Source organism: Canis lupus, chromosome X, assembly GCF_048164855.1.
Source record: "Canis lupus baileyi chromosome X, mCanLup2.hap1, whole genome shotgun sequence".
Classification (NCBI taxonomy): domain Eukaryota; kingdom Metazoa; phylum Chordata; class Mammalia; order Carnivora; family Canidae; genus Canis; species Canis lupus.
The window spans coordinates 47,005,860-47,077,948 of NC_132876.1; the positions used below are offsets into that span (position 1 = coordinate 47,005,860).

Genomic DNA, 72,089 nt, shown 5'->3' on the forward strand with positions numbered 1-72,089 from the left:
GGTGGTTTTGATGTTATTGGAACTTGAAAAACCTTACATAATATAGCATGGGGAAGATGGCTTGGTGGCCAAATACAAGCTATTAAATTATTGTCCATATTATGAGCCTAAGTTAAATAGTGACTTTCTCTCAGGAGCCTTCTGTGGTCCCTGCATGTGATTGTTTAATGTCAGGCTCTGAAAAATGTGGGTTCTCTTCATCTTGGACTTTCTGAATGGGTCTTTTCTTATGGTTACCAACTGTCCCTGTTTGTCTGAGGTTCTCCTCATTGTATAAATGATAATTCCATTCCCAGGAAACCCCTCAATGTTAGTAAAGCAGGATGACTGGTCACTTTAGTTTCTTAGAGAAATGTCCACCTAGATTACCTTGTAAAAGGAGGAATCACTACAAGTGCTCCCTACCTGCTAAACTCGCCTTCTCATCTATTTGGAAAAAGCTGCACAAAGTGCTTCTCCTCATAGCTTGCCAGTATGTGCCCTCTCCCCCTCCCCTTTTTTTCTGGACAGGTATCATATCAAGAAGAAACCATGACAACAAGCCAGCAGGTCCCACAGTCTGAGCAAGGTTCTAGAAATGGAAACACAAAGGCTTCACTGAGGACTAAGCCCTGGACTTAGAAAGCAGAGCCAAAAGGAAGTATCAGCTGCCAGATTCACAGGGTAATAGAAAAGAAGACATATAGCATCACCATGACAACCAGCCTCCAAAGGCCCTCAGCACCTGCTTCTTTCTACACAAGATTTCCCCAAACAGGGACATTTCTTACTTCCTTGTTTTCTTTTCAATAAAGATGTTAATTTTATTTCCCATTTGTGCTTAATGTTCCAGAGGCAATTTAGCCTCTCCTTACTCTCCATCCCTTGCCCATCTCTCCCAAACCTTTTCCCCCCTGTCTCCCCATCCCTCCTTCCCTCTCTTTTGTTGATTCTGCCTGTCCCCACAACTTCCTGTCCCCCTCCTCTTGAGCAATTTTTCTAAGCATCATCTCTCCCGAAGCTAAGCCCTCCCCCAGGATGTTTTATTGGTTGCAGTTCTAACAACCTAGTAAGCTTTGATCTTTGCTCTCTGGATGAGCATTATATGATACTCCCTCCAAAGTCCACATTTTCTGTTCTGCTATCCCCAAGCTGGGGTGGGGGGGGACACAAAGCAGTAAAACCACTTCAGTCCAAAGAGCAGATGAAAGGAAAAAAGGGCTCCAGAGTCAAGAATACTCAAGAATATCAAATGTGATAAACAGTCAGCATGTTTATCACATGCTGACTGTGCCAGGTTCTATTACCACATTTAATCTTCATGACAACCCTGATGGCACAAGTCTTATCTATTATCTCACTTAACAGACGGAGAAACTGAGGCTTAGACTGGTTAAGTGTCTTGTAAGAGGTTACACAACTAGTGAATGATAGAGCAAGGATTTAAACCCAGATAGTCTAGCACTGAAGCCTATTCCTTTTATGACTACTTTCAGAAGAGGTTTAGGGAGGAATTTCCTATCCTGACTCATTGAATGGGAATAGGGTCCAGGAAAACCCTATAATCAGAATTTTTAGAAGGTGTCTGGTAAAAAAAAAAAAAAAGAAAGAAAGAAAGAAAGAAGGTCCTAGACAACAAACACATGCCTTTCTGCTTAGGGGCATGGGAACAGTGGAGGAGAAAAAGGAGCAAGGGAATTGAGGACCCCTCATCGTGAACCTCTTTTCTCTTCAGACACTCAGCTCATGCATTTACTTTCCTTTCTTCATCCAACACACATTCAGCAAGTATGTCTGCTCCTCCTAGCCATGGACACCTTGTTGTAGAAAGACTAGCTCTCCACTTGCCATATCTGAGCTTGTTTCTAAGGATAAAAATACTTGAGAGCTGATTAAAATCATGGTTATAGAAGTACCTGACATGGTGCCTGACACAAGAAGGGCCAACTTTGTAGAGGCCAAATCGCTGCTACACGGGAAAGTTCCACCTGAAACAACAGGGCGGGCATGGAATTCTAGAGATGGAAGGGGTCTGGGACTTCTGAGCCCCGTACCAACTCTCGTAGGAGTGTTCTTTCTCAAAACAAGAGAGACAGTGGGCTTTCATGACCTGTATTACTTGCCTTTTGTAGGATGCAGCTTCCTCTTTCCAAATTGCTTACTTCTTGTGGTTGAAGAAGAGACCCAGCCATCTGTAGAACACAGCATTTGGTTCTGACACCAATCTTCTATGCTGATGAAGTCTCTGGATAAATAAAGACACTGCTGAGGCAACATCATTTTTTGTCATTATCATTATTATAAGGGGACAACATGTGCCCAAAGGAAGTTGGCCTCACATAACAAGGATTAAAGAAATTGAGTAAAGAGGGGTGGGTAGCAAGATATTCTAAGGAAGTGCATTCATTTCTATTTCTCTTTCTTGCTCTCTCCTCTCTTCTTCTCTCATTTCTCTCCTTGGCTCTTTTTTGGAGGATGGTGGAGGAGAATGAGTTACTGAGTAAACAGTGGAGGAAGCAGTTTGTATGTGCATAACTTAACTGACTTGTGGGTTAATATAAAGGGACTCCCTTGGCCCAACTGCTGAACCCTTACTGCAAAGTAGCAACTCAGGAAGGCCAGATCACTCAGGCCTGTGCTTTGCTGAGAATTCATGGCTACCAGGTGCAGTGCATAATGTAGGTGTGCACATACTTGCCTTGTGGAGAGAGACATAGGGGAAATGTCACACAGCACAACACAAAGGACTGGTTTGAGCTTATGGTAGAAGGCAGTGATGTTATGGGGAACAGCGGCCTTGAGAGCCAAAGTTTCTGAGATCTACTCTCAGCTCTGCACCAAATAGCTAGATTATTTAAGCCTATTGTTTCATTCTTTTTGTCCTTTCTTTGGCTTTCAAAAAGAGGGTATTGGATTTTATCTCTAGTATACTAGCCATTTCTTTTTCTCTTCTTTTCTTTTCTTTCTTTGTCTCTTCTTTTTAGAGAAAGAGAGCATGTGAGTGGGGGTGCAGTGGGAGGCAAAGGGAGAGGGACAGAGAATCCCAAGCAGTCCCCACACCCAGTGCTGAGCCCTATGTGGGACTTGATCTCATGACCCCGAGATCATGACCTAAGCCAAAATCAAGAGCATCTGCTCAACTGACTGAGCTCCTCAGGCACCTCTATCCTAGCTACTTCTAATATTCAATGACTTGGTGGTTGTGCATGAGATTTTGAGGAGAATTCCAGCTTTTCTTCTTCATTTGCCGCATGCAAATCTCTCTTGTTGGATTTTAGCCACCCTTCCCCATTCTTCACCACACTAATACATTTCAAGCACCAAATGGAAGCCACAAGCACTTCAAACCACCTGAGAAGGTGGTCAAGGCTCCTACCATCTCTACTCATGGCAGGCTGGGCCAAGCTTCTGCATGAAAACATTAGAAGGAACTTGGGTATCAACTACATTTTCCTTCTACTCAATTCAGGCACAGAGCACGGTTAAAGAAGATAGGTGGCAGGAGGCAGTGGAGCATAGCAGAATCAAGCCCTTTGAGAAAAAAAATAACTGCTGTATTAATTTCATCCATGATTCTTCTGGTAGCTGAAAAGATCCCTTTACCACTTGGAGACTACTTCATCACTAACCACAGCAAAGTTTGATTTGGAAGGAAGTACACTGATTGTGGATTGATTATCCACTGTCCATTAATGTTTTAAGGATCCAGTTTGTTCTCACTTAACTAGAGCAACCACTCGAGGGATAGGCCTGCTAGGCTTTATCTCCTGGCTTTGTGGCAAATTTGTTTGGCCTTTGGGAAAAAGAGCCTATCCCATGGCCAAGCTCTGTGAAAGGCAAGCTGGAAAAAGTGCAGATTTTTTTCCTACAAAGGCATCCAGAGTGTCCTTTGATTCCTGGGAAACCGAGATGCTTGTCCTTCTCTACTCATCTCTAGAGACCAGGGGGTACTGCATGGCAAAATCAAGTCCCATGATGAATTAATCACTGTACTTCCTATTTCCTCCTTTCCCAAATGAAGAGAACTACCTTGATCTTCAGTGAGTATCAGTAAACTTCAGTTCATTTCTGGAAGATAACACTCTGAACGTGCAGGTGGGTAGACGTTTGAATAGATGCAGAGCATTAGAGAGGCCAGAGACTAAATATAGGATTAGATGTAAGATAGGCATCTAAACATTTCCTGGCTACTAACTGCAAAAACAATCCCAGTGTTATCTCTGCTTCAGGCTGTCTTATTGGTTGGCTTGATTTTCACCAACTTGTAAACATAATATAGTTATGTTGGGAAAGTAGAGGCAGAATGAGAGTATGGGTGCAGGATGTCAGGCAGAGAAGACAGAAATGAACAGTATTGTGGGTCTTCATTTTCCAGTCTGTAAAATGGATCTAGGAAAGATCAATAATAGATTAGATTGAAACTAACAGTTAAAGAAACTGCAATGTGCCTAATTATAGTTATGAATCCCATCAACTTGGAACAAAGAATCTTCTCTACCTCTGACAAGTTGAAAGCACTTGAATGCCAGAAACTTTTCTCCCATAGTAATGAGAACTTTTTTTCCAGTCTCCATGGGGACAAAAAAAACTCTCTCATAGTAAGGAGATGAGGAGGGTCCTTTGTGTCATTAGAGTTTATGATAGATTCAGTTCTATCCTAGGATTCAGTTGATGCAATTAACTTGAGCTAAGATTCCCCAAGCACTGGCTTTTTTTTCTGCACTGATTAACAGTACCTTCTCCAAGGTATAGTTTCTGGTCTGAGGTATATCTCTTTAGTTCAGCTTTCTCTAAGAATCTTCTGACTGCTGCTAGTTACTATCTGATCTTGAATAGAATCTCAGCAAACTTTTTTTGCAGGATCTGAGCCACCAAAAAAGAACCACTTCAAATTCTCTCCCTCTAGTAGCTCAGATAAGCTGAGTTCCCCTGTCCATGCTTCCAGTTTCCTCCTGGATGCTTCTCTAAGGCACAAAAATGTTCATCCTTATTCAGTGAACCTTCTAAATGGTTCTCTTCTACTCCATTTTACCATTTCATAGACCTGGTTCTGAACACGGAAAGTAATTCGGTCTCTCAAGTGCCTTTGCTTACAGTGATGCAACAGAGTTGACTTCCCTGGCGCTGTGCCACTGTTTGCCTGAAAATGTCAAGACCTCAGCATCCTATTGGTCTCTCCTGAAACTGGGCCATAATTGATGCTGGTTGAACTGGGTTTGCAGCTGTGAAACAGCACCTGCCTTTGACTCAGCAGTGGGCATACTGCTGTGGAAAGTGAGGGGATTATAGAACACATGGGATAAAGGCAATGTGAAGGTTACAGAAAGAAACTGACAATGGGCAGGAAAGTGAAGTCAGAGTTCTCAAAGCACTGCTCTCTCAGAGTTGGACGATGATGTTGCTGACAGTGCAGGAGTGGGTGTCAGCAAAAGCTGGTGTATGTGACCTGCTGAGGCTTAGAGTAGACTTTTGTCTGATTAGCATCTCTGGTGACTCTTTGGGAGTGACTGCCATTGATTAGAATCTGTTGTTTTGGGCCATATGCAGCATAAATATTGCAAAATTAATTAACTCACTCTGTACAAAGACACGTAGTTCAATTTGGCACCTTACCTAGGGATTCCAATTATTCTGCAAAAATGATTGTGTCTAAACAGGCTTCATTAGTACAGTACACATAGAAGCCATGGCCACAAAGCAATGGACAAGATTCATCTGCACTCAGGATGAAAAGGACTACTTATCACATCCCAATTTCATCATACCCCACAGTCACACTTTTGGATAATAACTGCTGGTTGCAAGGGCATCATCTTCAGATTTTCAAGAAGAGCTCTGTATGTATGTGTGTTCATCTGCATGCACACATGTGTACATATTCAGATAGGAGTGCAAGATTAAGCTAGTGCATTTTTCTTTTTTTTAAGATTTTATTCATTTATTCATGAGAGACACAGAGAGAGAAAGGCAGAGACACAAACCAAGGAGAAGCAGGCTCCATTCAGGAAGCCTGATGTGGGACTCAATCCTGGGACTCTAGGATCACACCCTGGGCCGAAGGCAGGTGCCAAATCACTGAACCACCCAGGGATCCCCAAGCTAGTGCATTTTTCTAATGTTAAATTTCGAAGTCTTGCCATATAAAATTTTCTAGTTTAACTATAACTATATAATTGGTATCATTAATGCAAATTAAGCTTTTTGCCTAATTCTATGTAGTCACCAACTAAACTTTTCCTTACTTCAGTATCCAGGGTCCTATTGCAGCAGACATTGAATTTATTCATGGTAAAACCAAAAAAAGGAAAGACAAAAAAAAAAAAGACAGGAAGGTGGACACAATAACAGGCTAAGGGAAAGAAAGGAAAGACAAAGGCAAAAGAGAGGCAGGGAAGAAAGAGAGAATCCTAAATAACTGGAGGCTACTTGGAGAAGCACCACAACAAGAGTCCTAAATGTGCTGTTAATTCCCCTATCTCTCCTAGCAAGGAGTACACTTATTAGCTAGCAGTCACGAACAAATATGTATGCACCATCAAAGATACTCATGGGGCTTGGACATGTGTATTCTGTTTAGGGTTGGATTATGGGAGGATAAGCTTCTTGGTGGTGGTGGGGGTGTCAAGCAGGTGATGACCTATGTGATGTTACTAGAAGACTGATTCTAGGATGGATGGAAATGAAATTCATTCCTGTCTGCTGAAAAGTAGTCTCTCTTTTTCCCAGGACATGGAATAAATGCCGAACTCAAATGCTATGAGAGGTACTCAGGCCCTGAGGCACTGCTGATGACCCATGCAGAACCATCTTTGGGAAGTAATTATATTACTACCCCATTAGGATGGAATCTACATAAGGGCATAGACTTCATCTGCTTTGTTCACTGCCGTATGTCCAGTACCTAGGACATCTGGTGTATGATTTGCACTCAATAAATATTTGTTGAGCACATGTATGAATTGGTGGGAATGTAATCTATCCCAAACAGTAAATATTTATTCATCTTTCCAAGTTCTGTTGCTTTTATGTTATGTAAAGGCTTTACAGCTTAAATGGCATGGGTGGTCACAATTTCCGAATATGTGAAGTAAAATATTCATGAACTTGATCACAAGCAAAAACCAATTTACTCTTGAGGAGAGGCATGACATGGTCCTGTTGTCCCTAAAAAAGAATGTTTCAGAGTTATGAGAGCCAAGAGACAAGGAGAGTCAATGCAAACTCTATGGAAACTTTAATGAAAATCTCCTGTATGCCTAGTGAATTGCTCTCAAGTGGCTGGTTGGGTGAGAAATGATTCTGAGGGTCCAGCAGGGGATAAATGGTGCCTACTTGGGTACCAGTCAATATACCTTCCCTGGCTGGAGCCCCACATCTCTGTTATCCCCTGGACACTAAACAGAAAGCCTAGCACAGAGGTGGTACCATTGCTCACTGGTGCTATCTTGGTGTTGATACCTGGTTTGTCTTTGAGAACTAGGAGGAGCTCAGTAAACCTCTCTACAGGCTCCCTCCAAGGTCAGATACCTCAGGCTTTGTCTGTAAAACTCATGTCTAAAATATTCCATAAAAAGAAGAAAGGCTAATCTTTGAAACATCAGACTTACACCCTCCAAAAGCCTTAAGAGAGCACACAACATGTCTAACACATCTGTATTTTGTTCTTCCTTCCTCCAGCTGAGTCAAGGACTGTGAAACTCCCAGGGCTACTACTACCCACATACACTATGCAAGTCTCCTTGAGTCTGAGGGTGAAAGGGCTTCCAACCTCGCCGACAGCGCTCCCTTAGCACCAGAAGGTGAGCCTCCACTTTTGAGTAAGCTGTCACATACTTGGAGGTTGAAAATGACCCTGAAAAGAAAAACTCACACACAGCAAAAAGATGCAGGCTTGCTCCTTGGAGATCCAACTGAAACACCCTGGTCCTTGTCAGCAGATTTTTAAAAAGGCATGTTTACCTTTTATTTCACACACACACACACACACACACACACACACACACACACACAGAGCACTACCACCACCACCAAAAAAACTTCTTCCTTCAATGCTTCTGAGAAGTACCTAATGCTCTCTGTGAGTTTCACCAGACTGGAGACAGATCTTGCCTTTTGAGGTACCCTTCAAACCAGTTTCTACTTCAGTAAGTAGGACAGGCATTGTGAGGGAGTTGGGTCCAGAAAGGTATGACAAATGACTCTCCAACTTTGTGTCCAAAAGTAAGCCCTAGAAATCACTGAATTAACCAAATAATACACATCCCAACAGATATGCTGCCACTCAGACTGAGGTTTCAGGAAGCCTGCTTGTCAGGAAGGCACAATTGCAATTTTCCTTGCATAGGGCTGAAATGTGACAGACCTTCCCTGGAATGAAACATTTATGAAAATGTGCTTAATCTGTTTTTAGGAGCTCAGTAGTTTTTTCATGATGAAATAATATTTTTCATCCTGAGAAGCATTTTGCCTATTGTAGCTTCTACACAACCTCAACATGACAGTACAGCCAGTTCTCTGGGCCAATGTGGCTGTCAGTTGCAAAACAGAAAAAGGATGTAATACAGTTTGGAATGTGGAGAATCATATCCATCATAGTTTGATGATGAGAAGAGAAAAGGATTATGGAGTAAGGCTGAACACAACTTTGTACCCTTCCAAGGCCAGGAAATGCTGAGGTCATCTTCAGAGAGCATGGCTTCCTGTTAGTGCAAGAACTCTTAAGTGGGCATCTCCCCTGCCTCTTATCAATTCCTAGGAGAAATTACCCAATTCTTTGCCACCTCTTCCTCTCTTCTTCTCCCAAAAAGTTTGTTTCCAGAATCCTAGGAAAGCTGTGCCCCTTCATCATGCCAGTCAGACATTTGATCATCACTGCAGCCTCTCTTAAGAAAGGATCTTTCCTCCCAGCAAGCTGATCCTGCTATGCTCTCACCATTCAGGGATCCCATGGGGCACACAAGAGGTGAGACTGAGACAATGCACCAGTCCCAAGGGGCCTATGACTTCCATTAGCCAAGAATTTCAGACTGAAATTCAGACTGAGTATGAGGCCACAGGCTAAGGGGCAAGGGAATAAAAACTGCTTCCTTATTTCTCATTATTACCATTATCTCATGCTGGCCCTCTCTCAGAGTGTCAAACTTATCATTCTAGTTTGACAAAGATGCAGAGGCACTGGCTCAAGGAAGCATCTCTGAGTGCCCAGGATGCATCTTGTAAGAAACATACACTAATTGCCTATAATGTGCCATGGTATGGGGTGAGCCCCAGGGAGTTGGTGGATAATATGCCTCTGCCCTCAGGGAGCTCATGGTACAACAGGGGAGGGAGGTAAGTAAGCAGGCAACTGTAACTAAGTGTGCCGGGTGCTGTGAAGGGGGAAGGCCAAGGTCCTGTGGGAACACACTGGAAGGTCTCCTAACCCAGACTTGGGGGAGGGTGGGGCACTTCAAGAAGTCTTTCTTGAGAAAATAACAATAAAGCTTAGTTTACAGGAATTGGTAGGAGCAGCAGAAAAGTGCTTTGGTAGAGGGAACATGTGAAACTACCTGGAAGCTGGAGAAACAGGTGACTCTAGACACATTAGGACAAGCAGAGTCACCAGATCATGCAGCACCTTGAACTTCAGCCTGAGAGCAGTAGGAAACAGGTGAGGCAGGGGAAATGACATGACTAGGTTTAGCACAAAGAATGAATTACACAGAGGAGACAAGTGCCTCCCCACACCCCACCTGCCCTTAGCTGCCTAATCAGGAGCTCTGCCAGGATAGGTTCCATAAGGCTTGCTTCTGGCCTGCAGCCCTCCATTGGGCATTGTGATGCTTATTAGAAACAAGGAGGGGGATCCCTGGGTGGCGCAGTGGTTTGGCGCCTGCCTTTGGCCCAGGGCGCGATCCTGGAGACCCGGGATCGAATACCACGTTGGGCTCCCGGTGCATGGAGCCTGCTTCTCCCTCTGCCTGTGTCTCTGCCTCCCTCTCTCTCTCTCTCTCTCTGTGACTATCATAAAAAAAAAGAAACAAGGAGGGAGGATGAACAGGTGAAAGGGCTGCTAAAAATGTTTTTAGGAAAATTAGTATTTTGGTTTTTGCACTCACTGTTCATATAAACATAAGTTGAGGTTTATAATATCCCTAGTCCCAATTCCAAAAGCCCAGCATCCCTGTCAACATTTCAGTGTGTATTGTTTAAAATAATCTTTCCCTGTCATTTGTAATTTCAAAATTCCTCCTCTTGAAAATAATAAACGCAGCCAAAAGGAGATGCAGTGCAAGTTCTGCCCATTGCTACCATGTCATCATTACTCCCTCAAGCAACACAACAGGCCTCTAGAAGAGCTTGTGACCCCCACAAAACCCTATCTGGTGATGCTGGGGGGGATCATTGCAGTCAGCTCTGGAACTGATCCCTGTAAAGTGTCACCAACTCTTCCCCTGTACACACTCAGAACTCAGCAGAGCTGGTGTGAGAGCTTCTGTTGAATTAAAAAATGAAACCCCTTAGCTTCTCACTGTTGTGATTTAGAAGAGAGTTAGAGAATGGAGCTAACAGGGAGGTTGAGAGATAAACTGGGAATGGAGAGAAAGTGAGGGCCAAAGAAGAGGAGGAAACAGACTCAGAAGGTGAGACACAGGGAAGAAACAAGGAGGGAGGTAGAGATGGAGAAAGGCTAGATGGAGGAAAGTAACAGGGAGAGTGAGGAATAGAGTGGAGAAAAAGTGAGAGAGAGAGAGAGAGAGAGATTAGGGGAGGTCCCAGAGCAGTTGATCTGCTGCCTGGGCAAGTTTGGGGAAGGGTCTAGCAAGAGACCTGTTGCTGCTAAAGCATCTAGATGCTATAAGAAAATGAGCAGAGGCCAGGGAGGAGATATACTTACCATCCTGGGCTCTTTCCTCCATCCAGGGCTTGGTCACCAGGTCATTGCTCTTGGACCCCTTGACTCCTCTGAAGCTTGCAAAGCTTGTTGTGTGCCAGTCCTGCTCTGGCCCTGCCAGGGACACCTATCCCTTCCCACAGCCAAGCTGGGCTGGGGAAAGGGTATCAGGGAAAGGAAGTTTCCAAGAGCTACAGAGGGCTGGCCAAGCTCACCAGAGACAACCTGAGAGAGGAAAGCAGGCAGGGAAAAGGATGTGCAACTACAAGGATGAAGGAGATGGGGCAGGCAGACAGATGGACAGACAGACTGACAGGCCGGCAGACCGCATATGAGGAAGATTCTGGAGTTCCTCTGTTTCATCCATGTCCTGCGCCTCCATCCAGAGGGTTGAGGAAAAGCTGCCCCAGCTCTTGGCCTCCCTCTTGCCTCCTCTCAAACCTGAAGCTGTGGGCTTGAGAAAACCCAGTGGCTCTGCCTAAATCCTCTCAGGTCTTTTTCTCCCTCACAAAAATTATTAGGACATTATAGCTCTGGCCCCAGCTTAGCTCCAGGCTAAAAGAGATGCTGCTGGGGAGCTGAGAACAGCGCAGCCTGCATGCACTCCTCCAACTGGAGAGTTAGAAGCTGGACAGAACACCTCCAGCCTGCTCCAAGTGGCAGCCCAAGCTCCTCCACAGCACACACAGATCCCAACACGCTCTGAACCCCACTCCAGCTGTCTGCGACTGTGCCTTTAAATTGCTGCTTTCCAAGGGTGCATCTGGGGGGGAGGTGGGAGGGAGGGAAACTTCTTCCTACAAGTCTCCCTCCTCCCCTCCAAGACTCTCCAGGGTTTGGAGAGTGCTGCCCAAAGAGAATCTCCTTCAGCTCCCTAGGAGGCAGGCTGAGGCCCTCCAGAACCCCAGGCGAGCTAGAGCAAGAGCCGGTAGGGTAGGGTTATCTGTGTCAGGATCATTTCCAGGGGAATAGTTCTGGCCCCTGACTGGTGAAAAGAGCAGAAGAGGAGAGAGAGCGCACAACTCTTAGCCCAGCCCCACGGGCTCCTTGTGAGCAGACCAAGTTGGAGGAAGGCTCTGTATTTTCTGCAGCGTTCCCCTTTGCTGAGATATCCCTCTCACCTTGGCAGCCAGGCTAAGAAACTGCTCCAGAGTCCCTGCGGAATGACAACTCTCGTTCCTGTAACCCTCTCCTTCCTTCTCCTCTGGACCCTGCCAGGGCAGGTCCTCTTCAGGTGAGCTGAGTTGGGGTGAGAAGGAGTGCATGCAAACACTGGCTGGGGGCAGCAGGGGCTTCTGGTACAGTTTCCTCTAAGTTTACAAAAAGCCCACAATCTGGAGGGCTCCAGGTCAGGCACACCCTCCCCCAGTCAGGACCCAGGGAGCCTTTCATGAGGAATGCCAAAGCCCCAGAGCTGGTGGGAAGCCTTCTGCATGGGTGAGAGCTTCCTGGGCCTGGGTAGGGGCTAGGTAGCTGAGCCCCAGAACGGACGCCATCTGTCTTGCCATCCTTTCCTGTCTTCCCACCAGCATGGCCACACACTGCTCAGATTCCTAAAAATGACACCAACATCTGTCAGCTGCCCACCAAAGAGGCTTCGGGTAGCAGGGGTTTGCCCTAAACTGTATCAGAATGAACCTGGGCTGAGGAAACCTTGTCTCCTGTGCAGTCACCCTGCCTGTGCACGCCTGGCTGCTTTCTGTCCTCAAAGGGGCACTGAGTAGAAGTCATATTCTGGGTTTTTGAGGGCAAGATATGCTTTGGGCTCCCTGTAAATGTCCCCCTACCCATTCCCACTTTCTCATGAGACCAGGAGCCAGTCTGGGTGGATGGGGTGAGTTGAAGAGGAAAGGTGACTGTGGTTTGGGCTGAACTGGTCTTAAGAAGAGTGCTTCCCAAGGTTGGGCTAGGTGCCACTGCAATATCCTCTTCCTCCTCTTAATTCAAAAAAGCACACCAGGACTACTTGTCTCCAAGGCACCTCCTGCCTCACAGCTTGCGAACACATTGGCTGGCAATATGTGTGGGGCAGCGAACTTCCTAAGAGTGAAAAGTAGCCCAAAGTAGAATGGCAGCTCAGCTGGAGTCAATAGGAGGATGCAGGCAGAGGGGGGAATGCAGCTGGGGCTCATTGGCCCTCCTGGAGGAGAGACTACCTCAAGGCCCTAGCTTTGGTGGTAGAATTCCCACCTGAGCAATTAGAGCAAAACAGGACTTTAGAAAGTCTGGAGTCAAGGTCCATCATTGTAAATATGGAAACTGAGTCCTAGAGATGGGTAGTGACCTGTCCAAGGTCTGCACCCACTAGCAGAATCAGAATTCTCCCCTACCTCACCCCAGGGCCTTGCATGAGCAAGATTTTCAGCTCCAGAACCTCCTGGGTCCTGCCAGTATTTGGGACTTTCCAGGAATGAAAGGGAGGAAAAAGGGGCTGCATCCAGTGACTCTCTTCTCAGGTCCACAGACAAGGTAGCCCCAGAAAAGCTCTGTGACAGGAATTGGGGCCCAAGACAGCTAAGCCCACAGCCTGTTACAGGGTCCTGGGGCTGGGACTACTGGGACAGGTGACCTGAGAATGGGGCTGAAGATGGTGGCAAGAAGAGTCTGGCTGCCCCATGTACAGCGCCATGTGGTCTCCCAGCAGGCAGGTGGCAGGCAGCCAGGAGAAGCACCTGGCCAGCAAGGACACCCTGTGGTGAAGTCACAGACTTCTGCTTGCTCTAGCACCACTGCCAGCCTCCTCGGATTTTCAGAGCCTGCTTAAGCCACCTGCTCTGGCAGCCCCTGCTTGGGGCCACAGTGGCCTTTGTTCCCAGGGTAAGGGCTTCTTCCTGTTCAGAGGATTCAAGGAGGCAGGATACTAGGAGGTCAGAATGTGGTTTCCACTAACCTTCCAGACTCTGGTTCCCTGGCAGCCCATGCTGGGCTGCTTGCATCATAGCATTGTGATAGATGGACTTAGTATTGAAGTTAATAGCTCTGGGTTAGAATCTTGGCTTTACCATTTACTAGCTATGTGATCACAAATGTCACTTTACTTGCTGACCCTCATCTATATAAGAGGGATCATAATAAGCCTTATCTGAGAGGACCAACATGAGGACTAAACTAGATAAGGTAAATAAAGTGTATAGCATGGTGCCTTAGCTATTTTTATTATTTTATTGCTCCTAGTGCATATGATCTATATGGCATGGTATATAGATGCATTGTTAATCAGGGGCCCATTGGCTCAAAGAGCGCTAGACCCAGAAGGACAGCATTAACCCTGCCTCCCAGCCCCAGAGTGTGGCAACAGTAGTGGCAGTGGGGGAGCTAGCTCTAGTGACTAGCATAAAGATGATGGCAGGATGGAGCAGGAGGAGTGGACCCAGCCAGGAGTCTAGCCTGAGCTTAGCCCTGAGCCCTATCCCACCATTCAAGGCTGAGCTCCTGATGCCTAATCTGGCTATTGGCTGGTAAGCAGATAAGCATGTGGAAGGGACTTTGCTGCTCTTAGAAGGAAAATTGTCAGGGAAAAAGGGCCAGCCTCTAGGTTAGGCCAAAGCACACTGGCCTCTTCCTCAAAATCAAGCTGTTGGGGGGAAAAGATGGAATTTGACCTTCTCAGCATAACCATCCTATTGGAGTCTTTCTCATACTCCTAGAGCCCTGCTTCCTCATCTATTTTGTTGCCAAAGTGAGTTTACAAGCCTGCTGCTGCCCCAACCATGAACTAAGGTCTAGGCCAAAACATAGCTTCCTGCTAGAGCAAACACCAGAAGCCAAGCTTCCCTCTCTAGAAGCTGGATCCCTATTTGCTAGCAGTTCAGTATGAAGGCCAAGCAACTGAAACCAACTCTCAGAGATGCAAATTGTCCTTGAGTCCTTCCCATCTTTGGTTAAGCCAAAATATTACAGCAGCCACATGGAACCCAGAGTCCCATTTTCTCCTATCTTCCTGCCTGATGGGGAGACCAGCCAGAGGTGTGTGGGGACAGGAAATGAGAGGGTCTGTGATAAATGTAGAATACAATTGTCCTCAGACTTCCTTATCTCTCCTGTCTAGGGTGGCCTTGGCAAAAGAGGAAATGAAATCTGGGACCAAGGGACCCCAGCCCATGTCCCCCTCTGATTTCCTGGACAAGCTTATGGGGCGAACATCTGGATATGATGCTAGGATTCGACCCAATTTTAAAGGTAAGAAGCAGTCCTCCTACAAAAACGCTTTCTTCTCCACTTCTTTTGGGAACACACTGCCATGCCAGGCCCTATTGGCTACCCCAAGGACAGGAGGCTGGACATACAGGGATAACGCTAACAGTTCAGGAGCTTCCCTTCCCTATTGCTTATGGGCCTATATAGCTGGCACTGTCTTCTAGCAGTGCCCTGGCCTCAAGCTCAGGGAGGGAGTCCTGGAAACTGCTTGCGGCCTTTTGGAGTGCCCTGCTGATATGGCTGTGTTCTGCGACCCTTAGGCCCACCTGTGAATGTGACTTGCAACATCTTCATCAACAGTTTTGGCTCTGTCACCGAGACTACTATGGTAAGAAGTCTCCCTATTCCCTGTTTCCATTCTTGTGTGAATGGAAGAAACCCACCAGATATCAAGACTTTCCTCCCTCTACTGTCCTCTCCCTGCTTTGTGGTCATGAGATGTCTGAAGTTGGTCACTGGGAGATATCTTTCCCCAGCCTGGGGTTTCAGTGGCTAAAGGCAGACTAGCCTAATGAACAGATGGTCAAGCATAGGAAGTGGCTTGGTACAGAACACAGACTTCAGAATCAGACAACCCTGTGTTCAAATTCTGACAACCATCTAATAGTTGTGTAACAGGTTGTTTAAATCTCCCCTTGTTTCAGTTTCCTCATCTGTAAAATAGGGACCATAACAGTACCCTCCTCACAGTGTTGGTGTAATATTTAAATGAAATGATGCCTATAAAGAAAGCCTTAGCAAAGAACCCAGCTCATAGTAAGTGGTTAATAAATGCTTTCCCCCTTCCCATCTTTGCCATATCAGCACAAAAGCAGGCTCCTTCTCCAGTGAAAAATGCCTACTGCCTCTGAGATGCACTCCCAGCATTTCTTCCTCATGGTCCTCCTTCCCATGTAGGCTTGCTGGGCTCCTGGAATAGTATTGCCTTTGATGGGCCCATCTGTACACCCTCCCAGGACTATCGGGTGAATGTCTTCTTGCGGCAACAGTGGAATGATCCGCGCCTAGCCTACCAAGAATATCCTGATGACTCTTTGGACCTCGATCCCTCTATGCTGGATTCTATCTGGAAGCCAGACCTGTTCTTTGCCAATGAGAAAGGGGCCAACTTCCATGAGGTGACCACAGACAACAAGTTACTGCGCATCTTCAAGAATGGGAATGTGCTCTACAGCATCAGGTGCACCTGATGAGGAGAGTTTGGGTCAAGGGGAAGCAGCCAGATAGAGGCTGAGGGGTGGGAAAAGGATCCCCTGTACCATACCAGGTCCCAGTAAGTTGATGTCATTTCTTTTTTGCTGTCCTTGCCAGGCTGACCCTCATTTTATCCTGCCCAATGGACCTCAAGAACTTCCCCATGGACATCCAGACATGCACCATGCAGCTGGAGAGCTGTAAGTGTCTCTAGAGAGTCACAGAGCAAGGTCTGGAATATCAGGTAGTTAACCCCATCCCATGATGTTCCAAATGAGAAAAGGGCAACCCAGAATCAGGACTTATCCAAGCACACACAGTCAACTGTTGGCATAGATGAGACTAGGAGCCAGGACTCACTAACACCCAACCCAATATGTTTTTCCATCCTCACACTATTTACTGGTTTGGCTATTCTGCGGGCCTGGGGAATGGGACAGCACCAGCTTTACATACAAATGTGCTTGTGCTGGTTGTTAGGGGAGGGGCATTTGAAGGACACCTCCTCTGCCTAAAGATATCCCCTCTCACAGTGCCTGAGATAATTCTACCTTTACTCTCTGTGAGTTAAGACATTCAAAACTACCTATAAAAATGCCAGAGTTGGCAGAGGGGGTACTCTTGAACTCTGGTTCCACATGAACACAGATAACTTTTGTAGAGAAGTGGGAGAAGACAGTTCTACGTATACAACAGTGCCCAGGGTAGCAAAGTCAGCAAAGGGCTACTCTGTGGCAGGGCTGCCAGCTTATGGGGGCTGCCCCAATTGCAGAGAAGTCAAAGGACAACAAGGCTGGACCATCACCTATGTGTACTCTTACCCCATCTCCTGAGTAAGGTGAGACTGTGAAATCAATACACATCCACTTAATCCTCAGAGATTTGTCAGGCTGTTTCCAACATATAATAATAGTGATGGGTAGAATGTGTCCCATGTTGTCAGCTCTTTCGAGTGCATAAGCCACTTTCACATTCAGGTTCTTTTTTTTTTTAATTTATTTTTTATTGGTGTTCAATTTACTAACATACAGAATAACCCCCAGTGCCCGTCACCCATTCACTCCCACCCCCCGCCCTCCTCCCCTTCCACCACCCCTAGTTCGTTTCCCAGAGTTAGCAGTCTTTACGTTCTGTCTCCCTTTCTGATATTTCCCACACATTTCTTCCCCCTTCCCTTATATTCCCTTTCACTATTATTTATATTCCCCAAATGAATGAGAACATATAATGTTTGTCCTTCTCCGACTGGCTTACTTCACTCAGCATAATACCCTCCAGTTCCATCCACGTTGAAGCAAATGGTGGGTATTTGTCATTTCTAATAGCTGAGTAATATTCCATTGTATACATAAACCACATCTTCTTTATCCATTCATCTTCTTTATCCACCGAGGCTCCTTCCACAGTTTGGCTATCGTGGCCATTGCTGCTATAAACATCGGGGTGCAGGTGTCCCGGCGTTTCATTGCATTTGTATCTTTGGGGTAAATCCCCAACAGTGCAATTGTTGGGTCGTAGGGCAAGTATATTTTTAACTGATTGAGGAACCTCCACACAGTTTTCCAGAGTGGCTGCACCAGTTCACATTCCCACCAACAGTGTATGAGGGTTCCCTTTTCTCCGCATCCTCTCCAACATTTGTTGTTTCCTGCCTTGTTAATTTTCCCCATTCTCACTGGTGTGAGGTGGTATCTCATTGTGGTTTTGATTTGTATTTCCCTGATGGCAAGTGATGCAGAGCATTTTCTCATGTGCATGTTGGCCATGTCTATGTCTTCCTCTGTGAGATGTCTGTTCATGTCTTTTGCCCATTTCATGATTGGACTGTTTGTTTCTTTGGTGTTGAGTTTAAGAAGTTCTTTATAGATCTTGGAAACTAGCCCTTTATCTGATATGTCATTTGCAAATATCTTCTCCCATTCTGTAGGTTGTCTTTGAGTTTTGTTGACTGTATCCTTTGCTGTGCAAAAGCTTCTTATCTTGATGAAGTCCCAATAGTTCATTTTTGCTTTTGTTTCTTTTGCCTTCGTGGATGTATCTTGCAAGAAGTTACTATGGCCGAGTTCAAAAAGGGTGTTGCCTGTGTTCTTCTCTAGGATTTTGATGGAATCTTGTCTCACATTTAGATCTTTCATCCATTTTGAGTTTATCTTTGTGTATGGTGAAAGAGAGTGGTCTAGTTTCATTCTTCTGCATGTGGATGTCCAATTTTCCCAGCACCATTTATTGAAGAGACTGTCTTTCTTCCAATGGATATTCTTTCCTCCTTTATCGAATATTAGTTGCCAATAGGATCCAACAGTACATTAAAAAAATTATTCACCATGACCAAGTAGGATTTATCCCTGGGACACAAGGCTGGTTCAACACCCGTAAAACAATCAATGTGATTCATCATATCAGCAAGAGAAAAACCAAGAACCATATGATCCTCTCATTGGATGCAGAGAAAGCATTTGACAAAATACAGCATCCATTCCTGATCAAAACTCTTCAGAGTGTAGGGATAGAGGGAACATTCCTCGACATCTTAAAAGCCATCTATGAAAAGCCCACAGCAAATATCATTCTCAATGGGGAAGCACTGGGAGCCTTTCCCCTAAGATCAGGAACAAGACAGGGATGTCCACTCTCACCACTGCTGTTCAACATAGTACTGGAAGTCCTAGCCTCAGCAATCAGACAACAAAAAGACATTAAAGGCATTCAAATTGGCAAAGAAGTCAAACTCTCCCTCTTCGCCGATGACATGATACTCTACATAGAAAACCCAAAAGTCTCCACCCCAAGATTGCTAGAACTCATACAGCAATTCGGTAGCGTGGCAGGATACAAAATCAATGCCCAGAAGTCAGTGGCATTTCTATACACTAACAATGAGACTGAAGAAAGAGAAATTAAGGAGTCAATCCCATTTACAATTGCACCCAAAAGCATAAGATACCTAGGAATAAACCTAACCAAAGATGTAAAGGATCTATACCCTCAAAACTATAGAACACTTCTGAAAGAAATTGAGGAAGACACAAAGAGATGGAAAAATATTCCATGCTCATGGATTGGCAGAATTAATATTGTGAAAATGTCAATGTTACCCAGGGCAATATACACGTTTAATACAGTCCCTATCAAAATACCATGGACTTTCTTCAGAGAGTTAGAACAAATTATTTTAAGATTTGTGTGGAATCAGAAAAGACCCCGAATAGCCAGGGGAATTTTAAAAAAGAAAACCATATCTGGGGGCATCACAATGCCAGATTTCAGGTTGTACTACAAAGCTGTGGTCATCAAGACAGTGTGGTACTGGCACAAAAACAGACACATAGATCAGTGGAACAGAATAGAGAATCCAGAAGTGGACCCTGAACTTTATGGGCAACTAATATTCGATAAAGGAGGAAAGACTATCCATTGGAAGAAACACATTCAGGTTCTTATGGCTGCCTCAAAACAACTCTGAAAAGTAGGTGGAGCATTTTTCAGAAGGAAGAATGAGTTGCCCCGAGTCACATAGCTACTTTGAGTCAAGGCCCTACACTGGACATCTGTGAGCCTCAGTGTTTCTTCTCCCATTTCTACTTGACATGTGTGAATATGGTCATAAAATGGTAGGAGCTTTGACAAACTGCTAGCTATCTGTGAGCAACTTGGCATGTTCAGATGTTAACTCTCAATCTGCCCCAGTTCAGGGCCCTGGCTAGGAGTCTGTGGTGTGCACATTGTCCCATGCGTGACTGGCAGGGTATAAATAGCTCTTTCCTCCCTGGGGTGAGGTTGCAGAAGCCCTGACTCTGAGGCTGGCTCAGCTCAAGACATGTGGCCAGTACACATGCTTACTCCCCTGGATTTGAGATATGGCAGGAGGTTCCCAGCTGGGTTCCTTGACATCATTCCAACTCTTTCGACCTGCTTTCCTAGGTCTGCCAGAATAATTTCTCTCTGTGCCTTTTTAAAGCTTGAGAACTAGGTAGAAGAGGAGTCTGGAGTCTTTCTGATTTACCTACTTAGGATGGGTCCACTTGACCAAGTACCCTCTTCAGAAAGATTTCCCCTTCCAAGATGGGCATGAAGTTCCTAAAACCTAGGCCTTACCTCCTCATCTGTTCTTTTCTGCTAGTTCTAACCCTTTCCCTACCCCCACCCAGCACCACATTCTGCAGCCCTCTGCCATCTCTGTCACTTTTAGTTGGCTACACCATGAATGACCTCGTGTTTGAGTGGCTGGAAGATGCTCCCGCTGTCCAAGTGGCTGAGGGGCTGACTCTGCCCCAGTTTATCTTGCGAGATGAGAAGGACCTAGGCTACTGTACCAAGCACTACAACACAGGTAAAAACCAGGATCTTTACTGACTGTGAGCCACAGAAGGGCCTCCAGATGGGAGGGAAGGGGGCAAGACAGCCAGTTTTTATTGAAAGTGCCAGATGTGCTAAGTGCTTTATATGCCTTATCTCATCATGGTAGGAATTATCAGCCCTATTTTAAATCAATTGCCCAAGTCACACACCTAGAAAACGGCTGACTTAGAATTCAAATCCAGATCTAATTCCAAAGCCTGTATTTTAGTCCCTTTCACATGCTGCAGAGGAAATGGGCCTATCCCAATAAGTGGCAGGAGTGTCTCACCTGTCCTGGGCCCAGCCTGTGGAAGGTGGGGAATCTACATCTGGGAGTAGCCAATGGCTGAGCTAAATCACGAAGCATTAGACTTTAGGGCACTGGCAGGTTTACTATCCACATCTCAAACCACAACCACCATTGCCCAATTCTTGAACTGGCTGTTTTCCCAGGTGTGAAATGTGGGCCAGGAAGTGGAGAAAGGTTGCTTTTCCAGCCTAAACATCTGCTCCCTGTAGCTTCCTGAAGAGCTACTTGTTCCTCAGTTCCCCTGGCAACTTGGAAACAAAGTGCTATGACCCTGAGATAGAAGCCAGAGGCTCAAGAGGGGAGATCCTGGATACCTACTTCCTATGGCATGCTGACATGCTTTGGGTGCCACCCTCTCAATATGTGTGTTGGTGTATATAGTGTGTGCAAAGTAGGGAGAGGAACAGGCCATGAATTTAGAAATGCTGGTGGGAGTGGAAATTGGTAGAACCTTTATTGGGGAGAAAAATGGCAATTTGTATATAGGTCAGTGGTGTTCAAACTCTGCTGTGCATTACATTTTCCTGGGGACCCTGTTAAAATGTTGATTACTGGGCTCTGCCTCTCAGAGATTCTGATTATATGCACTTGGAGTGATGCCCAGAAATCTGCATTTGAACAAGCATCCTTAGGATTCTGATGCAGATGGTCCAGGGGGGCATACTTTGAAAAACTGTAAAAGCTAAAAATTTTTCCCCTACATGTTGATCTAGGAATGTTCATCCAGGAATCCCACTCCTTGGAACTTATTATAAGGAAGTATTCCAAAATACTAGATCACTGCTTATACTAGCAAAAACTTGGCACTGTTCTAAATATCCACTAACAGGACGGAGGTTAAATAAATGACACAGTGTGCTTGGTGGAATATTATCCAGATGTTAAAAAGGATACTTGCAAAATGCTTATATCAACATGGAAAGTACAAGTGGAAAAGGCTAAGATTCACACTTGTATACACAGAATCATTATATTGTGGTAAAAGAAAAAAAAAACAAAAATATGTGTTTAAAATCCTGGGAGGAAATAGCACTAAATGTTGCTAACTTTGAGTGATACAATGGATAAAACCAAGAACTTTGGAATTAGATAAAGCTGAATTTGAATTATAGCTCCACTATCTATAAGTTGGGTACCCTTGAGAAACATAAGTTAATCTCTTTGAGCCTCAGTATCCTTATATGTAAAATGGGAAATAATGATTTCACCTGCTCCAAATAGTTGCTATGGAATTTCAATAAGATAAACTATATAAAGTCAGGGCACTTAGTAGGGCTTGATAAATGTGAGCTTATAAATATCATTGAACTTATAAGCATTATTTTTCTCTAATTCTCACTTTTTTCTTATACTAAATAAGTTTTAATTTTGTAATTAAAATAAAACCACCATAGGGTAACTGTGTGACAGGCATTAAGGATGGCACACAATAAGATGAGCACTGGGTGTTATACTTTATGTTGGCAAGTTGAATTTAAATAAAATTTAAAAGATAAATAAAATAAAACCACCACTACCAAAAATAGATAGGTAGATAGATAGATGATAGATAGGTAAAATGAGGGAAGGAAGAAAGGAAGGAAAGAAAATATGGATACCTAGCAAAGATATGTCATAACAAGAAGCCTGGAGTGAGGTGGACTCAGGGAAGAGTAGGAGATCACAGCATCACACAGTATGTAAAAGCCATAATCAACCATTGATGAAATTACTAGCCTTGAGGAATCAGATCTGATAAGAGTAAGCCTAGCCCAGAATAAAATAGCAATATACACATTCTCTGCTTTTGGCTTTGGTTATCCTATACCCCTGCCATGGGGAGAAGCTCTGAGCTAGGTTTTCTTAGCCTCAGGGCATAGGAATCTAGGTAAAATGAAGATGGCTGGCAGAGGAGGCAGAGCACTGGTACATGTGCTTTGGACCAATGCACTTTTTGGTGGTGGAATAGAATGCTGCTGTCTCACATTCTCTGGGCACCCTCTGCCCACTGTTGAGATCTGGTCTCTGTTAGACACTCCAGATATTTCCTATCCAGCTTTTATCGCTTGCTTGAGACACAGGCCGTGTTTATTTCAGTGAATCATTGTTGCTAGAGCTTCTGGGGTAGCAGCAAGCTCAAGCAAGGCTGCTGAGATTTAGGCAGAGTCTAAATTCATTGCTTTATTAATAATGATAGTATCAACTACCTAAATGTTCAACATCCCAGATACATTATTTAATTCCTACAATGATGGAGTTGATATTGTTGTTGTTCTGTTTTACAGACAAGGAAACTGCAGCTCATATAGCCTGGGTGTTTGTCTGTCACACAGCTAGTGAGTGGAAGGTTTCAGGATTCAAACCCAGGCAGTCTGGCTCTGGAGCCCTTCTGTTCTTAATCCTCTTGCTGTATGGTCAAGTGGAAGGCACACTGCTGGAAACTAGTGTTTAGAGCAAGAGGTCAAGTCTGAGAGCTTCCTCAGAACGTACATCTGATGCTCCCTGGGGCCATTTTGAAAGGCCCTTTTTTTGCCCAGTTGAGGTACCCAGAGGCTAGCCCACAGAGATAGGGATGCCCTAGTCAGTCCTGCCCCTCGTGCTCAGCTCCAGGCTGGGGACCTGAGGCCTGATATCTCACCTCTTTCCTTGCAGGGAAATTCACCTGCATCGAGGTAAAGTTTCACCTGGAACGGCAGATGGGCTACTATCTGATTCAGATGTACATCCCCAGCCTACTCATCGTCATCCTGTCCTGGGTCTCCTTCTGGATCAACATGGATGCTGCCCCTGCCCGTGTGAGCCTAGGCATCACTACTGTGCTCACCATGACAACTCAGAGCTCTGGCTCTCGGGCCTCTTTGCCTAAGGTGAAGAGACATGCAAGGAACTTGCTTGCTATAGAGCTTCCCATTACCCATTCATCCTTTGTTCTCTTCTGCTATTTGCCTTAGATTTAAGGTAGAGGAGAGCCACTGAGCAAGAGAAGGTGGCCAGAGTTTTCTCTTCCCCTACAGTATACTGCTAATGATATTGCTAATGTTGTGGAAGCTGGGGTTGTGGGTATTGTCTGGCTAGGGAATGACGGAGACAGTGTCTGACTTACTTTGACTTTCATCAGGAAATGCTAGCATGTCCAAATCAAAAGACTCTTAGCAAGTAGAAATTCCCATTCTCTCATGGTATTGATGAGGTGAATACAGCCCAAAGGGCATGACCCATAGGAAACAAAAAAAAATACATAAGGATTTTATTTTATTTTATTTTATTTTATTTAAGAGTTTATTTTTGCAAGAGAGAGAAAATGAGCACAAGCCAGGGGAAGGGGTAGAAGAAGAAGCAGAGTCCCTGATGCAGGACTTGATCGCAAGACTCTGCAATCATGACCTAAACCAAAAGCAGATGCTTAACTGACTGAGCCACCCAGGCACCCCAAAATATAAGGATTTTATTTTTTTAAAGATCGTTTATTCATGAGAGACACACAGAGAGAGGCAGAGACATAGACAGAGGGAGAAGCAGGCTCCAACACAGGGAGCCTGATGTGGGACTTCATCCTGGGACTCTGAGATCATGCCCTGAGCCAAAGGTAGACACTCAACCACTGAGCCACTCAGCGGGACTTATAAAGGCCCAAATATAAGGATTTTAAACCAACATCTGTCTCTTATTATGTCAGAAGCTGGACACTATTATGCTCTCTAGAGATCTAGAGATAATGCCCATTCTTTTGGAGTGAGGAAATGGCAGTTAAAGTCAATGGATTCTAAATGTCTGTGGCCTGGCGATGCTTTGATTACACAGAGAGATTTGTGCTTATGAGACTGGGCCCAGATTCTCCCTGCCTTGTGTCTTCATGTAGGGAATTTAGAGGCCACCTCAATGTCCTTACAGTCAGCAAGGCTCTGAAAAATTAGGAGTAAGCTGATTCACTCATTTAATAAATACTTATTGAGCATATACTATGTACCAGACACTGTTCTAGGCCATGGAGAAATAATGGGAAGCAAATGCAACATAGTTACTTGTGGATCTTACTGTGAACATATGCCCTCTCATTTTGATTTGATGGGAACTAGGCCCTGTGATCTCCCATCTCCCAGTGTTTATGCCTAAGAAGATATTTACAGGGGACTTAAACAGGAGGTAATGGAGCATCCATAGTGAATTTACAAATTTGCCATGCTGGTGATGTAGTGGTTAAGAGTAGGAGATAGGAGTCAGGCAGATTTTGGTTTAAGTCCCAGCCTCATCATTTACTGATGGCAATCTTAGGTAATTCCTTAACCTTTCAGTCTCTTTACCTGTGACATGGGAATAAGAATATTATATCTTCCATAGGGTTATTGCAAGAAAAAAGATAATGTATTAACATAGACAATTATAATTGTTAGGTATCTGGGTGAAAAGAATGGAACGGTGGACCTAGGGCTAAAACAGCCAGTGATGTTCCCAATTGTTTTTGAGTTGCTAGAAACCTTTTGAGGTAATCCAAAGGCCTTTAGTGATAAACGATAACAAAACTCTGATTAGAATCAGGTGTCTCAGGGGAAGTTGTCAGAAAGTATTTCCTATAAATGTGTTTCCTAAATGGACAGGCGTATTGGAGAGGCTGTGTAAGACAAATGGAGCAAAGGACCAGGGGGGCTGTGATGGCCATGTTGTGGTAGTAGCCTTGTAGGAAGACCAGAGGCAGGAAAGTAGTTCAGACCTTAGAAACCTGCCCTAGTTTATTGCAGCTACCATGCAAGGAGATTCTTCTCTAACCCAGGGAGGTTGCAATTAGTGCCTTATTCTTGCCAAGAGAACTTCCTTTTCCAATCCCCTCCTGTGAGCAAGTACAATCTGTCTGCTCCTAGGACTCACTTAGTGTCCTGATTTGGAAAAAAATGGACTTTGTTGGAGGGTTGTTTGTTTGCAGTATTTGATGTCTTCTCATCAGATTTTGATGACTTTTTGTGGCCTCACTGGCTAGTAAGCAAAATATGTAGGCATTTACCCCAAACTAGACTCATTGGCCAGCCCACAAAGCAATGGACTGAGAAAGCTCCCTTGAGTTTGTGCAATGTTAGATTTAGTGGGAGCCCTAAGGAAAGAGATGGGACAAATTCAGGGGCTTCTAAAAGGCACAGCAATTTCACTCCCAATACAACTCTAGTGTCCAGGATGAGAGAAGCAGAAGCTCACTTGTAATGGAACTCAGCAGGGATGGTCAGTCCTCATGCTCCCAGGTAAACCACTCCTTCCTTGCCTTTATGGGGGCTCCCAAAGGTATTGATGACTATCTCTTTGGCAGCTCTTAGTCTACACAACTCTGGGTAGCTCAAAACAGGATGGAAGGGCTCAATGGAAGTTTCTGCCAGAGACTGACATATTAGACCTAAAGTTGCAGCAGGGAGGAGGGACACAATTTTCTTGAGAACCTATGCCCTAAATGGCCCACTGCTTCAGGGGCAGGTCATAGTGAGGAGGGCCAAAAGAGCAAACTGAAGCCCACAGAGACAAATACATTGCTAAAGCATCCACTCATCCATCCATCCATTCAAAAAATATTTGCTATGTGCCGGCCACTCAACTAGGCCTGGGGATAGAAGAGTGAACACAGTAGAAACAGTCCCTGCCATCAAACAGCTCACAATCTAGTTAGGGAAATGGCCAAGTGTATTTGATGGATGCTAAGAAGGTGTAGGTAACTTGGGCAACCAACATATAGCAAGGGCAACCAGTCCATACTGGTATGATTAGGGAAGGATTCCCACAGGATGTGGTATCTAAAGTGAACATTTAAAAGTTATCAAGTTAAAAGAGACACACAGAGAGATTGTTTCCTTGGGAAATTACGGAAATAATTTGTCATGGCAGCATACAGACTGCAAGAGGCAAGATGAGGCTGAAGAAGTAGGCAGGGGCTAGAGGTCATGCTAAGGGGAGCATAGACTATATCCTAAAAATAATGGAGAGCCATGAAGGGTTGTAAACAGAGGAATGATATAATCAGATTTACATTTTGAAAACAAAACTCTGACTGCTGTCTGGAGAACAGATTGGAGGTGGCAAACATGGATGCAGGGAGACCATTTGGGAAAGTGTTTGAGTCATTCAAATGAGCTAGGATAGTGAGTGGACAGATTCCACAGATATTTAAAGTGCATTATTGACTCATTCCACAGATATTTAAGGTGCATTATTGACTCATTATTAATAAGGTTTTATTCTTGCAGCTCAAGGTGTCCTTTTCTTTTGATGGTCCAAAGCCTTTATGGACCTCCCTTGTCATTACCTCATTATAGATTTTCATAGCACTTACTCGAAATCCCTGGGGACACAGTGGGACTGGGAGATGGTGAATGAAATAGGATGCCCTCTTAATAGGTGGCAAAGTGGAAACACTAAGGGATACTTAATCAGGGATTCCTAGAAACCCACCACTACCACCTAACTGGAATTGCCTTAAAAGAGATAGATAGGGCAGGTTTTCTCAACCTTAGCACTATTGCCATTTTAGACCTTATAATTGTTGTGTGTATGTATGTATATATGTGTGCCGGGGGAATTACTGTGCATTGTAGGATGTTTAGCAGCGGATCTGCCCTCCATCCACTAGATGCCAGTAATAACCCTTGCCAAAATTGTGCAACCAAAAAATGTTTCTAAAAATTGCCAAATGCCACTTAGGTGAGGAGGTGAGGTGGAAGGGGGCATCACAGGTTAAGAACCACTAAGGTTATCCAGTGAGACCTGCTCCTTACCTGGAAACTGTAGTACCCTCACTGTTCAACAAAACTGGTGAAAGAGGTTGTCTGTCATGAATCCTACTCCTACTGGGGAGCCCTATGAGGTGGGCTCAGCAGCTCAAAACTATGTAAGGAATCCATCTGGCTGAGGTGGTGATAGGACTTCATAAACCTAAGTTCTATACTCCTCCCAGCCCCATCCAGCCAAAACCCCACTCTAGGGGAGGTAAGTGTTCAATCTTTATGAAGGAAATGGGAGGGGAAAGTACTTAAAGGCTTCCAAGGCAAGTAGTGGGAGAGCCCTAAGAACTGGATAGGTAGAGGCCAACAGTACCTTGAAAATTAAAGAAGTATCCATAGCCAGGGGTTGGATTGTACTTCCTTGGGCCACTGAGTTCAATTCTTCAGCAAGGCCTCTCATAAAGATCAACAGGAAAAACCATAGCCAAGAGAATTATGGAGGTGGAGGAAAAGGAAGGAATTCCTAGTTGGATATTGAGACTGCAGCCTCGATGAATGGTAGTGCCACAGAATTGAAAGCCCAGAACCTCCAAATCCTACTGCCACATTCTTACTGGGTAATCTTGGTTATGACTTTTCTTCTTTAGGTTTCAAGTGTCCTCACATGTTTCATGTGGGAATAACCAACCCTACCCAGTTTCCATCAGAACTGTGAGGACCCTAGGAGATAACAGAGGGCAAACAAATACACTGTTCATGTTCATTACTGTTTATTGAAGAAGAAAATTAGAAGAAAATAAGAATGAAAAGAATAATAAGCAGAATCAGGAACAGAAGTATGAAAAGAATAAAGAAAGAAAGGAAAAGAAGTATAGGGAGGAAAGGCAGATAGGAGTGGAGGGTGGAGAGTACAGAGAAGTGAATGATGATGGGTAGCCCTATCTCCTTGATATGGGCCTTCAGGCAATGGAACATATTGTGGAAATCTTCTTTAACAACCAGAAGAAATTCAGGATAAAACTGAAAAATAGCAGGCAGTTGATATGGGCTGGCAAACCACTGGATAGGCCATAGAAGGACTCCAAAAAGATTGATTGTTCTGTTGGTGGATGTTGCAGGTGTCCTATGTGAAGGCAATTGACATCTGGATGGCTGTGTGTTTGCTCTTCGTGTTCTCTGCCCTCCTGGAGTACGCTGCTGTCAATTTTGTCTCTTGTCAGCATAAGGAATTCATACGACTTCGAAGAAGGCAGAGACGCCAACGCATGGTAATTATAACTAGGGAGGGGCCCATTTCCTTTCTCCTTTGGACTCCTTCCTCCCTACTACTCCTCCCATAAACCAAGACTCCATATAGGGCTACAAGGACTAAACAATGATTGTCTAGGATTGTCTAGGATTGCCTAGTCCAGGCAATCAGGAACCCTGGATTCTAGTCCTAAACTGAACACAGATAGGCTAAGTACTTTACCCTCTTTGATTCCATTTCTTTATATGTCCAATGGGACATTAATCCCTGTAGAGCATTCTAGTAGAGTGATTAAGAGCATGGATACACAGGGCCCTGGCTGGCTCAGTCAGAAGTGTATGTGACTCTTGATCTTGGGGTCATGAGGTTGAGCCCCATGTTTGCTATAGAGATCACTTAAAAATAAATAAATAAACTTTAAAAGAGAGAACATGGGCACAGTGCCTGATACATAGTAACCACTGAAAAAAAGGTTAGCTCATATTAGAATAATATCAATTTAGTTAATATGAGATTATTTTGAGAATTAGTAATGGCTGCTCCTGGCTCTCCCCTCACCCAGGAGGAAGATAACCCAGATTGCCATATTTTGATTGGTGGTTAAGAATTCAAGAGTCAGGCATGGGGGCCTTTCTAGGGGACCATTATAAAAGGGTTCCTATAGCTAAGCTGGAATTGAAAAAAAAAAAAACAACACTACTTGCCTCTTCTGGCTGTTGGATTTCTTCACCTTGCTCTTCTTCTTCTTTTTTTTTTTTTTTTAAAGCGGGCTCCATGCAGGGAGCCCGATGTGGGACTCGACCCCGGGTCTCCAGGATCACGCCCTGGGCCGAAGGCGGCGCTAAACCGCTGAGCCACCCAGCTGCCCCTTCACCTTGCTCTTCAATGGGTGCATCAGAGTTGTTGGATGTATCAGAGTTGTTGGGTATAAGCTGTTGTTCTCCCTCACTCTTGTTAACCCCATTTCTTCTACAGTAGAATGATCACCTGGGGGAAATAGAGAGCTTGCGGCCCTGCACAACAGGTCATTTGCCCCTCCCCATTACCCAGACAATGGGTGCTAGATACATGGTCATGACAACAGGGGTGCTTAGGCTACTCTCAAAGAAGCAAGTGCCTAATTATGAGCAAAGTCAAAAGCCTTTGCTGAGCCACATACTGGCCCCTTAATCATCAGACACAGTTCTGGTCTACCTTGAGCTCTGACTCCTTGTTTTCTGCCCAATCTGGGGGATCTAAAGCCAGAGGAGATACACTATGACCTCTGAGGGGAGAGAAAATGATGATCTGACCCCAGTGGCTCCAGCCTACCTAGCACTAAGTCTTTTCTCTCTTTGTAATAACTATCCCACACCCCCGCTGCTCCTGGGATGCCCCGACTATATGTCCACACTAAAAATATCTTTAAAACTACCTCCGGGATCTCATATCCCTGGGAAGATCCCTTTCTGCTAAGAGCAGGGCTCCTGCCTTATCTATTGGTTTGTCGGAATGTATCAGTTCTTGCCTGAACTTTAGTCGGGCTCTGGGAAACACGCCCTCTAGTGGATTGATCCACAACTGCATCTCTTTGAGTAGGATTCCTTCAAGAGACTTAAAGCCTTTCCTATCCCATTACTGAGGATTAGAAAAAATATACACACTTGGCAGAAGGGAAAGAAAAGGAAATGCTCCCTTGGGGACCTGAGTGGCTCAGTGGTTGAGCATCTATCTGCCTTTGCCTCAGGTCACGGTCCTGGGGTCCTGGGATTGAGTCCCACATCAGGCTCTGCAGGGAGCCTGCTTCTCCCTCTGTCTATGTCTCTGCCTCTCTCTCTCTCTGTGTCTCTCATGAATAAATGGATAAAATCTTTTTTTAAAAAAAGAAAGAAAATGCTCCCTTTTCTAAGCAAACTCTCCACCTCACCCCCTTTAGCTGTGTTAAATCTGCCCGCAAGTACCAAAATCTTATTTTTGTAGGGACTTTGATTTTGATGCCTTCTGAATTCCTACCTTGCAAAAATATTAAGAGCAGGCTGCCAACCAGTTCCAGTGTCCTTTTGCTAACTAAATTGCCTGTGTGGATGTTTCAGCAACAGAAGACTGCTGTGTTTACTGTAGAGCTATTCCAGGTTGACCCTAGTCCCGTCCGCTTCCCTGCACCTCTCCAGCCCCCAACTGCACAGCCCGTCTCCTCCTGGTCATATATAAGTTGATCCTGATGTCATAATGGAGTCTGTCATAACCAGTGCTCAATTATTACAACGTTGTAGCAGCAGCCTAGGCCCTGCTTAGGCTCCTGGATCCTGCCAGAAAGTGGGTTGGGCTTAATATTAATGTAAATAAAACCTGAAAATCAAAACCTGTGCCTAAATTAGCCCATGTCCCTTTTTGAGTTCCATAAAGCCATTTCTATCCCAGCAAAACTGGTGCAAGAATCCTGGAGGTCACTGAGCAAGCTGAAAAAGTTGATGCAGTTTATATATTTCCAGAACCTCTCTCTGCGCCCTGCCATTGCAGGTAGAAAAGCAAAGGCCTTTGGTCTAAGAGGAGTCCTCTTAGGGAAGGGGAGAGCATCCATGATTTTCCGCGAGCCCTTAGCCAGGAGCAAGTTAGGAGTATTTTAGGAGCCAGCCAGCTCCTGGTTTAATCGTGCTCTTCTCTAATCTCTCCTCAACCACCCATCTCTACTGCATGGTGGTTTCCTTCCATGTCACTGTCTAAAGTAGTTTAATTTCTTTTCCATATATTTCTACTTTGTCTTCCAAGCTAGGCTTATACTTCACAGAGAAGAGCCTTTCTTTTTTATAACCTCAACAGGACCTAGTACCAGGCTCTGGACATAGCAGCCACATTGCCCATTCCACCAACATTTGCAGGCTGATTGGAGAGGGCTCTTTTTCAAGCTAGACAGAGAGGAAGCCTTGCCATTATCCACAGAATAACTTGAGAAATTGAAGAAATTTCAAAATACTGCCAAGTCCTCTCAGGGGTTTGGTCCTAGAACCCTACTTGCCTCTCTCCATCTCCCAGCACCCCCATTCTTCAGTCTCTTCTTTTTATTCACTCAATTATATCACTGAATACCTATCACTTTTTTCCCATCTACACACCTTACCTCCCACACTGTGTATTCCTTCCCCAATTTGGTTTTGGAATATCTTTACTGTCTAGTTCCCCAGCCCTCCTCCCCTATAGATAGCTGCAACAAAAATATTCTATTTCAACAGCCATGGAAGCCACAAAGTGATGTTTAAGTCTCTATTATCTCTCCCAACACACACACACACACACACACACACACACACCACACACACACATACACACTCCTCATAATTTGGTTTAAATAGATAATATTCATATTTGGGACCCCCACCCTTGGATTTTAGGCCACTTGTCTTTGCTCCCCCAACTGCAAGTGGTACAATATGTTAAAATCAAAAAGAGCTAAGGGCAGCTTACTCTAGTAGTCATATTTTTTATCCCATGTGAGATGACTTTTTTTTCCAGCCTGGGAAATATATCCAAATAATTCTCTTTAGATTTACTATGATTGGAGAAAAGAAAAGGTAATTAAATCTATAGAAACAGAAATAGCTGTTGGATTCAACTTTCTCTTTCAGAACCTTTTGCAAACAAATATATTCTACCCTTTATCATCTAGCTTAGGGGCTGAGGAGAACAGAATGAGTAGTAGAAAACTGGGGGTGTGAGGGATCCTGAAATGGAAAACAAAAGAGCAAATAATTTTATTTACTCCCTCATTTTTCAATTACTTGGAAGATGTTTTGTTTACCTCTGGTTCTTCATTTCTAACATGGGTCCAGCATACACTATGCAGGAAAAGCGTGAAAATGAACTAGAAAATACAAGTTAGGTGAGCCAAGGCCTTTGGTGACAGGTTATGGAGGTAACTTTGAGCAGAAAGCTAAAGCTGCCCCACTATAACTCAGGGTCAAAACACAGCCACAGAAGTGAATTGCCTCTGGCTTATACACCTATAACTCTCTCCACAGAGACTGCAAAATTAAAAATTGAGTAGCAAAGCTCTCTGGTTGGCTGATTTAGAGAGATTCTTTCCTATGCCAAAAGTGCCACTTTTTCTAGACGCTGACGGGCATCAGGCCATTGTGCAGGGGTGGGGCAAGGAGTGATCATTTTTCCTGCCAAGCACTTTGTAACTGAGTAAGACTCTCTTCTGAGTAGACTCTTCAGTTTGAGACCCTGAAAGGATGCTGGCTTCATGAGAACAAAGCTATTTCCTGTCCTATATTCTGAAGCATGTGGCTCATCTGACCATTCATTCATTCAACTGATATCTACTGGGTGCCTACTAGATGCCAGGCACTGTGCTGGGGACATGGCAGTAAATAAGACCAATGCCCTTTCCGAGGTTTGTCCTATGAGCCCACAGGAAGCAGAGAAATATGGGATCTGTTGGTGAATCTGTGGCCTGAGGTTGCCTGCCCCTGATGCCCAGTGACAGGCTCAACTTTCTAGTGATGTAATAATCAAGGGCTACTGGGACCCACCACACCAATATCTCACCTACAAAGTCACTTTTCAATGTGTTACCAAGTTGTAGAGATCCCATTATAAAGACCCTATGATGTCTTACTAACTGTACAATGTGTGTAAACCTACTTCATCCACATTTTATGTGTATTGATGGTATATCTATTCAATAAACATGTACACTATTCTGTTTTAGCCCTGAATGTCCTGAGTCTCAGGAAGACCTCAGTCCTGGGCAAATCAAGAAGGTAGTTGGTATCATCCCACAAGGGGACATTTCACTTCAGGTGATTTCTTAGATAGCAGAAGCTTTTACTCCTGTGAATATCAACACTTTCAAAAATTGTAACCATCTTTGATTACAGTATTTTTAGGTTCTGGTATATACTTACCTGTCTTCTAATTTCCAGGCTGCAAACCATCACTTCTGATGGCAATGTGTGCTTTAGAAGTAGACAAAATTAGGCATGTCTGGGTTGTATATACACTAAGAGTAAATAGGTTCTGAATGGGGGCCTAAAGGGTTCTCATATGAGTAAAGCTCTCTCTCTCTCTCTCTCTCTCTCTCTCTCTCTCTCTCTCTCTATTGATGACTTAGGGGCTTTGGTCATTTTTTTCCCTCTTTATTTCCTTCTATGTCTCCCTCTCATTCTCCCTCTATTTCTATTTCCAGCTCTCTCTTTCTGTCCTTACTTCCTGGCTCTTCAGCTGTTACAGCTACTTATGGTTCTCAGCTGACTATTGGATAAATGAACGTTGTGTAGTCTGCTACATTTCTTTTTTTTATAGTTTTTTTTTAATTTTTTAAAATTTATTTATGATAGTCACAGAGAGAGAGAGAGAGAGAGAGAGAGGCAGAAACACAGGCAGAGGGAGAAGCAGGCTCCATGCACCGGGAGCCCCACGTGGGATTCGATCCCGGGTCTCCAGGATCGCGCCCTGGGCCAAAGGCAGGCGCTAAACCGCTGTGCCACCCAGGGATCCCGCTGCTACATTTCTTAATGCAGATATAAAATTTACTTCCCCAGTGGGAACATGTTCGTCATAATGCATATATTGTAAATAAATGGAATGTGCACTGGATAATAAATGTTATCCTAGATGTACTGACCCTTTGTCAAAATCTGCTGATTTGCAGAGAAGCACATATATTTATAATAATCAATTTTACCCTAATTTGGATGACCCACTAGGTTATTTAAAGCTTTTGTAATTTTCAGCTTTGAGTTGAGATAAACAATTTTTAAAGGTACTATATACAAGGAGAATTAATTTTGCAGCTTTTGAAAGTCATTAAAGTCAAGTTCACCAAGTCTAAATATCTTAGCTATCCATTCTAAAGGTTTTATTGTTCTATTTATTCTGTTGATTACCAGTCAGAGATAACTTGACATTGAGATATCCTTCTCACAGTGGGTTGGCACGTCACTGGGTTTTAAATGGCTCTAAATAATTCTATACATTTTAAAAAGGCAGCTTGGGGTTTGTCTGCAGCTTGGGGTTTGTCTATAATATATACCATATATACTGTGCATAGCTGCTTAGCATACATCTATCTCATGAATAGTATTGTGCCCATAAAAAAGCATGCAGTGGGCCTGTGTACCCATCCACCTGTCTGCATAGCATCACCTATGAGATATCTGTGTGTGGCCTAGTCTTTATTCCTCTGCCTTAGAGCTATAACCTCAAATTCTGTGTTTCATGTAATTCAGGAGGAAGATATCATCCGAGAGAATCGCTTCTATTTCCATGGCTATGGCCTGGGCCACTGCTTGCAGGCAAGGGATGGAGGCCTAATGGAAGGTTCTGGCATTTACACCCCCCAACCTCCAGCCCCTCTTCTAAGAGAAAAAAAAACCATGCGGAAACTCTATGTGGACCAAGCCAAGCAGATTGACACCATCTCCCGGGCTGTCTTCCCTTTCACTTTCCTCATCTTCAACACCTTCTACTGGGTTGTCTATAAAGTGCTATGGTCAGAAGATATTCACCAGGCACTGTGAATAGGGTGAAGGCTAGAGAGTGCAGCTGTTGGCTTCCTGCTTCCTCCTGAGTGGGCCTTCTCCCTCCATTAGATTCCATCAGGGGCTTGGGCAATTCATTTCTGATCTCCCACTCAAAACCTCAATGGCCAATCTCAAAGCTATGTGGGTCTACACTGCATGATGCCAATGGTGGCTGTACTTAGAAAGATGGCTTCTCTGCTCTAATCTGGTTCTTCTCCTTGTTATCCTATTTCTCACAAGAGTAAGATTTGGCCATGTTCCTGGGGCAGGGATGGTATTCTTCCCTTGCTGGAGCCTCTCTGTTTTCCAATTCTCCAATGGAGAATATTCAGACCATTGCTGCTATATTCTGGCATTTGTTATCTTAACTTGTATGATTCTTTGCTCTGCCACCTCCCACCCAGACTGACCTTTACTCTGCCTTCTGTCCCTCCCACCACAGACTCAAATAAGGAGTCTTTCCCATCCACAAGTGATGCCCTGTGTGACCCAGTTTTCCTTGACTGTGGGAGGAAAGCAAGGTGATAGGTTCCCTACCTCTCAGCAAGGTTGAAACAGTCATGGACTACTCTGAGGTAAGGCGTTGCTATATGACTCAACAGAGAGGTCTTCAATCTCACAGGATGCGCAACACTGTCAGAATTGGGGAAGGAATCTTGGACTCTCAAAAAAGCCACCATTCCAGATCCATCTGAGCTTCCAGTTCTCAGAAATATTTGTTTTATTCCCTAACTAGTATGGTGGCAAAGTGTGTTTGGCTTCTTGGGAGTGTAAAAAAAGAAAAATGCTTACTCTTTAAGAAACTTACTCAACAATGCTAGAAAACTTTCAAGAAAAGTGAGATTCAAGGTAGTAGGACCCAGTAGATGTAAAATATAGAAACTATTCTCAGAGAATCTTTTGTTGCCTGGGCTTTCATTTGTTTCTTCTTTTTCTCCAAAGTCTCTTTATTTCCCAGGACTCCTCATTTTCTGCTTGCTCCTTAATCTTCTTTCAGTGAGCAAATAATAGTGCCATCCAACCTTGCCTAGGATAAAGTAGGCTTCAAGCTTTCTGGAAAGAAACTAGGCATATAGAAGACCCCTATCCTGGACAAAACATTGGCTCTGCCAACCTCACGGTAGTAGTCGTAAAAGTTAAAGAGTTACAAGTTGTAGTTATTTCTTAACCCTTCTCTTATTCCCTTCTCATTCCACAGTGAAGAAGGGTAGCAGTCAGAGCTACCAGAAATGTCAGAATAGAGAAGGTGTGGAAGAGCCCATTTCAGGCCTAAAATACCACTGGGACATGGGGAAGCATGGGTCTGGTATTCTGAATCCTTTCAAGTGACATGAATATGAAGAATAAAAAGGGAATATTAAAGTACAGAGCTAACAGCTGGAAGACAGGTGATCAAATGACCTCTTAAATATCTTGTCCTTTTCTCTGGACCTAGAATAATTAACTATGTAAGTCCAATCTTTCTCCCTCCCTCTCCCTCCCTGTTTCCTTTCTCCATACCCTTTCTTCCCTCCCTCAATTTGTCAAAATGGTGTTCCAAATTGAAAGTCAATAAATCTAATGACCAAAGTAAATCCTATACTCAAAGCGAGAGCTCATCTTTCTTTCCCCCTTTTTCCTATTGAGCTTGTCTGCTCTTTCCTGTTCCCTGAGATACTCTTCTTGTCTGTCTCTTGGCTTTGAGGAGAGCATTCTGAGCTGACCAGGGCAGCTGGACCAGGAGTTAATCTTGCTGATGGTATTAATGATAACTCTGGTGCTAATGAGATTCAAAACTAAAGGACTGGCTTAAGGCAGGAGATTAAATTAAGAGGGCAGAGAGTTCCTGTTTTCCCATTTCTGTCCAGGTAGTGCCCATCAATGAGAGGCTACAAGCAATACCCCTTTGAAAGGAGCAGAGAGTATCTCTTTGATACTCTCCATGGCAGGGCTGGAGTGTCAGGCTACTGCAGCCCGAAGGCGGGGGTAGCGGGGGTGGACTATGGAGATGAGCTTACTGCACAGAGCTCTACTTGTTAAAGATCTTGTCCAGATGGGCCAAACTGCACAAATCTGCCCTGTTGGAAGTCTCAAGAACAATGCCCTGGAGACAGCCACAGCACTGAGCAATAGAGCCTGCCCAACTGGGACTCAGATCAGGCATCAGCTGGTGCTGGGAGCCAAAGAAGCCAAAGTACCAACCAACATAATAGCCCAAAGGAGTCCACAAAGCTACTCAGAGGCAATGCCAGGTGGAAGGTACTGTCCCTCTCTATCAGAGCCCCCAAGTGGAGAAGGGAGACACATGGTGTCAGCAACAAGTGCAAGTGGCTTTCATTTTCCTCACCCCTTCCCACACATATACAGAGGAAGGAAGATGGGAAAATCGGGTCCCACTGGAAACATCTGACACCTAGCAATCCATTTAATCATGACATTCTTGAACTTGGACTCTTTTCACCACAGTGAATTGGCAAGAGGTGATAGAAGAGACTCACCTGAAGGTCACTTCCTTTTACCCTCATAGTACTTACTCCTCCAGAGATCTGGAGGAACTACTGGATCCTACTTTCTGACTAAACCACATATGAAAGTGATTTTAAGTTTTAAAACAGCATATTTTTTCCTTTTTTTAAAAAGTAAGCTTCACACCCAACATGGGGCCTGAACTGATGACCCTGAGATCAAGAGTCATGCTCCACCGACTAAGCCAGCCAGGTGTCCCAAAACAGCATATTTTCTAAAGGAGAAAAAACTTCCTACATAAATAAAGTGCTTTGGTGTTTCATTAATTCATTGTTAATCTTTAATGTCAGTTAAATATTTTATACATATATTTTTCCAGAGAAAAGGCTTTATTCAGTTGTGGTGGCTATCTGCACCTCCATTTACCCTTCAGTTTGCCCTGCTCTTTGGAAAACCAGTGTTCTGTCTTCCTCTTTTCCCTCAATCCACTAACAGGGTCTCTTGCTCTCCCAGAATTCACAATCAAATCAAAAAGAGCTTTTCACATGGAAAAAAAGTAGTGAATACAATTTATTTATTTTACTTTTTCCTATAAGCCTTTTCCACCACCTATCACCAAAGATCTGACACTCTTTTAATTGAAATAATGACTCTTGAAATTATATTCTCTTTTCACTGAGCCATGCAAATATCACAACTTTGTCCAGAACCTTATCTCCTGGGAATCTTTATATGTATCCCCACTTGCCTCTCTCTATTCTCAATTTACTATTATCAACATTATTATTATTATTATTATTAATCTTATTTCTGGCTGTCAAAATCTTAAATTCAATCCACTGTGCTGATATTAAAGATCTTCATAGGCTCCACTGCTGATGAAAGACAAATAAGCCAAGCATGCGAACTATCAAGGGATTAGGAACCCAGGTAGTATTATCACTTGCTGGATGGAAGAAATGTAGAATAAGCTCTCTGACGGCAGGGACTGCATTTTACACAGCTTTTTAGTTCACACAGCTCCTGATATATAGCAATACTCAATATGTATATATATAATTGAAAGCATGACTTCTCACATGGTTTGTTATAGGCTACATTTTTTAAAAGATTTTATTTATTTATTAATGAGACACACACACACACAGAGAGAGAGAGAGAGGCAGAGACACAGGCAGAGGGAGAAGCAGGTTCCACGCAAGGAGCCGCACATGGGACTGGATCCCAGGTCTCCAGGATCAGGCCCCAGGCCAAAGGCGGTGCTAAACCTCCCAGCCACCTCAGGAGCCTATAGGCTACATTTCTATTCATTCCCTTTCCATTAACCTATTGAATGCAGAAAAGTAGACCTGGAAGGGGACTTATCAAATCACATAGAGTTCACACACACATGGGCACACACACACATACACACACACCCAAGCTGGTCTTTGGGTATAACGGAACCAAAGTTAAAAAAAATAAATAAAAATAAAAACAATGCAACAAATTGCATTGTTGAATAAAGAATGATAATGATCTGATTAAACTATTCCAAATATGAAGACTAGTATCAAGCTATATTTCAAAAACCAATCATCAGATGAAAACTGTCAATGACAAGTGAGTACAGAAGTGGGGATTTGGGCAGTACAATAATATGCCTCTCCCAATCCACATGCTGTTCCCACCAGAAAGCCAGTTATCCCTGAAGGGATAGCAATTAGGCTGTTCTTCCTAGCCCTACACTGCTTGCTCCATTATACTTGATATCTAGGATAACATTTACAACCTACAGACTTGGGCTAGTGGCATCAGAACAGCTTGTTAGTGAATCTCACGCCAAGAGGAAGAAGGATACCTGAACCAGGAGCTTTCTCATTCAGAGTATTCTCTGCATGGAGGGACAAAGTATGCCTGCTGAAAAAGTCACATGGAAACTCAGCTGTTGCCATTCTGCCTGAGTAGTTGTGTTGTTGTTGTTGTTTTTCCCAGTCTCTGCTTTCACCATGAGGCTTTCTATAAATGCCCAGGCTACATTATACTGTGTGATGCATTATTAAAAAGTACTTACTCTCATCATCAATTCCCTGGAATAAGGGCAATTCTTAGTACTACTTAAATTCGGGGAACATTTTTGCATCACAGAGCTGGATCTAGAAATATTCTCTGTTTAATAGCTTCCATTCATAACAGCATAGTGATTAAAAGCATGGTTTGGTACCAGACAGAGCCTGGGTTTGCATTACAGGTCCAGTTATCAGTAGATACGGGCTCTTGGGCAAGTGACTTCACCTCTCTCAGCCTCAGTTTCCTCCTCTAAAGGGTCATATGAAGGCTCTGAAAGATCCAGGACACAATAACTATGTGGCCTTGAACAAATCATTGAACTGATGATTTGTGATTCAATGTCCATGCCTGTTAAATGGAGGTGATAATAGTATCTACCTCATAGGGTTGTTGTGGGAATAAAAATGAGATAACTCAGGCAAAGTGCTTAACTTAGTGCTTGGCACATAGTATAAGTGCTTAATAAAGATTAGCTATTACATGATCAGACCACATCATCACATTTTGTCTTTATACCTGTTAAATTCCTAGCATACGAACCAGATTGAAACTTCAGATTTCCATTTTGTGTGTCTCATTTTACTGAGTCCACACTCACAAAAAGGGCCAAGTAAAATCACCTCTCTTTTATATTTTCAATCACTCCACTGTCACTGGGTTCTTCCTGCATACAACACGCTTACAAATTATGTATCATGACCAAATGCTTAACCTCTTTCTGAGCCTTAGCTTTTTCAGAGAGAGAGAAGAAGGAAGAGGAGGTGGAGTAGAAGGAGGAAGAACAAAGGGAGGAGAAAAGTAGGGATGAGAGGGAAAGAGAGGGCTGGGGAGTGAGGGAAGAGAAAGAGGGAAAATCTCTCCCATTTACAATGAAAAACAAGGGGGCACCTGGCTAGCTCAGTTGGTTAAGCACCCGATTCAAGATTTCATGGTCCTGGTCTCAGGGTCATGGGTTTCAGCCCTGCATTGGGCTCCCCACTCAACAAGGAGTCTGCTTGAGATTCTCTCTCTCCCTCTCCCACTGGCCTTCCCCCTGCTCTTTCTCTCTAAAAATAAGATAAAATAATCTTTTTTAAAAAATAAAATAAAATGAAAAACAGGGGCACCTGGGTGGCTCAATCCGTAAAGCATCTGGCTTTTTTTCATTTATTTATTTTTTTAATTTTTATTTATTTATGATAGTCACAGAGAGAGAGAGAGAGAGAGAGAGAGAGGCAGAGACACAGGCAGAGGGAGAAGCAGGCTCCATGCACCGAGAGCCCGATGTGGGATTCGATCCTGGGTCTCCAGGATCACACCCTGGGCCAGAAGCAGGCGCTAACCTGCAGCGCCACCCAGGGATCCCTCATTTATTTATTTGAGAGAGAGAGAGAGAGAGAGAAAGTAGAGGCCAGGGCGGGGGGGGGGGGGGGGAGCGGTGGTGGCAGCAGGACAGAGGCAGAGAGAATCCCATTGAGCCTGACACAGGGCTCAATCTCACAACACTGAGATCACGACCTGAGCCAAAACCAAGAGTTGGAAGCTCAACTGATTATGTCCCCCAGGTGCCCCATGCATCCAACTCTTGACCTCAGGTCAGGTCTTGATTGCAGGATTGTGAATTGAAGCCCCATGCTGGGCTCCACATGGGGCATGGAGGCTACTTAAAAAAATATAAGGGCACTTGGCTGCCTCAGTCAGTGGAGCATCTGACTCTTGATCTCAGGGTTGTGGGTTTGAGCCCCACGTTGGGTATAGAGATTACTTAAAGATAAAATCATTTAAAAAATGAAAAATTTGGGTGCCTGGGTGGCTCAATAAGTTAAGTGTCTGCCTTCAGCTCAAGTCATGATCCCAGGGTCCTGGGATGGAGCCCCATATCTGACTTTCTGCTCAGTGGAGAGTCTGCTTCTCCCCTCACTCTATGCACATGCTCTCTCTCTCAAATAAATAAATAAAATCTCTTTAAAAGTGAAAACTAAAATCAAAACCACCTTCATTTGACCCTGAATTTCCCTATAACCATCGATCTATTCCTCCATTTCTATTCATCACCAAGTTTCTTAAAAGGGGTATCCTTATTAGATGTTTCCACATGCTCATGACTATCATTTACACTTTAACACACTGTAATTTATCCTCTACTTCCTTCCCTTAACTCCCTCCTAAAAGTACTTTTCCCATGTTCTTCACTCTGTCTCCTTAATTGCTATATCAAGTCAATACTTTTCTGTCATAATCTTTCATGATTTCCTGTAAGGTATGTCAGAGTTCTCACAGCTTCTTTGAAATTCTTCTTCTGGCTTTCATTCTCCAGTTTCTTCTCTTCCTTCTCTGGTGACTGCTTCTTGCTGTTCCTTATTCTCCAGGATTTCAACTTTGGCTTTCACCTCTCCTTGTTGCCCACTTACCACGTGGCTGTTCTCAACTATTTCCTTGGCTGTGATAACCTGTATGCAAATGATTCTTGAATTTCTGCCTTCAGTTCAGACTCTCCACCAATCTAGTCCTATTTTCCAATTCTCTGTTGAATCTTTCCACTGGATATCCCACAAATACCTCAAATTCACATGCCTACAGCCAAACAATTCAAAATCTCTTTCAAATTTCTTCCTCCACTCACTCTGCCAATCTTACCAGTCTTGATCAGTGGGACTTCCACCTACCCAGTCCCTAAGCCAGAAACCTGGAAGTTGTCCTTGACAATCCCTTCTTCCATAGCCCTCAGATAAAATCAATCACCAAGTCCTGTTGAGTCCAACTTTCAAATATTTTGAAGTCTGTCCCTCCTGTATTCTCCTTGACTTCATCTTGGTTCAGTTTTTGATTCCAGTATGACTTTGTATCTTTCACACTATTGTCAACTTGACCTTTCTAAAACACAAATTTATTTATTCCTTGCTTTGAATCCATCAATAGTTCCTACTATCTTCAGAAAAAGCCCACATTCCTTAAATTGATGTCCAAGATATTTTCTGCTCTGGCCCCTGCCAGTTCCTCCAGCCTCTTCTCTCATCAATCCTCTTGCTCCCTAAATGTACCCTGCATTGGGCCATGCCGACTTACCCAAAGATCCCTGAACCCAATAATTCATTCTGTTTTATGTTCTGTGCCTTTACTGTTCCCTAGGCTTTTAAATGCCCTCCTATGACCTCTTCAACCTGAGCTCCTTACTCATATGTCAATACTAACCAGATAATCACATTCTCTGTGTAGCCATCTCAAACCCCTGTTACTCCAACATCCAGACAAATTTGGGTTCTCCAATAACACTCTGTATATATTTACAGTAAGATCATATATAGTATTTATATATACTTTATTTATATTATTTATTTATAGTAAGATTATATAGGGTTTTTTTTTTGTCTGTTTCCCTCATATATAAGTTTGAGGTCAAGGATTATCATGTATTTATCTTACAACTTTCAGAAGTAATTCGTTTAACAGGTCAAGGCGTGTTACAACAGTATTATTTGGATATTAGTATATAAGAAGACCTTGTTTTTTGAAAATAGTCCAATATGAAGGGCAGTCATGACAAAGAAATTGAGCAATTGCGTATCTTTCTGACTCTATGCTTGCCTTCAAATTATCAACCCACAGAAGTCCTGAATCTCTATTGACCTCCCTCCCCTTTCACTTACTGACAAGGCTTTGTTGACTGATCAGCCTTCAATTGCAGTTTTATCAGTCCTCAATATAACACTAATCCCTAACTACTTCAGGCAGTGAGAATCATTGTTATAAAGACAGCCTTGAACATCAGAAGGGCATGAATGCTTGGGAACTTTGGTCACAGTACACATTTGCTATTTTGACTGCGTTCACTGCTATTCCCACACAGAGAAACAAACAATTGGCTCTTTTAGAAAACTAATCTCTCATGAGATTACCCATAAGGCAACTGGGTCAATGGATCACAATGTCTTAGAATCCTAGAACCTGCACAACAGACCTGGAAGGGCCTTCCTAGATCATTTAGTCTGATCTGCTCATCAGACAACATGGGGACACTGAGGGCCCCCAGGCCCTAGGTGTAATTCCCTTTTATCCCCAACTTAGTTGAAGCTAAGAAAGGAAATAATGGAATAGAAAGGGAAGGACCAAAGTGTGTCATAATGTATCAGCTTCAGAGGCTCATTTCTGAGACTGCTGTGACACATAGACTACAGAAGATATAAAGGCCAAAGGTAATCTGTAGTTGAGGAAACTGTCTTTGTGATGACCATTCAGTCCCCAATCTCTGCCATGTTAATCATTGGCTCATACCCATAGTACATATCCACAGTCCCCATAGAAAGAGGATAGCACAAATCTTGGCACAGTCAGAATATTACAGGTATAAAATGGCCATGCCAATGGGCACCTGACTGACTCAGTTGGTAGAGCATGCAACTCTTGATCTTGGGGTTGTAAGTTTGAGCCCCACAGTGGGTGTGGAGATTACTTAAAAATAAAATAATTTTAAAAAACGGTCATGCTGGGACACCTGAGTGGCTCAGTGGTTGAGTGTCTGCCTTTGGTTCAGGGTGTGATCCCAGGGTTCCGGGATAGAGTCCCTCATTGGGCTACCCATGGGGAGTCTGCTTCTCCTTCTGCCTGTGTCTCTGCCTCCCTCTGTGTGTCTCTCATGAATAAATAAATAAAATCTTTTTTTTTAATGGTCATGCCAAGCTCCAAATTCTATAAACTCATTGTCCTCTACGGTTCCCTTGTGAATTTATTAGTGAATCCCTTAGGCTTATACTTGTTTTAGCTTTTCCCTAGAAGAAACATAACTTGTTATCACCATTTGAATTGCCTAAGCTTCAGGTTGGTCTTTTAAAGAAGGATACAATATGGTTTCAGAATACATTGTTGTCCTTCTGTGAAATATACTCAGTTGATTTCTTCCTGCTCATCTCTTAGGATTTCAATTCCAGGTTTATGAACCATCTTCACTCAAGGCCACCTAACAGAGTAGAGCAATGAATTATGGACATTTACATCATTCATGTCTATCTGCTACTTATATATTCTCTCTCTTTGATATCCTGGTAGTGGATTCATGTTCATGGGAAAGGATTTAAGGGAGAAAGAGAGGGTCAAAACTAATGAATGGGGGATCCCTGGGTGGCTCAGAGGTTTAGGGCCCGCCTTCGGCCCAGGGGTGATCCTGAAGTCCCAGGATCAGGTCCCACGTCGGGCTCCCTGCATGGAGCCTGCTTCTCCCTCTGCCTGTGTCTCTGCCTCTCTCTCTCTCTCTCTCTCTCTCTCGAATAAATAAGTAAAATCTTTTAAAAAACAACTAACGAATGTATCTTCAAAATGTCACTGATACCATGCTTGATGTTATTCCTCAATCAAGAGATAACAAGTTAGGACTATAGCTACAAAACAGTATCCATTTCTTCCCTTTACTCTTCCTTGGAGCAAAGCAGAGGCACACAAGGATATCCTTTCTGATGTCCCCATTTGCTATCTTCCTAACCACTTAGGAGATGAATCTAAGGTGAAAAGAAACCACCCCCTGGCATTAATGTCTACCCTAAGGTGAGGTAGACATTTCTGATTATCTTTGGAAGGTTTCTTGGAGCCACATTTTTGTTTCAGCTTCTCTCAGGGGACAGGACAACTCTTCGATTTTTATTGAAAAATCTAATTCTTGGACTGCCTGGGTGGCTCAGTGGTTGAGTGTCTGCCTTTGGCTCAAGGCATTATCCCAAGTTCTGGGATCTGCATCAGGTTCCCTGCAGGGAGCCTACTTCTACCTCTGCCTATGTCTCTGCCTCTCTCTGTGTGTTTCTTATGAATAAATAAATAAAATATTTTTTTAAAAAATAAAAATCTAATTCTTTTTATTGTCATTCCTTGAGTTCCTCCACTTTGGTTTGCTCTAGGGGTACACCCTGAAGATCTGTTTGCCTTTTTAGGCCCAGTGTCATAAGGTTAAGGAATGGCTATTCCCTGAATGCCCTTCCAGACATACTCCGCCTTGCCATTTAACCTCCTTATGGAACGATAAAAGTCTACTGTGAGTCAGCATAAGGAATCCATTCTGAGGGATCCCTGGGTGGCGCAGTGGTTTGGCGCCTGCCTTTGGCCCAGGGTGCGATCCTGGAGCCCTGGGATCAAATCCCACGTCAGGCTCCCGGTGCATGGAGCCTGCTTCTCCCTCTGCCTATGTCTCTGCCTCTCTCTCTCTCTCTGTGTGTGTGTGTGTGACTATCGTAAATAAATAAATAATTTTTTTAAAAAAGGAATCCATTCTGAGTCCGACTCCCAGTTTTACAAAGGACCTAACCCTGAGATTCAGGCTCCTAGTGCCCTGAAAAAATCTCCCTAGTTGAGTGAAGGTAAAGCAAAATCCCTCAGTAGAAATTTGTAGGTATCAAGTGAGTGATCAGTATGGAGTTCAGTTGTGAACTCCATTAAGGTAGGAATACCTTCTTCATCTGTAACTAAGAGCACAGTGCTTGAAACAATGGAGGTGGGCAATAAATACTAGCTGAATGAATAAATGAAAGTGCTAAAGTAAGTGCTTTTGGCTCTAGTGCCAAATCTCTCTGGTTGGAGTAGTCAATGTGTAAGTTTTCTTGTGTTTTTGGAGGAGTAAGTAGTAGTGGGAACAGGTATGAGAAGAAGATGAGTCCACAAGATAATTGGGAGGCTAGAGCTTGTGGGAAGCTGAGGTTGGAGCTCTTTGGGTTTTGTTTGAATAGTTTTTTGGTTGTTTTTTAAAAGTCAGTGTTATGTAATTCTTTCCTCATTCCAAAGCAAAAACTTTTAAAACTTTCTCTTTGCTCCGAGATGTAAGAACAATCTCTTTGGGCTGGCTTTCACCTACCAATATTGCCTCATCTCCCTTGGATTCATTCATAAATGTTTGTGGGGCACCTGCCACAATATCCCAGGCATTGTGCTAAATATATGTGCAACACAGTGAAGAAGAAACATAGCCCCTGCCTCAGAGGGCTTATATTCTGGTGGAGGAGACAAATGTGGACTAAGTTATTAGAGAATAATAAAATGGAGAAAATGTGGAAGCATTATGGAAATATTTAAGAGAGGGACTTGATCTAGTTGTGGTCAAAATTTGGGGAAGGGATGTCCTAGAAGGCTTCCCTGAGACAGGGACATTTAAGATATGACTTAAAAGAGAAGTAAGAGAGATGGAAGGAGGAAGGACCTAAAGAGAGGCAAAAGAGAAGAAAGGGTCTGGGAGGAGAGTTTTAAAGAAGGAAGTGATATAACAGATTTGCATTTTGCAAAGAATATTCTGAGTGCAATGTGGGGATAAAATTGTAGGGAGACAGGAGTAGGTCATTAGTTGAAAATAATCATGGCGTAAAAAGTGGAAAATAGTGGGTGCTAGAGGAACATAAAGCAAAGATACTTAACCTGGAGATCAAGAAAGTCTTCCTGGGATCCCTGGGTGGCGCAGCGGTTTAGCGCCTGCCTTTGGCCCAGGGCGCGATCCTGGAGACCCAGGATCGAGTCCCACGTCGGGCTCCCGGTGCATGGAGCCTGCTTCTCCCTCTGCCTAGGTCTCTGCCTCTCTCTCTCTCTCTCTCTCTCTCTCTATCATAAATAAATAAAAATTAAAAAAAAAAAAAAAAGAAAGTCTTCCTGAAGACATAACATTTCAAGTGAGACCCAAAGTCTGGGTTAGCTATGGTGAGGAGTTTGGGGGTGAGGAGTTGAAGAAAGTCTCTGACACAATGACCTTCTGCTTTAGCCAAAGAAGCTATCATTTTTGTAATACTTTGGTCCCAACTTGGAATGCCAACTGCCTTTTTCTTCTAGGCAAATCATGTCTATCTTTCTAAGGCCACCTTTCAAACCCACCTTCTCTGATCATGCCCAGATATGGCTTCTCTTGCTTCTAAACTCCTATTCCATGTTTGTCACTTAGCATTTTAAAATACACTATTTAGTATTTTTACTTTACACATATCCCCAAGCTCCCTGTAAGATCCTTGAATTTACAAACTGTCTTCTATTCTGGCATCATCCTGGATACCTAGCCCTTAAGTTACTCTCATTAAATGAATAAATGGCTGGCTCAGTTGGTGGAGCATGCAACTCTTGATCTCAGGGTCATGAGTTCAAGCCCCATGATAGGTGTGGAGCCTGCTTTAAAAAAAGGATGATGCATGAATGAATGAATGAGTGAATGAGTGAGTGAATGAGGCACTATAGTCCCACAGGCCTCCTTTAGTAACTATTACCTGTGAAGCTGACAAGGAAAGGAGTCTGCTTTCTCTAAATGATTTCTGTTAACTTGCATCCAAAGACCTAAAATTTGAAATCGACAGCTCCTTCCCACTGGTCACTGCTTCTCACCCCCTTCCAATCCTGCACCCCTCTCACCACCACCACCACCTTCTATTGTTTCTTCTGTCTTCTGGTTCTCAGCCAGGATGAGAAAATGGTCTAGCTGTCCTCAGAGACTTACGCCAGCCTGGACGGCTCTGCAGTGCCATGAAGGGCCAGGACTTTTGTTTACAGCTGGGACCATGGTGAGGTGGTGAGCACAGCTGACAGCCCCACTCTGGAGTAAACATCAATCTTCCTCTGTCCTCCCAGCCAAGTTTCACAGACCAGCTCTATTGAAAGCTGGCAGCACCCGCCTGGGTCTCACTGACATCCCACCCACAACTCTGGCCTAGGAGCAGCTGAGTGAATCTCGGCTTTGTACCTTTTTAGGAACTTCCCTTGCTCTCTTCTCTGTCCCCAGTTTCTAATCATGTTACCTCCACCTTCAGGGCCTTGAAAGAACATGTCCTCCTCGGTCCCCACACCCTAACAATGCTCCACCTCTCCGACCATATCTCACTTCCAGCAGTGTACTAACACCCTTCTTTGCTCAGTGACACAGTAAAAACACAAGAACCCAATCACATAGCTTTCAATATGCACCTTATGGAGCCTACCTTTCCAAGCTCAGCAGACAGGCTTCCAGGTTCTTGGACAAGAGTGCATGTATGTGTGCGTGTATGTATGTGCCTGTATGTTTATATACTCTTTGCCTTCAGTTGGCTTTCCCAAATGTTTTAAAACCTGCAAATCAGATAGGGCCTAGAGTCTTCAAAGAATACTTTTTGAGATTCCAAGTGAGGTCCTCTTCACCACATATTCTGCTGCCTGGCTCCCTCCTTCCATAGTAGCTTTGGCCTCTCCAGTACTCACCTGGGATATGAAGACTTTTTACACTACTAGCTGCCTCTTGCCCCCAAGTTCCCTTTGCCCGTGATTCTCTGCTGCCTAACAGAGCTTTAATCAATTACCTGATACCAATTTCCATGGTTTTCAAACTCCCCTACTCCCAAATGCCCAAGAGATATGATATACCTCTTTCACTAATAGTGGCTCATTACAACAGCTTCTTCAGGGGTCTGGTAGAGGGGGACTGCAGTCCCTAGGAGATTCTCCTTCTAGGAGACCTTATCAGAACTTCTGATGCACAGGCGTTTTCAATTTAAAATCTCCCCTCTCCATATTTTTACATGGCACATCACAACTAAAGGGATGTACATCCCTAGGTTAATTAGTACTCTTCTAAAGAGAAACCTATGTGTGTTCTCCTCCCCATGACTAATGAAACACTTTTTGTTGTTGTTGTTTTTAACTGTTTTATTATGGAAGACTTCAAAAAATACACAAAATTAGAAAGAATGGTATAATGAACCCCCATGTACCCATCATAAAGCTTCAACAATCTGAAGATGTACCACTCTAAGTACTGCTGGTTTGTCCTCTAATATGTCAGCTGAAGTTTCAAAAGACATAGCTTTTGTCATTCCTAATAAAATGGGGACTGTGGGTGCAGGTTATAAGCATAAACAAGTTATCTTTGGGAAACTGGCTCAAGGCATTTTGTTGAGGCAATGATCAGATTATAGGAGTCAACCCACACTGGTGAAAATCAGTCCCCATTTCTGTTGGTTGCTGTGTAACAAGGATTACTTAACATGATGATTGCAAGTAAAGCCTGTGGTTCACAAAACCGCAAATTTCAGGATATTGCATGCTAAGCTACTGACTCAGGAAGGGGAAACCAAGGCTTTATGTGCAAGCTTGGCATTCCAGGGTCACCCAAGGACTGCATTGATTAGATTTAGGGTCTCAGTCATCTGAAGCAAACTCTTTCTACTTAAATGGATGGATCAGTTGAAGTAGGGGAGGCTTGATTATAGGAGGAGAGAGGATCTAGAAGAGAACAAATACCTTAAAAGGATAAAACATTCCCATGACTATTTCCATCCTTTGCCTTGTCATTGGCTAGCAAACTAGACTAATACAGACTAATCTGCTGAATGGTTTGTGAAATCCCTATATAATGAGGCAGGTATAAATGGATAGGAAAACATTATTTTTTTAAAGATTTTATTTATTCATTCATGAGAGAGAGAGAGAGAGAGAGAGAGGAAGAGACAGGCAGAGGGAGAAGCAGGCTCCACATGCAGGGAGCCCGATGCGGAACTGGATCCCAGAACCCCAGGATCACGCCCTGGGCTGAAGGCAGGCGCCAAACTACTGAGCCACCCAGGGAGCCCCGAAAAACATTATTATTAAAGAAATACCATTTTTCTTAGCCTTAAACTATTCAGGTTTTTTAACTTTTAAATTAACCAATGTCTTTTAAAAATCACCTAATAAGCTAGTCAGAACCAAATGAAAAAATATCAAAATAACCTAAAAAGGCAACAATTTAATCTATTATCCAGAAGCCATGAGAGGACACTATATACTCTCCAGAACAGACTGACACTATCTTCCAGATCTAGCAAGGCTCTTATCCACCAGGCAAGAGCAACAGATACTGTTAGGCAGGGCAGGTTGCCTCTGTACAAGGGTCCCCAACAAGAGGCAAAACGTGGAAGCTGAAATTCATTCTTTCACTGTCTTGGTGGAGCTCCAACAACTCTGAGAAAGAAAAGTATTATTCTCATTGTTTCACTGGAGTGGACACTTCTTTACAATTTGTTTGCCCCCAGGTGGCTCATGTTTCTAATTAACACAAAGGCATTGTATGAGCAAATGGTGGCCTTGAAAATTAATGTAGCCATTTAGTGTTCCCTCTGAAGGCTGGGACCATAAACAGACTCTATCTGGACTTGGGTCTTGAAGCCAAACAAAAAGTATCCTAGGAAACCCTTGAAACAGATTGCGAAGACAATGATTCAACTATAAATGCAAAAGGAAGAAGAGTAACTTGCATTTTCTGAGGACCCACTAAGAGTCAGGAATCTGTTGAAGCTTTATCCTACTTAGTAAGTAAAAGGAGCAGGAGAGTCTTCACATTGGAGAGGGTAGGACTGCATAAAGAAAAAAAAAAACATGGGCTTTGGAGTCAGAAAGACGTTTGAATGTTTGCTCTGCCATTTACTAGTTGGCAACCTGAAGTGAGTATTTAACTTCTCTGGGCTTCAGTGAAGATTCAGTAAGATAACAAATGTAAAGAACTGAGCACACTGCTGTGATACACAGAAGGCATTCAGTTCCTATGTCTTTTTCTGCTACTACCCTGACTCCAAAGTTAATTCACACTATTCACATCCTTTGCCTTGAGATCTTATTCAACAGAGTAGAACATAATGATGGGTCCACTAGAGAGAATATTGGAGTGAGAGTCAGGAGATGTAGGTTCCAATGCCAGACATATCCTCTGTTATAGTACGTAAGGTAGGTTACTCTCCTATCCTGACTGTCAATAAAGCAGGAGAACATACATAACTCTAACTGTCAAAAGGAAAAAGTAAAGGAAATCACTTTTCTTGGCCACCTACCATGAATTATACACTATGCTAAGTCCTTTTACATACTTTATATACTCTATTTTTTATTTTATTTATTTATTCACAAGACACACACACAGAGAGAGGCAAAGACACAGGCAGAGGGAGAAGCAGACTCCCTGTGGGGAGCCTGATGCAGGACTCGATCCCAGGACCCCAAGATCATGACCTGAACCCAAGGCAGATGCTCAACCACTGAACCACCCAGGGATCCCCATACTTTATATACTCTAAATCAGCACTGTACCATAGAGCTTTCTAGGATGGTGGGAATGTTCTCTATCTGTTGATGTCCCAGATGATACTAATACTAGCCATAAGTAGCTATTGGGCCCTTGAAATGTGGTTAGGACAACTGAAAAACTGAATTTTTCATTTTACTTAACTTTCATTCGAATTTAAATATCCACGTGTCTAGTGGCTACTGTTTTAGATACTGCAGCTGTAACATGATGAAGCAGGAATATTTGTTCCCACCTAACATACGGTAAAACTGAGGCTCAGAAAAGTTAAAGAACATGATAAAAGTTACATAAACAGCAAGAAACTAAACAAGATTCAAAACGGAGCAATAGAAAGTTTAGCAGGATCCCAGGATCCGGGATAGAGTCCCACATCGGGCTCCTTGAGGGGAGCCTGCTTCTCCCTCTGCCTGTGTGTGTGTGTGTGTCTCTCTCTCTCTCATGAATAAACAAATGAAATCTTTTTTTAAAAAAAGAAAGTTTAGCAGGGTAGTACTGTCAGATATAAAAGGAATTACCCAGACTCTACCACTTACAAGTTGTGTGACCAAAGGAAAATAATTATAGTCTCTAGAACTCATTTTCATTATCTATAAAATGATAATCATCACCTAATTTACAGGCCTATTGTTGGGATTAATATATATAGAGCTATATAGTGTGTCCCATAATAGGCTTTCAACAACTGTTTCTTCACCACCCCGATTTCTCTCCTACACATAGAAGAGCTTCAGACATAAACTAAAAAAGAGAAGTGTAGGGTAGAGAGAGCATTTGGGAAATATAAAAGCAAGAAGGGAAACACTTATGAGCTTTATGTGATATCTTATTATAGAATAGATATGAGAGGGTATGAAATCAAGATATTTCCACTTATTTGGTTTGCTTTCCTGCCGTCTTCTTGGTACTCTAGTCAATGTTATTCAAAGTAGCAAACAAAGAATCTGTAACGTATTTTGAGGCCCAGAAAGACAAGATATTATAGCTGATCAACAAGAACTGACAAGGGCCTGGGCTGGAGAAGCAGGCAAAGTTCAAATCCTGACTTCCATACTTGTGCACACTGAGAAAACAATCGAACATCCCTATATGTTAGTTTTAAATCTTAAAATGTGTCTGATAATATGCAGGGTGTTGTATGTCTGAAACTAATATACTATACTTCAATAAAAAAGGACAAAAATTTTTGAAAAAATATACAGGGTGTCTCAATAGCTATCATTACCTCGCTCTACATTCTGCAGCACCCTCTAGTGGAGTGTACAAAAATCAACATCGCATTTCTCCCTTCCAAAGCAGTGGTTTTAACTTCAGGATACATTGGAATCACAAGAACAGTGTAACAGAGATTACCAAACTCTACCCCTAGGATTTCTGATTCATTAGGTTTGAGGTGGGGCCTGAACATCTGAATTTCTGACAACTTCCCCAAAAGTGATTATAATGCTACCAGTGTGTCTAAGAACCACAGCTCTAAATCTCGACCCTCTTGAAAGCCATCTAGGAAAAGCCCACAGCAAATATCATTCTTAATGGGGAAACACTGGGAGCCTTTCCCCTAAGATCAGGAACAAGACAGGGATGTCAAATCTCACCACTGCTATTCAACATAGTACTAGAAGTCCTAGCCTCAGCAATCAGACAACAAAAAGAAATAAAAGGCATTCGAATTGGCAAAGAAGAAGTCAAATCTCCCTCTTCGCAGATGACATGATACTACACATAGAAGACCCAAAAGACTCCATCCCAAGATTGCTAGAACTCATACAGCAATTTGGCAGTGTGGCAGGATACAAAATCAATGCCCAGAAGTCAGTGTCATTTTTATACACTAACAATGAGATGGAAGAAAGAGAAATTAAGGAGTCAATCCCATTTACAATTTCACCCAAAAGCGTAAGATACCTAGGAATAAACCTAACCAAAGAGGTGAAGGATCTATACCCTAAAAACTACAGAACACTTCTGAAAGAAATTGAGGAAGACACAAAGAGATGGAAAAATATTCCATGCTCATGGATTGGAAGAATTAATATTGTGAAAATGTCAATGCTATCTAGGGCAATTTACACATTTAATGCAATCCCTATCAAAATACCATGGACTTTCTTCAGAGAGTTGGAACAAATCATCTTAAGATTTGTGTGGAATCAGAAAAGACCCCGAATAGCCAGGGGAATATTTAAAAAGAAAACCATAGCTGATGGCATCACAATGCCAGATTTCAGGTTGTACTACAAAGCTGTGGTCACCAAGACAGTATGGTACTGGCACAAAAACAGACACCTAGATCAATGGAACAGAATAGAGAACCCAGAAGTGGAACCTGAACTTTATGGTCAACTAATATTCGACAAAGCAGGAAAGACTATCCACTGGAAAAAAGACAGTCTCTTCAATAAATGGTGCTGGGAAAATTGGACATCCACATGCAGAAGAATGAAACTAGACCATTCTGTTACACCATACACAAAGATAAACTCAAAATGGATGAAAGATCTAAATGTGAGACAAGATTCCATCAAAATCCTAGAGGAGAACACAGGCAACACCCTTTTTGAACTTGGCCACAGCAATTTCTTGCAAGATACATCCATGAAGGCAAGAGAAACAAAAGCAAAAATGAACTATTGGGACTTCATCAAGATAAGAAGCTTTTGCACAGCAAAAGAACAGTCCACAAAACTAAAAGACAACCTACAGAATGGGAGAAGATATTTGCAAATGACATATCAGATAAAGGGCTAGTTTCCAAGATCTATAAAGAACTTATTCAACTCAACACCAAAGAAACAAACAATCCAATCATGAAATGGGCAAAAGACATGAAGAGAAATCTCACAGAGGAAGACATAGACATGGCCAACAAGCACCTGAGAAAATGCTCCGCATCACTTGCCATCAGAGAAATACAAATCAAAACCACAATGAGATACCACCTCACACCAGTGAAAATGGGGAAAATTAACAAGGCAGGAAACAACAAATGTAGAGGATGTGAAGAAAGGGGAACGCTCTTGCACTGTTGGTGGGAATGTGAACTGGTACAGCCACTCTGCAAAACTGTGTGGAGGTTCCTCAAAGAGTTAAAAATAGATCTGCCCTACAAGCCAGCAATTGCACTGCTGGGGATTTACCCCCGAAGATACAGATGCAGTGAAACGCCGGGACACCTGCACCTCGATGTTTCTAGCAGCAATGTCCACAATAGCCAAATGGTGGAAGGAGCCTCAGTGTCCATCGAAAGATGAATGGATAAAGAAGATATGGTCTATGTATACAATGGAATATTACTCAGCCATTAGAAACGACAAATACCCACCATTTGCTTATACACGGTTGGAACTCAAGGGTATTATGCTGAGTGAAATAAGTCAATCGGAGAAGGACAAACATTATATGGTCTCATTCATTTGGGGAATATAAAAAATAGTGAAAGGGTATAAAGGGGAAAGGAGAAGAAATGAGTGGGAAATATCAGAAAGGGAGACAGAACATGAGAGACTCCTAACTCTGGGAAACGAACTAGGGCTGGTAGAAAGGGAGGTGGGCGGGGGCTGGGGGTGACTGGGTGACGGGCACTGAGGGGGGCACTTGATGAGATGAGCACTGGGTGTTGTGCTATATGTTGGCAAATTGAACTCCAATAAAAAAAATAGATAAATAAATAAATAAATATAAAAACAAATCTCGGCCCTCACCCCTCTGTGTGTGCGTGTGCACATGCATGCATGCACACAAGTGTATATGATTGATAATTTAAAAATATTAATTTTTGTTTTTTTGAAGTTTATTTATTCACCCATCTAATAAGGAATTTGTGAGGAATAAAAGAATATCCATGTATAGGATATGACACAGGATCTAAAATATAGAAAGCATGCAAAAACCTAAGTATCAGTGAACATAAATCGTCTACTCAAGGTCTCACAGCTAGTAAGCCGGGAATTAAAATTAAGTCTCTAACTCCAAAGACATAACAAAGTGTAGCAGTACCACTACAAAAAATAGGGTGCAAACACACTTATTTAATAAAAATTTGAAGAGAAAAAGATCAGTTTTCAATATCAGGGTCCAAGTTCTTATCTGTCTTTATTGACTAAATATCCACCTACATTTTCCACTGGGGAGTGTTGTTAGCATTGGAAAAGATGCACAGAAAAGATTCAGATCTTCATGGGCATCAGTGCCTGGGGTCATTGATCAATTCTGACCCCACAAAAAGGCAAGGAAGAAAGGAAAGAGGGCTGGAGGGGAGAATTTTTTTAAAGAAGAAATAAGGAAAAACATATGAATCTAGAGCTATAGTTCTCTGTCTGGTTGGGCTAATTACAAATGTTAATTTGATTTTTCCTTAGCAATGAAAGATATACATGACCTCTATACATTGTGGAATTCAACAAATCAGAAAGGGGGGTAAAGGGATCCCTGGGTGGCGCAGCGGTTTAGCGCCTGCCTTTGGCCCAGGGCGCGATCCTGGAGACCCGGGATCGAATCCCACATCGGGCTCCTGGTGCATGGAGCGGGCTTCTCCCTCTGCCTGTGTCTCTGCCTCTCTCTCTCTCTCTCTCTCTGTGACTATCATAAATAAATAAAAATTTTTTAAAAAAATCTAAAAAAAAGAAAGGGGGGGAAAAATCCCAGGATTCCAGGGACTAACAGCCAATCCTTTGCTGGGATTTGGTGGCATCTAGTGGCAGATTCAGGAGGTATAAACCTCACCCAGAGAACTTTCTGGAAAACTAGCTGAGTGCTACTTGCCTGAAGGGCACTGTGCTTGGAGATCAAAACAAAAAGGTAAGAGAGCCTCAGCTTCTACAGAAATTGAGAGTCTCTATGTGTGTGTGTGTATGTGTATATATATATATATACATATATATATATAGAGAGAGAGAGAGAGAGAGAGAGAGAAACTGAAGGGGAAGGTTATCACATACAGATATTTGAGGCAGAAAATTGTGTTTGTGCCAACAGAATGGCAGGCAACGTTGGAGGGGGGAGAGAGGATACTAGGGAACCGAAAAAAAAAGCTGCTCTTTGGAATTGCTAAGATGGGAACGTTTGACTCTTACCTTTTGGACGGCTATGGTTTAAAACAGGATTTTGGCAAGAGAAAAAACGTGGGAAGCAAGTGTATTTTTACGGTCTGAAATTAAATCGCTAGGAGAGGTAAAAATATTCCTGGCAAATGCTCTTTATTGGTTATGGTCGCCTTGACTTATTTTATTTTTCATTAGAACAATTTTCAAACTTCTAGAAAAGTAGAGAATATTCTGTACACAGCGCGCGTGCACGCGCACATGCACATACGCATGTGCGCGCGCATACACGCACGCCCGGATTCCAGGACACACGCCGACCCCAACGCTGTCTCTCAACGCTAGGGGCGCACGCCTGCGCACAGACACCACCTCCAACGCCACGAGGGCTGCCGCGCGCACATCCCAATCTCAAGGCCACGGGAGCTCGCCCGCGCACACAGAGGCCCCAACACCACGCCCACACACACCCACCACCCCAGCTTGTACACACATTAAAACACCCGCTCTGTTTTCTTTTTCACTCCGATAGTTGCGCAAGAGGTTGGGGGCGTGGCCCCAAATTTGACCTCGCGCTTCCCCACTCGCGGGAACCTTAGCTCATTTCCGCCCATCCTGTTTCCGCAGGCCACGTAGGCACTTCCTTTCCCAGTGGAAAAAAAAAACCCATAATGCCTCCCTGCAGGGGAAAAAAAAAAAAAAAAAACTCTGGCCAGGGGAACTCTGGGTCGTGAAAATAGGCCACGTGAACACCCTGCCCTATAGACTTATGACCCAACGGCTGTCGCGCTTTTGAAGGGCGGGCTAAGAACCTAAGAGGGCAAGCGTCATTGGCCAGAGCCTTCTCTAAAGCAGAAAGATGATTGGTTTGCTTCAAGCCTTAACCGTGAAGAAGCAGGTTGCTAGCACCCGCCTTTACTGCGGCGAAGAGTCATCGCTGACGTGTTAGGCTTCGTCCAATCATTTGGTTATGGAACATTCTAAAACTTAGACAAGACGATTATCATTGGCTGGAGACCATAAGCCCGCCTCCAGGGTGACGTGTCTGCCTATGGATATCAGTTGCCAGAGAAACCTGGCTTTACTATGGCGGTTGGAGGGACGGCAGTGATCACACGTCGGCTGCTGGAAAGAACTGGATTCTCGTTTCAGGTTTCGGGGTGGGGGTGGGGTGAAAGGGTTTATGGTTTATTTCTATCGTCGCATATATTGACAATATTAAGTAGTGCCTTCACAGTTGGGCAGAGCTGCTTTCAAATTCCTACTCGCCAACGCCCAGCTTGGGCTGGCTCCTGTTCTTTCAGTGTCTCGGTTTCCATGTTTGTAAAATGGTGATAGTGATAGTATCTACCTCAGAGACGTGTACCTCAGAGGCTTGTACTGTGTATTAGTGCGTATAAGACGCTTAATACCAATCCTGGTTCCGAAAGATATTCGCTATTATTGTGGAGTGAAAAACCCGCGTAATAGAATGAGAAAAAAAACAAATTGTGTAAATTTGTTCATTACAGTGCTTTTTCTGCTCATCAGATTCTTCTTATAAGAAATTTGAGCTTTAAAAGAGACATATCAATCTTTGCCGATGAAATAATTTACTATTTGAGAATTAGCTCAAAATAGCGGGGATTGGAATTTTCCATATTGAAAAGTTTAAAAGGCGGGGGGTGGGGGAGATGGAGAACGAGAGCGATGAGGAGATGAACCACATGCGATGAGTAGGCCTTGTTTGGATCCTGATTTGAACACACCAACTTAAAAACACTTTAAGATGCATCGGGAAAATTTGAAAATGGATTTGATGTGTTTTTTTTTTTAAGGAATTGAAGTCAATTTTTTAGACGTTATAATGGCATTAATGGTTGTGTTTTCAAATTATCTTTATTTTGTAGAGGTATATAGGAAAATATTTGTGGATTAAGTAATAAAATGTCGGAGAATGACTTCAAATACGTTGATGACTGGGATTTGCTTCAAGATAATCTCAGCGGTAGAGGGAAGTGGGGAAGGGTATAGATGAAACAAAACTGGCCCTAAGTTAATAATTGTTTGAGCTAAGTGATGGGGCATATGAGGTTCCTTTTATTATTCCGTCATCCTTGGTATGTGTTTGACATTTTCTGTAATAAAATACATAAAATCAGCTATTCAGTGAGCTTAAAAAAAATCGGAGTGGGGGGAGCAGTGGGTGGGGTTATAGATAAAGCAAGATGGCCTTCAGTTGGTAATTGTTGAAGCTGGGTGATTGGTATAGGTTTATAATACTCTTCCTTCTACATTTTTATTCATTTGAAATTATCCTTATTAAAAAGTATAAAAATACAGTTACTTTATCAAAAATAAGGATAAATGTACAATAAATTTGAAAATATAACCACAAAAAAGGAAAAAGACACATTTGTACATTATTTATCAGCAGTGGTGTCCTTTGTGTGTGATAAAATGCATTGGTTGATGGAGAAAAAAAGGATCTCATATCTTTTTACTTTATGTCCTTTTCTGTCCCCTTCTTTGACCTTCCAGGCCAACATCAGAAAAGCTAAGTTTGCTGTATAATAAGGATCAGAAGATCTGATCCTGATTGCAGAACCATCCCTGATTACAGAATCTGAGTAAGTGCCTCCCTTCTCCTGGTCTCAATTTTCAAATAAGATAATTCCGCATAACCTTCCTAACTGTCCAGGAATATTTTGAAGATTAATAAGCCCCTATCTGGGAAAGCACTCTAAATTCTAAGAAGGGAAAGATGAAGCTAAGTCCACTGGTGATTCCAGTATAGCAAGGACCCAAACAACAGAGGACTGTATGATCTTACATTCTTTGATAAAAGATATTATACTTGATACCCTATAGTTAGTTTCATATATATATATATATTTGAAATTTTTATGGCATCTCATGTACAACATAATTTAATGGTTGAGAGCAAATACTGACTTCTTAATTTGGATTCTATCTCTACCACTTATGTGATCCTGGGCAAGATACTTAACTCCCTTTGTTGCTAAATTACCTAATGTGTAAAATAGAAATGATAATAGTTCTAGTTTGTAGGATTTTTGAAGAGATTTTGTGTAAAGTACCAGGACAGTGCTTGGCATATATAAGTGTTTGCTTTAATAATAATTATGGTTCTGTTAGTCATTCTGGTACATCCTGGTTTACACACACATAAACTCTAAACTTCTAAAAGCAGTGGATTCTTCTGTTTGGAAATGTAAAAAAATTAATACTGTTGGTTTCTTTCCTGATTTTTCCAGAAGCAGCAGTTACCATAGAACTGAATTCTGAAATTACGACTTCTGGTTTGTCTTAACAATCTAGAAAGATTTTGAGTTTATTGATCATATTTATTATAAGAGAATTTCCAGGAGCTATAATTTTAACTAGGAAATAATAACTATATTCAGTGTGTTAACAGCTTTTGTGTCATTCCTCCTTCGTCTCAGACTCAAAAAATATGTTAAACAGAAAGGAAGTGTTCCAAGATTCAGAGGAGAATGGATAATAAATGTAACTGGCATGGTATATGTGTATTAGAAGGTTTATTCCAACAAACCATAGGAGATGTTGTTCACATTCATTGTGATACACCCATACCAAAATGTTAGCCTTAGGAGTCTGCATTCCTAAATGGCCCATCACTTGCATGAGATGAAGGAAGGTTTTTTTCAGTTACTTGAGAGCTTCATTTTCCCATGGAGTCACTATATTTTCCTTGTAACTTTTTTTTTGCCCCTTCTGAAAACTGGGTTGCAGAGGAGGGCGCTGCCATGGTGGAAAAGATGGAGTAGATGGGTAGGCACAAAACCCCTTTACAGGAGGCCATTTGGAGAATGATTAAGGGCAAAAGGCAGGGAGGTGGGCTGTTAAGCTGGTATGAGCTTAGAGAAGGCAAGGTCCAGGGTATCCTGAAATGGAAAAAGCCTCAGAGAGGAAAAGGACCTTGACCTGTGCCTCCCAAGAATGGGGGCAGAACCTAGAAGGGGAGGGGGGAACAGTCTGAATGGTATGCCTACAAAATGTATGATACACAGTGATACTTTACTGAAAAGTCCAGCTGTGTGGGATCTAAGGATAAAAATCAAAATCACTGAATTTTAAATATATATATTTTTATACAGGTTTTTAGTCATGTAATATGTGAATATATTATCTTCATAATGAAAAAGTTTTAAGTAATACAGAATAGGCTCGGGTTTCCATTTCTTCACTTCCAATTCTCTTACTCTCCAGAGTTAACTGCTATTAGTTTTATTCCCTTTGAGATCTCTAAATTATGTACCCTGTTTAAAAACATACATATATATATAAAATACTGTTTTGTGTTTTCTTTTACATAAATATGGTATCACACTATAAGTATTATTTTGCAACTTGCTATTTTTATTCAGTAGATTATCTTGGATGTCTTCATGGCCATTCATGGAGTTCTATTTGATTCCTTTCAACAGTGGTATTCTTTTAACTAGCATGATAATCCATTTAAGGAAAAAAATACCTTTTATCTTTCTAAATCACTAGTGATAGTCCTCCAGGTTTACTCCAGTGTTTTGCTATTACAAATAACTCCTCAAACATCCTTGGAAACCATTTACAAGTATTAGAATATTCTAGGGCAACATCTGTGTCTTTATGATAATTAAACCAATGTAATACTGGTGTGAGAACAGACATCACTGTGACAGAACAGGTGACCTAAAAATGGTAATAACCTTTAAAAATTGAATAATCAGAAATCATTGGGAAGAGTACCTTAAAAGATGCATGTACATCTAGGAATTTAAAATGTCCTATGATAGAATTTCAAATCAGTGAGGAAAGGATGACCTCTTCAATAATTAATAATAGGAAAAGTTATGTATTTGGAATAATCTAGGCATACCAAGAAATATAGGAAATCATGCTTATTGATTTGAGAACGTTTTCCCTAGATGTGACCTAAATGCCAAAGGTCACAAAGGAGAAGGTTGACATATTTGTCTGTGTGATACGTACATGCACACACAGACAGACCCAGAGAAGGAAAAGGAGTTTGGAAAAAATATTTCCAACATACCCAAGAAAACTTAGGATTTGATTGTTAGAAATCAATAAAGGAAGCAAACAACCTAACTGAAAGAGAACAAAAACATTCACATAAGAAAAAGATACACATGAAAATATGAAAGATACTCCAAGATATTACTACATACTATAAGCAAAAAAAAAGTTTCCAAAAGATGTTTATCCTATGTTGTTGAAGGTATAGGTGAATGAACTTTAATGTTTTTGCTGGGAGTACAAATTAGAGGGGTTCTTTGCAAATTAAATTTGCCTTTATCTCCTCAAAGTTTAAACAGTTCTTCTGAGAATAATTCTGAAATTCCTAATGCTCTAATATATCTGTACACTTAGGTCTATTATAGCATTTCTATAATAATGAAGTATTGGAAACTTAATGTTGATTAATAAGGGACTGGTTAAATTCTGGCACATCAAGATAGAGTGATGTGGATATTAAAAAGAATGAGCTAGGTGTGTGTGGACAAAATGATGCCCACAGTGATAAAAGGTATGGGGCAATATGTCTCATCTTTGCCAAATCAAATATAAAATACACATTTAGTTTTAAAGATACGTATTCGTGTGAGTATGTACATAAGATCTGAAAGCCTACACACTCATTCTGGGATGGGGGTGGGTAAAGGGAGAATTCCTCCATCTTTATGTATTTTGGAATTTATATATACATATGTAAAAGAAAGATTACCTACAAAATTAACTACTTGGGCAAAATACAGATTTTCAGTTCATAATTTACAAAATAAATTCTGGATAATTAAATTAAAATCTAAAACCTCCATTAGTATGACATCATTTAACACTGGAAGGAAAAACTAATATTTCATTATATAAAACTTTAAAATCTTAACATCAAGCTTTGTAAAAGAAGATTAGGGGAAATAATTGTCCCAGACTGACAACTCTTGATATATAAAAAGATCCTATAGATGTTACAGTCACTAAAACCCAATTGAATGGGCACAGGACAAAAGCCTATATACCCAATAGATGCTTTTTAAATGTTAAAGCATCTCTAGTAAATGGAAACAGTAAACATTTTATCAAATTTTGTAAATGAGCCTAGCCATTGCTCACCAGAGTATAAGTGATAGTTTTACACACTACTTGTAAGGTTAGAAATTAGTACAGCATGGGGGAAGTAATTTGGCAACATGTTATTACCTCTTGACCCACTAAATCTGCATCTGTAAATATTAAATAATAGGAAATAGGACAGAAATGTAGTAGTTATTACAGGGTAAATTGAAGGGGAATCACTTTCCACAAAGGTTAGATTAAGGTATGACCATTTGATGATAAACAGCTCTCCAGATTTACATATATTATGTTACATGGGGAAAATAACCAGTGGTGATATCGATTTTTTTTAGGGAGGATTAGATGTGATGTCCAATATAAGCTCACCTCTGTTTAAATGAGAATTTACACAGAAAATAAAAAGAACTAGGCCAAACCCACAAATGTGTTTTCTCAATGTCTGGCTTATCTTAGAGCTGACTTATAGAAAACAAGTGGAAAAATACTTGATGACCTGTCCCTAATTTGTGCCTCCATTTTCTTGATGTGTTGAATTTCTTCCTCGCTTGGATTCACCTAAGTGTTGCTCTGAAATATATACAGTACAAATAACAAGACCTGTGGCAAGTAGATTAATGGTGTAGTTCTGTAACCAAAACTAACACAAGATGTTTAATAAACTTTGGAGTACTAATGTTAGCTTCATACGGTATTGGAGATGGAAGAGAAATGTGGACTAGTGTTGGAGAGTTAGGAAGGAAATAGGACTTGTGTGGTATTTAGATGGAGACAAGGGAGAGCATGATGGGAGCAAAGAGTAGGTATACTAAGCCAGTAAACAACATTAGTAAAACCTGAAACTCAAGACAATCTAGCAAACTCAAAGTTTAAAGTGGCCCCAAATTAATCTATAGTGTAAACTTTTTAAATGAATGTGCACAGCACATCTGTCATTGACCATGGAAGCAGTGTTAATCTGGGAAGGGAGGTACAAAGTGCAAAGCTGTCCAGAAACTTGTATTAAAAGTGGAGCCAGACATCAAAAAGGCAGGTATTCCCTTCTTTTGATGTCTGATTTCTGACTTTCAGGTAGGAATAGTTGCTTGTTTGGTCTGTAGGATACTTAATAAAAATAAAAGTACTGGGATGCCTGGGTGGCTCAAGTGGTTGAGCGTCTGCCTTTGGCTCGGCGTGATCCCAGGATTCTGAGATTGAGTCCCGCATTGGGCTCCCTGAGTGGAGCCTGCTTCTCTCTGCCTGCCCCTCCCTCCCTCTCTCTCTCTCTCTCTCATGAGTAAATAAATCTTAAAAAAGTACTGAGAATTTCTGTAAAGGCTATTTTTGTGGCGTTTTTAAAGATTTTATTTATTTACTCATGAGTGACAGAGGCAGAGACACAGGCAGAGGGAGAAGCAGGCTCCATGCAGGGAGCCCAATGCGAGATTCAATCCCAGGACTCCAGGATCATGCCGTGGGCCAAAGGCAGGCGTTAAACCACTTAGCCACCCAGGGATCCCCTATTTTTGTGGCTTTATTCACTGTCGCAAACGTTGACTTGTGGTACAGGTACTTCTCTATATAATGTCAGACATTTCATTGAGACTTCATGAGTGATAGAAGAATTTGTAGAGAGTAACAGAATTCACCCAGTTAATTAGAACCGGGTAGAATTTGTTTTTCATAGTTTTCCTATGAATGAATATATGTAATTAGTGCCAACGATGTACAGTAGAGTCAGCTATCATTTTCAAGTTCCTCAGTAAGGAATTGCTGATGACCGTGAGACTTCCAAAAATCTTCCTGTCCAACCTGGCCTTACTTCTGTTTTACACTGGCTGGCACTGAGCCATCTTGCTTTCTTTAGTTGATATTTTAATTATTCCCTTTGTTTTGTGGAAACTTTGCACTATATTAGCTCTGAGGTAGGTTTTCTGTATTTAACTAAAAACTCTGATACACTCAGATACTTTGTCCCCTGTCCTGGTCACAATGAATGTTTGTTTAGAAATATTTTTGTATGCTTGATAGCTTATAGTGTAATGCCATGACACACTGGTCACTGACCGTTCACAGGATGTGTCTGTATATCCCTCTCAGGCAGGTTTCTGATTCCCACAGGTTCTGTATCCGTATTCACAGATTTTGATGCTCTCTGAGGACCACCTTTGCCCTTTATTTTCTACTCTTTGGGTACTTTTACTTAGAGGATATCGTTTGCTTCATGAAAGCCCTAGCACTCGGGCCTCTTTCTAATAACTGGTTTCCCTGATTCTAGGTTCTAGTTGACTAGCATTTTTTACCTCTATTTCCCCCAACAGGGCTTTCCTGACACCTGCTCACATCATTTTAAGGGTAGGGATTGGCTGAGGGGCTTTTTCTGTGGGTGAAAGTCCACAGTTAACCAAAGAAACCTGGTTTAAGGCTGATCCACCATCATCCCTCATTTCTTACCAGAGGTTACACCGATTTTAACAGTCTGGTATTTATTCACCTAGGTACTTATGCATTTGTACATAACAGTTTAAAACAGGAATTTGATCACACACTACATAAGAATTATATGAGACTGATTGTTACTTCCCGACCTGTGCTGTCTTTTTGGGATCCTATTGTACATATTATGCAATATGCCTATTTACCCAATAATGTAGAATTGAGCATCTTTCCATGTTCATACGTGGTTCTCTGCTTAATTCATTTGAATGTTCTTCCATAGTTTGCATACATAATTTATATTACCACTTTCCTATTGAATATTTGTGTTTCCAGTTCTTCAGTATTAAAAACACCACTGCAGTGAACATCTTTATATCCATATTCACATGTATTCCTATAAGATACTTTGCTAGCGGGATCCCTGGGTGGCTCAGCGGTTGAGCACCTGCCTTCGGCCCAGGGCATGATCCTGGAGTTCCGGGATCAAGTCCCACGTCGGGCTCCCTGCATTGAGCCTGCTTCTCCCTCTGCCTGTGTCTCTCTGCCTCTCTCTCTCTCTGTGTCTCTCATGAATAAATAAAATCTTAAAAAAATAAAACGTTGAAAGATAGTAAACTTAAAAAAAAAGATATTTCGCTAGCTATTTAGCCAAATCATATTTATGAAGTTCTTAAGAACCTGTGAAATCTGAGGGTAGTTTCCCTCATTCCATAGATGAAAAAAAGAGACTAAGAGAGCATACATATTTTGCCCAAGTCCTCACAACTTTTAAAAGGCAGAGCCTAAATGAAGTAGGTCTAACAGTGGAACTTACATATTTTCTCTGATATTACAGTTGCAAACCACATGGTCAAAAAATTAGATTTTTAAAAATTTTTTTCTGAATTAAAGTTTATCTTCATTGCAGATACCTGTTTTCCTTTCTAGGTTGTGTCTTCCACCTCATCCTTCCAGACCATCCCAGGAGATTTGGGAGGTTCCATCTGGGAAAACACTAGGAGTACTTGGAAGGGAAAGAAGGAAGAGGATTATGTAAGTCAAAAAAATTGCTTCCTGTGTCACACTATAAGAATCATAGCCCCCTATTTTTCATCTTTATCTTACTAGTTCCCTCTGCTGCATTTTATACTGTACATTATCCCTTTCCTTTCTTAAAACTCTTTTGACTTATTTGGCTTCCAAAATAACATTCTCCTAATTCTTCTATGGCTGCTCTGACCATTTTTGTGTTGTTTTTGGTCTCTGCTAATCCCTTAAATACCATTCTTTTAGGTTTTTCCAGAATTTCATACTTTGGTTCAGTTTTTCTTCCTCTTCTGTCCATGAATGACTTTGATGGCTTTCCTAGCTTCCAGTAGTAGCTGTGTGATGATTACCCTCAGATCTCCATTTCAGGCTCTGACCTTCACCTGAGCTTTAAAGTTAAATATCTAACTTTACATCTCACACGTAGTAGATCCAGTACTGAAGTTCTTTCCTCTCTAATCCACTTCCTCCTCCTCTAGATGCAGTCTTATTTGGTGATAGTACTAATGACCTAATCACCCATTCTCAAAACCTGGAGTCATCACTGACTTCTCTCTGATTTATCACCTTCTCCAACAAGCTAATACTGACAGTGGTGTCATGTACCATTTCTTGTTTGCTCCAAAATACTCTGTGCCTATAACCGTCATTGTACTAACCTCGTTTTTTTTTTTTTTTTTTTTAAGATTTTATTTATTTATTCATGATAGTCACACAGAGAGAGAGAGAGAGGCAGAGACACAGGCAGAGGGAGAAGCAGGCTCCATGCAGGGAGCCCGATGTGGGATTCGATCCCGGGTCTCCAGGATCGCGCCCTGGGCCAAGGGCAGGCGCCAAACCGCTGCGCCACCCAGGGATCCCTAACCTCGTTTTTTTAATTGTCACCTTAGATTTAAACCCTAGGACCTAGCATAGTATCTGTCCCAAAGCAGATAGGCAATAATGTATGATAACTAATTGAATAGATGCATTTGTACAAAGCCACCTTTGACTGCTCCCTCTTCTTCATTTACCAATTTCTGTATTCAGTTTCCCTTGACTCTGTCATCACCCTAGTTCAGGATTACTTGGACTCCTACAAAAACATTTACTGCTACTCATTTTGCCTCCAGTCAACTAATCTTTCTTTGTTCTTTTATCTTGTCATTTATCCTGTTCAGACAGTTTTAATTTCAATTCCACTGCCTTTTGTAGTTTCTTTTCCATTTAATTTATTTTTTTTCTAAAATTATATTTCTGTCTTTGGAGTGGCACCAAAAAACTAACTTATGGGCAAGTCTGATGAGCGATTGGATGGGGTGAGTAGTGGTTGGTAGTGAAAATCAAAAAGAGGGTGGAAGTAGTAAGTCAGTCACTTACAAATGATCCTGAACTAGGATTTGAAATCTAAATTCCAAGAAAATAGCTTGTGTTTTACTGTGGTAGGCCTTTATGAAGTAATATGTGTTAAAGGTCACGATAGAAAACAACGAAGTAAAATATTTTATATATTACAGTGGTTGGAATAAAAACAGGGTTGAATGAGTTCCAGAAAGCAGGGTTCTCAAACTCGTGGACAACAATCTGCAGAAGAAGACAACTTCAAAAAACCAACTAGAAGTAATATGCAGAGAAGTAAGATGAGAGGGGCCTCCTCAGGAAAGAAGACTGCTGGTCCACAGCAGAAGAATCTGGAACCAGCTCTCCCAGGCAGATGGGGGGGTCGCTCTGCAGAGAACCCCCCTTCAGGATCAGTGAGGAAGACCAGAAAGAACAAACAGAAGACACCTGGAAACGGTGATGGTGGCAGTACCAGTGAAGCACCCCAGCCACCTCGGAAGAAAAGGGCCCGGGCAGACCCCACTGTTGAAAGTGAGGAGGCATTTAAGAATAGAATGGAAGTTAAAGTGAAGATTCCTGAAGAATTAAAACCATGGCTTGTTGAGGACTGGGACTTAGTTACCAGGCAGAAGCAGCTGTTTCAACTCCCTGCTAAGAAAAATGTAGATGCTATTCTGGAAGAGTATGCAAATTGTAAGAAGTCGCAGGGAAATGTTGATAATAAGGAGTATGCAGTTAATGAAGTTGTGGCAGGAATAAAAGAATATTTCAATGTGATGTTGGGCACTCAGCTGCTCTACAAATTTGAGAGGCCCCAGTATGCTGAAATTCTCTTGGCTCACCCTGATGCACCAATGTCCCAGGTTTATGGAGCCCCACACCTACTGAGATTATTTGTAAGAATTGGAGCAATGTTGGCGTATACGCCCCTTGATGAGAAGAGCCTTGCATTATTGTTGGGCTATTTGCATGATTTCCTAAAATATCTGGCAAAGAATGCTACATCTCTGTTTACTGCCAGTGATTACAAAGTGGCTTCGGCTGAGTACCACCGCAAAGCCCTGTGAGGGTCTACTGACCACTCACTGTTATGTCTGGTATCTGTAAACACTCTTTTCGTTCTTAGTCTTTTTCTTGTATAATTGATGTTCTTTAAAATTGTTAATGTATAACAGGGCTTATGTTTCAGTTTGTTTTCTGTTGTGTTTTTAAACAGAAAATGAAAGGAGTACAAGCTCCTTTTCTCATTTCAAAGTTGCTACCAGTGTACGCAGTAATTAGACGAAGAAGAAACATTCAGTAGAACATTTTATTGCCTAGTTGACAACATTGCTTGAATGCTGGTGGTTCTATCCCTTTGACACTACACAATTTTCTAATATGTGTTAATGCTATGTGACAAAATGCCCTGATTCCTAGTGCCAAAGGTTCAACTTAATGTATATACCTGAAAACCCATGCATTTGTGCTCTTTTTTTTATGGTGCTTGAAGTAAAACAGCCCATCCTCTGCAAGTCCATCTATGTTGTTCCTTAGGCATTCTATCTTTGCTCAAATTGTTGAAGGATGGTGATTTGTTTCATGGTTTTTGTATTTGAGTCTAATGCACGTTCTAACATGATAGAGGCAATGCATTATTGTGTAGCCACGGTTTTCTGGAGAAGTTGATATTTTAGGAATTGTATTTCAGATCTTAAATAAAATTTGTTTCTAAATTTCAAAGCAAGTATTTTGCAGCATGCCTTTAATATTATTGAGGCTGACTAGTCCGCGGGCTCGGGAAAGATCTAGGTGGTATCAGAGAGTTCTGACTCCCAGTAAAAGAATTCCTTTTTCTGTTGGGTGTGGCAGCCAGGAGTATGCTGTCATTGCCAGTTCCCCTCCTCTTCCCTCATTGTGGCTTCTCAGAGTGACTGCTTTCTAGTGCTGCTTATAAGAACTCCTTGCCCCTGTGAATTGGGCTGGCATAACAGAATATTTAGTGGATACTATAATAGTTCCTTACACTTACGCAGAGCTTTGCTCTTGACCACAAAAGAAAATATGGGCAGCCACCTTCAGAAATACTTAACAGATTTTGGACCAAGGATGGCCGCTTTCCCTAGTTCCAACATTGAGTTCATGTTCTGTTTTTATAATCCCTTAGACATAATAGTGGGAATCTAGAGTAGGGGATTTGTGGAGGAGGGTTGATGGATGTCTATGATTATAAATCCATTCTATAAGGAAATTTACCAAACCAAGTTTTGTTTCATGACAGTGTTTTTTTACTTCTATAGTAAAAACATAAATTATCATGGTTACTGGAGAGATTTTAGAAAATACAGTAAGAACAAATCTGGAAATGAGTCCTGTATGATCCTCCTAGATCAGTCAGGGTCCCAGCAGGAAATAAATTTTATTCAAATCGATGATTTGAGAAGTTTAATAGAGAATTTTTTCCCAAGTTGTCAACAGAGGAGTAAAGTCATGGTGTGTATTAGTTTGCTAGGGCTGCCACATCAAAGTATCATAAACTAGGTGGCTTAAACAACAGAAATTTATTTTCTCATAGTTACAGAGTCTAGAAGTCCAAAATCAAGATGCTGGCAGGGTTGGTTTCTTCTGAGGCCTCTCCTTGGCTTGTAGATGGCTGCCTTCCTGTGACTTCACATGGTCCTTAACCTGTGTACCTGTCTGTCCCAATCTCTTCTAAGGAGGCCTAATGACCCCATTTTAACTTAACTGCCTGTAAAGATTCCAACTCCAAACACAGTCCCATTCTAAGGTACTGGGGGGTTAAGATTTCACAATATGAATTTAGAGGTCACACAATTCAGCCTGCAATATGGTGTTACCTATAAGCTAAGAGTAGAGTAGGAGGGGAGGAGGGAGTGATTACTCGTTGGTAGTTGTATAGAAAGGGCCACCTGACAGTAGCTGTGATCTGGACGATGCACTTAGTTCACAGAGACCTCAAAGAATCCAGGATGGCATATAAAATACCTGAATTCACTCTTCTTGGTATTACCCTTTAACCAAAATGGAAGCCAAAGGAAGTAAAGTCTTTGATGTGATCTATATTGGTAAGCTTGGTGGACACAACACAGAGGAAAAATGGATCAGAGGGGACAACTAAAAGATTTCTAGCACACGCATACCTGAAATAACCATAGTTCATATTTTGCCATAGTCTTAGAACTATTATGTCCTCTGAGGGACCTAGGGCCTAGCCAACTAGAAGATTTCTTAAGGACTCGTAACATTTAGAGGACAGTTGTGTAATAGTTTATAACACTCACAAAACACTGTGTTTCCTTCGTTCCTGAAACTTTGAATAGGAGGCATAGCAAACAGATGGATCTTAGCTCACACACTTGAACATGTTAGAAATACCACATTTTAAAATTGCCTTTAGGGGTGCCTGGGTGGCTCAGTTGGTTAAGTGTCCAACTCTTGGTTTTGACCCATCATGATCTTATGGGTTGTGGGATCGAGCCCTACATTATACTCTGCACTCAGAGTCTGAAGATTCTCATCCTCTGACCCTCCCCTGTGCACATGCATGTGCATGCATTCACATTCTCTCAAGTCTTTTAAAGATACTATTCAGGGATCCCTGGGTGGCGCAGCGGTTTAGCGCCTGCCTTTGGCCCAGGGCGCGATCCTGGAGACCCAGGATCGAATCCCACGTCGGGCTCCCGGTGCATGGAGCCTGCTTCTCCCTCTGCCTGTGTCTCTGCCTCTCTCTCTCTCTCTATCTCTGTGTGACTATCATAAATAAATAAAAATTTTAAAAAAAAAGATACTATTCACCAATTCATGAGACACAGACATAGGCAGAGAGAGAAGCAGGCTCCGGTGGAGAGCCCAATGTGGGACTCGATCCCAGGACCCAGGGATCATGCCCTGAGCTGAAGGCAGACACTCAACCACTGAGCCACCCAGGTGTCCCCAAATAAATCTTTTAAAAAATGAATTGCCTTCAAATGAACATAAATAAAATCCTGACATTCAACTGTAGCATGTTGATGAGATGTCTGCTTCAGTTGTTATTAGGGATTCCCTATCTCCATTAGTTGTATAGACATCCGTACAACTAACCAACTAACAACTAGCACCAAAGCTTTCGATTCCCAGAAGCTTTAGATTCCCACTGTCAGATGTCTGTTTGTACTGGTGAGGGATCAGATGTTTATTTACTGAATTAGCATGATTTCTTCAGATCCCCTGCTTCTATCCAACCCTCTGGATTAGGGGAAGACTAGGTGCCCAGCTTTCCTGAGCCCACCATAGTCTTCCTTGGATCCTGATCTGGAAAAATACTCATGTCTCCACTACTGGAAGGACCCACAAACCCTGACCTCTTCTCTTGTTGCCTTCAGATGCCCTCCAT

The 72,089-nt window shown here is 42.4% G+C and overlaps 2 protein-coding genes across 3 annotated transcripts; both read left to right on the plus strand.

The window, feature by feature from the left end:
• Nucleotides 1-11,699: 11,699 nt before the first annotated feature.
• LOC140627403 (glycine receptor subunit alpha-4) lies at nucleotides 11,700-38,024 on the plus strand. The gene is made up of 9 exons (XM_072815666.1): nucleotides 11,700-12,086; nucleotides 14,901-15,031; nucleotides 15,310-15,377; nucleotides 16,006-16,229; nucleotides 16,361-16,443; nucleotides 20,433-20,573; nucleotides 23,523-23,737; nucleotides 28,681-28,830; nucleotides 35,021-38,024. The coding sequence occupies exons 1-9, from the start codon at nucleotides 12,016-12,018 to the stop codon at nucleotides 35,309-35,311; spliced, it is 1,374 nt and encodes a 457-aa protein (XP_072671767.1). The 5' UTR covers nucleotides 11,700-12,015; the 3' UTR covers nucleotides 35,312-38,024.
• Nucleotides 38,025-56,545: 18,521 nt separating this feature from the next.
• MORF4L2 (mortality factor 4 like 2) lies at nucleotides 56,546-69,440 on the plus strand. 2 transcript variants are annotated; one of them, XM_072816364.1, is made up of 4 exons: nucleotides 56,546-56,609; nucleotides 59,372-59,460; nucleotides 66,296-66,400; nucleotides 67,891-69,440. In XM_072816364.1, the coding sequence occupies exon 4, from the start codon at nucleotides 67,915-67,917 to the stop codon at nucleotides 68,779-68,781; it is 867 nt and encodes a 288-aa protein (XP_072672465.1). In that variant the 5' UTR covers nucleotides 56,546-56,609; nucleotides 59,372-59,460; nucleotides 66,296-66,400; nucleotides 67,891-67,914; the 3' UTR covers nucleotides 68,782-69,440. The 2 variants fall into 2 exon arrangements, with proteins under 2 accessions (XP_072672465.1, XP_072672463.1); XM_072816362.1 differs by lacking the exon at nucleotides 56,546-56,609 and adding an exon at nucleotides 57,864-58,003.
• The last annotated feature ends 2,649 nt before the right edge of the window (nucleotides 69,441-72,089 follow it).

Bases quoted from the DNA above. Each gene is read 5' to 3' on its own strand.
- LOC140627403 (XM_072815666.1), top strand. From the start codon at position 12,016: ATGACAACTCTCGTTCCTGTAACCCTCTCCTTCCTTCTCCTCTGGACC. The intron at 15,032-15,309 runs GTAAGAAGCAGT...TGCGACCCTTAG, and splicing joins GATTCGACCCAATTTTAAAG to GCCCACCTGTGAATGTGACT. The intron at 28,831-35,020 runs GTAATTATAACT...CATGTAATTCAG, and splicing joins GGCAGAGACGCCAACGCATG to GAGGAAGATATCATCCGAGA.
- MORF4L2 (XM_072816364.1), top strand. From the start codon at position 67,915: ATGAGTTCCAGAAAGCAGGGTTCTCAAACTCGTGGACAACAATCTGCA.